At 35.3% G+C, this 72,089-nt stretch overlaps 4 protein-coding genes across 10 annotated transcripts in view; 2 read left to right on the forward strand and 2 right to left on the reverse strand.

Moving 5' to 3' along the window:
- Nucleotides 1–6,462: 6,462 nt before the first annotated feature.
- On the reverse strand, nt 6,463–12,784 carry LOC113052900 (uncharacterized). Of its 5 annotated transcripts, none has more exons than XM_026217372.1 (17): nt 12,234–12,784; nt 11,957–12,071; nt 11,700–11,835; nt 11,292–11,363; nt 10,756–11,136; nt 10,557–10,658; nt 10,254–10,486; nt 9,987–10,165; nt 9,448–9,538; nt 9,017–9,364; nt 8,768–8,885; nt 8,516–8,607; nt 8,323–8,440; nt 7,934–8,038; nt 7,644–7,844; nt 7,331–7,504; nt 6,463–6,944 (listed from the first exon to the last, which is right to left on the reverse strand). In XM_026217372.1, the coding sequence occupies exons 2-17, from the start codon at nt 12,026–12,028 to the stop codon at nt 6,727–6,729; spliced, it is 2,640 nt and encodes an 879-aa protein (XP_026073157.1). In that variant the 5' UTR covers nt 12,029–12,071; nt 12,234–12,784; the 3' UTR covers nt 6,463–6,726. The 5 variants fall into 5 exon arrangements, with proteins under 5 accessions (XP_026073157.1, XP_026073158.1, XP_026073159.1 ...); XM_026217373.1 differs by having other exon boundaries at nt 11,957–12,039; nt 12,234–12,319; XM_026217374.1 differs by having other exon boundaries at nt 11,957–12,049; nt 12,234–12,300.
- A 48-nt stretch (nt 12,785–12,832) lies between these two features.
- On the forward strand, nt 12,833–45,977 carry LOC113052902 (E3 ubiquitin-protein ligase Midline-1-like). Of its 3 annotated transcripts, none has more exons than XM_026217378.1 (10): nt 12,833–13,195; nt 23,595–24,322; nt 33,275–33,370; nt 34,318–34,425; nt 35,451–35,599; nt 35,776–35,903; nt 38,384–38,527; nt 40,141–40,302; nt 40,422–40,629; nt 45,193–45,977. In XM_026217378.1, the coding sequence occupies exons 2-10, from the start codon at nt 23,648–23,650 to the stop codon at nt 45,539–45,541; spliced, it is 2,019 nt and encodes a 672-aa protein (XP_026073163.1). In that variant the 5' UTR covers nt 12,833–13,195; nt 23,595–23,647; the 3' UTR covers nt 45,542–45,977. The 3 variants fall into 3 exon arrangements, with proteins under 3 accessions (XP_026073163.1, XP_026073164.1, XP_026073162.1); XM_026217377.1 differs by lacking the exon at nt 12,833–13,195 and adding an exon at nt 19,808–20,022; XM_026217379.1 differs by lacking the exons at nt 12,833–13,195; nt 38,384–38,527; nt 40,141–40,302; nt 40,422–40,629; nt 45,193–45,977 and adding exons at nt 19,804–20,022; nt 36,950–37,404.
- Nucleotides 45,978–58,690: 12,713 nt separating this feature from the next.
- Nucleotides 58,691–64,307, forward strand: ednrbb (endothelin receptor type Bb). The gene is made up of 8 exons (XM_026217384.1): nt 58,691–58,780; nt 58,857–59,227; nt 59,305–59,417; nt 60,665–60,869; nt 61,580–61,720; nt 62,871–63,004; nt 63,115–63,223; nt 63,958–64,307. The coding sequence occupies exons 1-8, from the start codon at nt 58,696–58,698 to the stop codon at nt 64,144–64,146; spliced, it is 1,347 nt and encodes a 448-aa protein (XP_026073169.1). The 5' UTR covers nt 58,691–58,695; the 3' UTR covers nt 64,147–64,307.
- Nucleotides 64,308–64,446: 139 nt separating this feature from the next.
- The window catches only part of LOC113052905 (nuclear factor 7, brain-like), a 14,007-nt gene continuing 6,364 nt past the window's right edge, over nt 64,447–72,089 (reverse strand). Inside the window, exon 6 of the mRNA XM_026217382.1 lies at nt 64,447–65,300. Coding sequence (XP_026073167.1) covers nt 64,813–65,300 — 488 coding nt within the window. The 3' untranslated portion in view covers nt 64,447–64,812. The remainder of the gene's footprint in view (nt 65,301–72,089) is intronic.

Consider the following 72,089-nt stretch of genomic DNA (forward strand, 5'->3'; position numbering starts at 1 on the left):
ATTAACTATGCTGTTAGGTATAGTGCCATATTTAATTTGACCCCCCACCCCCAAACAATAAAATGAAAATTGCCTGAGACACCGTGCCCTGATGTTCGTGTCTAACCAGCCAAAGACCAGAAAAATTTGCCAATTTTTATATCATTTCATTGTATTATTATTATTATGAATTTATGTCTCTTTCCATACAGATATGCCAGGACCTGGTTCAACTACTAAGAAATGTGCTTCTTGTTCTATGCCACTCAATGTGGCTTGCAAGACGTGCAAGTACTGCAAAGCAGTGCAGCCCCACAATCTGCGTTTGAAAAAAAAAATAGAAAGATTTGATTTGAAATCAGAGACATGGGCCCAGGCCCAGAAAAAGAATAACACTTCATCCCACCTGATGGATGACGCTTCTTTGTTGGTATGTTACAGACTATTATTATTTTTATTTTTTTGGCTTGCATACATAAGTAATCAAACACCTCTATCTTTTAGTTTTAGGTTTACACTTATTGACACATCTTCTTAATAAAAAATCTCTGTGTAAAGCTTCTAATTGCTGATCCCAAAATTCTAAAGACTGTTGTTGCAGCGAAATAGTTCTTATGAATATGTATACATGCAGCATATGTCATTATGTTAGTATACTAAGAACTTCCTTTATATATAATATAATAATATTACTACATTATAATAATGTAGATTTTGCTTTACTCTTGTTGGAAGCTGGAAAGGTTTCAGGCCCTTGGCTCCAGGGGTGTGTTATTTATATCCCGCCCTGGAACTAAATCATGGACCTGTGAGGTTCTTCTGCCCAGATGTAAAGTCACTGAATCAGCATCTGCCTGCCTAAAGAGGATGGAGGCGTTGTTTGAATTTGTTGTGCAAGGTATTGTTGTATGTTAATGTAAAACAAGACATCATTAGATAAATAGTACGTTTTTTTTATAGCAGTCATGCCATATTGAAATCAATTAAACCCTTTAATTATATGGTGTTATTTAATTTATTTTTTGTTTGACTTCTGTTAATACTAGGTTGGAGTCAGTCAGAGAAAGTAGCAGCCTCAGCAGCAGAGATCCCACAGCCTCCTGTAGACAACTCACTGGCCACATCAAGTAAGTGTTGCATAGTTACATAATGTACTGATATTCCACCCTAGATGCTGTTTATAATTCCAAATTTTGTATTACTGGTTGCTTTTAGGTTATTATGGAGCCCCTGCTCTTCCCATTCCTTCCCCTTCAGCTCCTAATCTTGCCAGTCCTACCCCTCCAGCGCCTACCCTTTCCATTCCTACCACTCCAGCTCCTACTCTTTCCATTCCTACCACTCCAGCTTCTACTCTTCCCATTCCTACCCCTCCAGCTCCTACTCTTCCCATTTCTACCACTCCAGCTTCTACTCTTCCCATTCCTACCACTTCAGCTTCTACTCTTCCCATTCCTACCCCTCCAGCTCCTACTCTTCCCATTCCTACCCCTCCAGCTTCTACTCTTCCCATTCCTACCACTTCAGCTTCTACTCTTCCCATTCCTACCACTCCAGCTCCTACTCTTTCCATTCCTACCACTCCAGCTTCTACTCTTCCCATTCCTACCACTTCAGCTTCTACTCTTCCCATTCCTACCCCTCCAGCTCCTACTCTTCCCATTCCTACCCCTCCAGCTTCTACTCTTCCCATTCCTACCACTTCAGCTTCTACTCTTCCCATTCCTACCCCTCCAGCTTCTACTCTTCCCATTCCTACCACTTCAGCTTCTACTCTTCCCATTCCTACCCCTCCAGCTCCTACTCTTCCCATTCCTACCCCTCCAGCTTCTACTCTTCCCATTCCTACCACTTCAGCTTCTACTCTTCCCATTCCTACCCCTCCAGCTCCTACTCTTTCCATTCCTACCACTCCAGCTCCTACTCTTCCCATTCCTACCCCTCCAGCTTCTACTCTTCCCATTCCTACCACTTCAGCTTCTACTCTTCCCATTCCTACCCCTCCAGCTCCTACTCTTTCCATTCCTACCACTCCAGCTCATACTCTTCCCATTCCTACCACTCCAGCTTCTACTCTTCCCATTCCTACCCCCCCAGCTCATAATATTGCCATCCCTGCTCCTGGAGGAAACAAGAGGAAGGAAAATAATGGTGGGTGTATATGTTTTTACAAACATGTATCTAATTTATTTTTGAGACAAACAATCTAGTGGTTGTTTTACATTGGAAAATTAATGGACATTTCACCAAAAACAAATTGTGTATTTCAGATTGCTCTCACAGCAGCCAGGAAGTATTCAAGGGAGATATTTTGAAGGAACGAGTTAAAGAGGTTGGTCAGCCATTACCTGATATGGATAAAAACTAGGCAGTAGAACATTAAAGAATGGATGTTAATGCAAGGTTAGAACTGAACTTATTAACACACAAGACTTATCTACATTGCACATAATGATATGACATATTATTTTCCACTATTATTTCACATATGTTTTACATTTGTGGTTCAAGATTTTATTTGTCACATACACAGTTATATAGAGAATATATAATCAGCAGTGAAATGTAAAACAGGTCGCTCCATGCAGAGTGCCATTATTATCATAATACAAACACAAGAAGAAATCTGAATATATATGTATATATATAAACTAATTGTGTACAGAAGTATTAGACTAATGCTTCTTTAGGTGAACAGAAATGTACAGAGATACTTACATAAATATTTGGGTGAACAGAAATTTACAAGACGTGCAATGAAGAACAGGTTATTGTATATACTATATGTAGACAACTCAAAATACAGTCCAAAATAAAGAGGCTTTTATTTATGAAAGTGTATTGTTAGTTATTTCACGTATAAGCCTACTTAACTAATGTACTTTAAATGTAGACCTACAGATTACGTTTCTTACAGTTATTAGGTTTTTTAACACTTTTGCTTCATCATTAGGGGGTTTTGTGTGTAGATTGAGGGGGGAAATTATATTAAACTATTTTAACACAAGGCTGCAGCAGAACAAAAAATGTGAAAATAGTGAAAGGGGTCTGAATTCCTTAGTTGTGTAGCTGGCAGTATTGACAACAATCAAACTAACTTAATATTCTGTTTTCATTAGGGAAGGAAGGAATACCTTCTGAAATGGCACCCTTGCAGTTTATGGTATGCATGGAAATCTTTACTCTTTACCTCCTTTTTGTTTTCAGTGCTGTTTGTTTGTCTTTAAGCAGGATTACACAAAAACTACCAGCATGAGTTTCATGAAAGATGTATCATGGGTCAAGTAAGTACCCATGACATTTTAGAGCGGATCCAAGTCACGGGGCAAAGTTTCACATTCGCTAGTGTTGTGCCATACAGCATTTTCGCATAATCATTCCTTTCTTTTTATGGCCCTAATTTGTTGGTAGTTTCAGTAGTTAAATACACAAAAATGGCAAAAATGTAATTTAAGTATTTGAATTAATATACAAATAAGAATGCATTTGAACTACTTGGAAGCTACAGCAAATTCAGTCAAATTAATAATTTAACTGTTTGTAGTTCACGACTCCCCAACACTGGTAAACATTATTGCCAGTTTATTATTTTTTCTCAAAGGCCCCAAGTTATTAATTCATTAGCCAACATATATAAAAAAAATGTGGGCTACACAAAGTTATATTGGATAAATATTTCGGGATGATTATAAGATTTTATTTCAGTTTATCTCTTTCTGTAGTGTTTATAAAATTGCACTCTACTTAGTAAAAAAGCTTGACAAAGTATGTAATATTTATCCATGTTTTTTACATAACATTCAGCCATTTTTGTCACCATGTAAGTGATAATGAATCAAATGTGTCAAATGACAACACCCTTCTTTTTTTTAAGTAGTTTTGTAAGTTCTTGAACTCTTAAAACAAATACTTGTTACACATAACATGCATATGTTCTCTGTTTTCATTTCAGTGGAAAAAAATGGAGAAGCACCTGGGTGGAGGAGGATTCCTTCCTTATGTAGTGTGTGTGTGTGTGTCTGTGTGAGTGTTTAATAAACCGTTGTTATAATGCCTTCATTGGACTGACTCTTTTATGCACTTTCACATACAACACATTCTGTCAACGTGTTAAGCTAAGGAAAATAAACATTGTGTGACCTCAATAAAAGGGTCAAATCTCTTGTTGGTCTTAAGGGTCATGTCAGTAATTTCTTCACATATCAGCCTATGAAACATACGTTATACAGGACATAAATACACAATTATTTGTCAAATTTGAGACCTCTAACTGCTTGTGCGTTGCCAGGAGGCGGAACCAAAGCGTGGGAAAATTACATTCCTACGGGTGCTACAGAGTCTGAGATTGTGCAAGGTGTAACTTCACATCTCTCCCTTTACATCATAGTGGGACATTATATAACAAATTTCATCATTCTATGAGGTCTTCTTGTTAGAAATGTCAACCCTAGGTCTAAGCTTAATATCGAGCCTATGAACGGCATGGGTCAAACAGGCCTCATATCAGCAATGGAAACATATGTGATATAGAGAATAAAGACACACTTATTTGTTTAATTTAAAAGTTCCTTGTTATCTTAAATGGCATATTTTAAAGATGGCAAAGGTAGTCCATATCATCTGGTGTGACCAATATAAAGGCCTGTTTGAACCATATGCATTTTATGGGTATTAAACTTATAGGTTTACCATTTCTAACTGAACAATGAAATGTTGCATTAAACCGTTACATATGATACAAAACAAGGGAGCAAGTCGAAATCACACCTCATTCATTCATAGACCGTTTTACACCCCAAATCTATTTTTTCAGATTTGTGGCTCTGCCTTCTGTGAACTCAGAACCAGCTAGGGGTCTCACATTTCACAAATCAAATTTGTCACCAACCCCTGTATCAATAAATGTCCCATGCCAACATTTCCTAATGTCAATTTAACCAAAATCTAACAGTCTGAATAGTAAATGTGAAGGAACAATGCAAAGTCAATGCAAAACTGGGTGGGTCTGTGGCAGATAATTAATTGCACACAGATTTTATTTTATTTTTGAAGCACATATGACTTATGTTGCATTAATAAGAGGCACAAAATAATACAGAATCCTTTCACCGAACACGTCTGCAGTTGGATGAGCTTAAACAAAAACAGCATTATATATTAGACTGATGTACAAACCCGATTCCAACAAAGTTGGGGCACTGTAGAAATTGGGAGTAAAAAAGGGATGGAATAATTTACAGATCTCAAACTTATATTTCATTCAAAATAGAATATAGAGAACATATAATTTTGGATTTCATGAGGGCTACACATTCCAAATAAGTTGGGACAAGTCCATGTTTCCCACTGTGTTGCATCGTCTCTTCTTTTTCTAACAGTCTGCAAATGTCTGGGGACTGAGGAGACAAGTTGCTCAGGTTTAGGAATAGGAATGTTTTGCCATTCTAGACTAATACAGGCTTCTAGTTGCTCAACTGTCTTAGGTCTTCTTTGTCGCATCTTCCTATTTATGATGCTCCAAATGTTTTCTATGGGTGTAAGATCTGGACTGCAGGCTGGTCATTTCAGTACCTGGATCCTTCTTCTACACAGCCATGATGTTGTAATTGATGCAGTATGTGGTCTGACATTGTCATGTTGGAAAATTCAAGGTCTTCCCTAAAAGAGATGTTGTTCTAGAACTTGGATATACCTTTCAGCATTGATGGTGTCTTTCCAGATGTGTGAGCTGCCCATGCCACACGCACTCATGAAACCCCATACCATCAGAGATGCAGGCTTCTGAACTGAGCACAGATAACAACTTGGGTTGTCCTTGTCCTCTTTAGTCCGGATGACATGGCATCCCAGTCTTACAAAAATAACTTTATATTTTGATTCATCTAACCACAGAAGTTTTCCACTTTGCCACAGTCCATTTTAAATTAGCCTTGGCCCAGAGAAAACACCTGTGCTTAAATATGGCTTCTTTTTTGACCTATAGAGTTTTAGCCAGCACCAGTGAATGGCACGGTGGATTGTGTTCACCGACAATGTTTTCTGAGAGACACTGCCACTCTGAGAGGCTCTTTTTATACCCAATCATGTTGCCAATTGACTTAATAAATTGGTCCTCCAGCTAACTTTTCTGGCCTCTTATTGCTACCGGTACCAACTTTTTTGGAAATCCAATGAAATCCAAAATGAGCCAATATTTGGCATGACATTTTAAAATGTCTCATTTTCAACATTTGATATGTTATCTATATTCTATTATGAATAAAATATAAGTTTATGAGATTTGTAAATTATTCCATTCCTTTTTTACTCACAACTTACTTTTTATGGAATAGGGTTTGTAGTTGCTATAATATCCATAAAGTAGTCTTGGAGGTAGTCATTCAACAACTAACTGTCAGACTATGAGAGACTGTGTGAGAATGTGGTGCAGCAGGAACAATAAAGCCTAGCATACAAAGCAGATAAAGAATAACAGCAGAAAGATCACTATACGTCAGCTTTTATTTATAGAGTTAGTACCAAGTACATTAATTTGATCAGTTACAGGGCTGGTGGGTGGGGACTCTTCATCTGACACAGAAATAATTTTGCTAGTTTATTCATCACAATAAAGGCAATGGTATTTATGTAAATTAAATAAGGGAGACTATCTATTGAAAAAGGGTATGTCCAAAACCACACCCTCCAAACAAAACAAAAAAAAAACCGGCAAGCAAATGCAAAAACACATGTCAATTCACAAATTAGTTAGACATCTTCCAAATCACTGTACTCTGAGCTCTCGTATTCAAGTCCTTTATTCTCATCCGGTATCTCTGGTATCTCCTCAGACCAGTCTTCAGGGAATAGAGGTCCTAAAGCCAAGCTGTATCTTGAGGAAACGACTTTAATCTTCTCCTCCACATCAGCAAGCCTTTCCTGTAGAAGACACTGTAGCCCACAATGCCCCTCGTCAGTTAAACTGCCTAGGAGGAAATATAAAATGAAAAAGGCACACATTAATTCTTACCTGTTTAGACCCTTAACTTGACCCAGTTAAGATAGCCAACATACATTTCCATATCTGAACAGCATTGTAACATTCAATTCAGTTAACTTTATTTATCCCCGTAGGACAATTCAATTTTAGCCTACCAGTCATATCAACAAGACAACACTTAATCAAGCATTCAGAAACACTGTCAATGACATCATATTGCATTTGGGCACCAAAACAAAAAATACACAGGCCACAATACATAATACTAAGCAGCAACCAAAGTTCAAGTAGATAAATAAATAGATAAATAATAAGAATAAGTAATAAATAAATAATAAAAACGGCACTTCAGTGTTAACCCCATGTTCTTACCACGGTTTCCTCCAGACATTTCTGCAATCAGCTTCCTAATGCCATCAGCCAGCCCTCTGAGGTAGGTGCAGTGCTGTCTCATCTCCCTAAGAATTAGGATCTTCTCTTCTTGCAGCCGCATCTTTGACATGTATGCATCGAAAATCTTCTTCTTAGTGAGGATGTTTGTGGATTCTAAAGTCATACAAATGAGCCAGTCAACAGGATTGACCTGTAAGCTGCAATATAGTTGTATAGCATACATGCCCATTAAGCTGCGTCAACATCTGTTTGCTCAATGTAATCCCTCTCCCTCACAGAAGTTGTTCCATACCAGTGCTGTGAACCTCCCATGGCCATATAAGACTGTCCTCCCCACTGCCATGGCCCACCATAGAGAGTCGGCTCTCCACCATCTGCTCATTTATGCCCTCCTCCTCTGGCACCTGCTCATTGTATCGTTTGATTGCTTCAAAGAGTTTCCTTTTCTCTTCCCCCAGTTTCCGTCGCCGCATTTGTCGAATCTTGTTGCTGTCTATAATTTCCAAACACATGACAGAAACATAAAATCTAGACAAGAGATTCACAAGTCTTGTAAATAAAATAGATAATTCAACAACATACCTGTCTGATTATAAAGGCTTGCTTTTTTTTGATAGACACCCATACATATGTGCTCTATCGACCGCTGAAGGATATGTTGGTCATCCTGTCTGACATCTATAGAATCTTGGGAGGAGACAAAAGCATGAATAAATAACCACTTTGGAAAGGTCAATTTACATTTCTGATAAAATCTACCTGACAGTGCATCAATGGCACTATATCCATTAGCACTATGCTGTATGTGCAGTTTGCAACAGTGGCTAAAACACCTTAAATATGATATTCATTTAGGAACGTAATGTGTTACAAAATAAAGTAATGTAATTACAGTAACACGTCCTCAACACTGTCGAGCACACTATGCTGTAACTGTAAACAGCCTATTATTTATAACGTCAATACTGTACCATCAGTGGCCCACTGTCTGACGTCATGTACCCACTGCTGGACCATGTTCTCAGGACACCCAAGCTCACGGCTCAAGTTCTCCAGCCTCTGGGACTCAGCCTCAGCCTTTCGGACGGTCTTCAATAAAAATGCAAACAAACAATTGCCTTTGCCATCTTGGACCAGATTAATTCTGTGTAATATGGTCAATACCTTGACATATCTGTTGGACAATGCAAGATGAAGGCCATCATGCTTGCGTCTATTCCACCCAATTGCATGTACAGTCAGCATGTCATTGCGAGCTTTTAGAAAACATATTCAAATGTTACTGGACGGCCTATTCAAATTTAATTAAAATAAAGGTTTCGCTTCTGTATTTTTGTATAAAGAATGAAAGACTAATGAAAGAATAGCTGAAAGAACAAAACATTTGTATTAATGTAATAAAGGAGAATCACATACCAGATTTGGTCATGTACTTCGTTGTGAGAGCACAACGAGAGAGGAAACTGTTCACCATTTCCACCTCTTCCCCTGCAGTTGCGCCAGCACCCTCCTGATTCCTACCACTCCAGACAATCTAACAAATGTGTGAAAAAGTTATTGGTTAGGGATGCACCAATCTCAGTTTTGCAAAGACATAAATTGTGCATTCCCATTATCAATAATTAAATTAAATAAAAATAGTAAATAGTATAATAAAGACAATACCTCACACTTAGTTGAATGGGCCTTGGCGTGCATGACTGACAGAAATGGTCTCATTTGAAGAAGAGGGCTCAGTTCAGGCATAGAGACTGACATCTTCTGAAGATAGGGCCAGTACTTGCATGAGATGTCAGTGCAGTAGAAATGTATGTTTGTGGCTGCCTGAAGCTCCTTCTGCAGGAATAGGGGATACGCAAAGATCTCCCCCCTGTACATGTTGAGACCCTTTAATATCACCCCATGCCTGCAAACAGCTACCTCAAGACCCTCTTCATCAAGTTTGCTAGCTCTTCTGGCAGTCTCCCTGGCAGCAGACCACTGAGTAGCACCACAAGTGCCTTTTCCTGGAGTCTGCATGAAAAAAAATTATAGATATATTAGATGGCAAAAATACTGCATTTACACAGCAGGGCTACAAATTCTGAATTACTAACACTTTTCGCTTTACTCCTGATTTCTTCAACGAAAGAGGATACGTCCACATCTTTGGCAATGAAGATGCCCTCAAAGTATGGTTCCTCTGACCTCAATGAAAGCAGAAAAAAGGCATATTCAGTGGCAGAAACCATTTGTTCAGTAGGTTTTAAAAGTTGTAAAACAACTTAAGCAAGGCGCACAGCTGCAAAATACAAAATTATCACCACATGGTTCTTCGTACTGGATTTTAAAGTGTGGCAAATTTATATTTATATCTGGTATCAAATGTGTCATGTTGTTGTAGTGTGGTGATGTATGACAATTCTATAAAATGGTGCAGAGTAATGGCCAATGACAGCAAAAGAGGAAACCAGGGAGGAAGCAGAAACAAGTACAGCAGATCATGGAACTTTGAATAATTATCTCATTAGAAATAGAAGCGTCTGTGTTGTGATAACATGAGCTACTATGATGTAGTGCCCCTGTCACAGAGTGATGTTGTGCAGTGTATACTGTACAGCAAAGCCATGTAGTGTGGCATCTTGCCTTGCATTACCCTTTAGAGTGTTGAAACCTGTACAGTTTTCTGTTGCCGTCTGCAGAAACCGCAAGCATGTTGGGTGTACATGCTGGGCAGGTGAAGTGCTCCACATTTGCCATTTTCTCACATAAAAACTGGCAGAAAGTGTATTCCACAAAGCTCCTTTGAAATGCATCTCCATGTATTTTACCGCTCTGTAAATGTGCAAAAAGTTAAGAGAAAAGTAAAATGAAATAGCCAATGGTCTCTAATTAAGGAAATCTTCATCCACACAGAACATACCCTTCCAAACTGCTCTGTCCTCTGCTCTAACAACCGCAAAAAGCCTTGTCTTGACAAACCCGGAGCAACGGTTTTCATCTCCTCAAATGTGCTGAATACATCCACTGAAAACAATGTTTCAGAATTTACAGATGCTGGCCAATACCCACTTCTTATGAGGTCGCTTCTGTCAGGTGTCCATTGTGATAGACACACTCTGCATGCCAAATTGGGCAAGTACAAGTCATAACGACCTAAAAAGAATCAAACGTATGAATATCTTGTGACCCTTAACTGCAAAACCAAAAAATAAAGCCTACCTACCATTTATGCAAACCAAAATAGTTACTCTTCCAGCAGATTCTGTGATGTTTGTTGGGTCACAGGTGCACAGTCGGTCAGGTCTCACTGTAGGCAACAGCCGAACTAAAAAGAAATTGCAGAAATTTTGAAAAGAGCTTAAAGGATTGTCTGATTGAGAAATGTAAATACTACAACACACACACAATAATCAGAGCAGTACCTTGATTTTTTAATGTACATCTGCCATTTTCTTTCACACAGCACACCGTTGGCGGAATGGGCCGGTAAAATCCATCAATGCACGACTCCCTGTTATGGAGTACCAGTTTTTTGTGGCAAATTATATCACACTCCATACACAGCCACTCTTCAGGCATGCAGTCTCTGCAACGAATAATGGCAGGAGATGAGCACTGACTGCATTTATTTTCCTTGACCACCCTGGAGAACAACAAGCAGTCCAGGTGGTAGGGCCTTGCTTTCTGCCACTCATCTTGGGCTGCAGACTGTCGCAAGCTCCATGATGATGATGTTGAAGGAGGACCATCTGAAGCTTCAACAGTTGTTGCCAGAATCTCCTGCAGTTTCTGCATCTCACTGTCTGAAAGAGGGACATGAAAAAAAGCTCCTTATGGATTCTACAAAGACCCCATTGTGGTTCTGGAAAGATTAAACTACTTGGCTACAATATAGTGAAGTAACAATAATTTTACACGGTTCATTTGATTAAAAAATGTCAATATGGAGTCATCCTACCAAGTAAGTGTTGAGACATGTTTTGTTCTGTCACCATGGATACCTCCTCAGCTGGGTCACAAGGATTCAGGACTGAAAGATATTGGGGTAAAGTCTCCCTTAAATACTTTTGCAGTTTGGTGCATGTAAGTAAATCAGACATAACACTCTACCAGAAAGAAAAAGAACTACCGTACTGTAATGTTACTGCATCACTCCTTGATGCAATGGTCAGACTAAATTTGTTTGGAAACATTACTTGCAAGGGGGCATAGGCATCCTGGAATGTGTGGGGAATGTAACAATCAAAAGCAGTGAAGTTATAGGCTATATTTACAGGTGATTTAACCAGAGAAGACATAGACCAACCTAGCCTGGCTCCAGACACACCTATTCAGAATATACAGTAGGATACAGATGACGACCAACCTGTAGCTGAAGAACGCATACGCGTTTTTCCGCTTCTGCTCTTTCTTTTCAGCAGTGGACGACCTTCACAGTCTCTCTCAATCCACTGAAATTTACTCTCCCGGTTAGGGGGTGCACTTTTCTCATCTTGTTTTTCCTTGCACCAGAGAAAATCAACATTACATGTAAACACATCAGCAGTGGGTTTTCTCCCATTTTTACTCACTGTATGAATCCCATTCATTTGCAAATTGAGCTGTATAACTAAAGATACTCACTTTCATTTGAGCCAAAAGCAGGTCTGCATGGAACATAGCATCCTCTGCTGCACCAATGTCCTGCTCAGCCATCTTAATTGCAACTAAAGACAACTAAATTGCTGACGTTAAAAGTCTATTGGAAAATTAAGACATTTACTGAGTGACCAAAGAACACCATAAAAATATTAAATAAGTTATTTAATATATTAATATCGCAAATGACGATAGACCTTATATAATTACATTTTAGTATATATTGTTGTCAACGCCTCTTATATTAATACGCCTCTCTTACCTGCTTAATGAAGTCCGAAGAGGAGGAAGTCCTCTTGTTCTGCCTTTATTTGGCGATACGCAATCTCGCATCGATTTTGCGCATTACCGCCACCTACTTGTTAGGAGAATGTCTAACGTTAGTTGCAAGCGGATCATTAACGTGCATTAACGGATATTTTCCCCGAATTTCCACAGCTGAAAAAAAACATGCAAATTTCACATTTGAGAGTATTACTCCAGTGACGTTATTTCAGTGTTTTGTTTTCTTTAAATTAAACTTTAGCAAATTACGGTGACGTCACGTCACGTGATGCGTTCGGGTATTTTTTTTTTCTGTCGTGTAGTTCTCACGTTTGGCAAGGGTATCCACTATTAATGTATTCTACCATACACAGCAAAAAATATATTTTGCTGGTTATGGTTAACATGGTTTAACGTCGATATAACACATTGTTTAGCTTTCACCTAAACGAGGAGCTGGGGGAAGCAAGAAAAATAGACGTTTTACTCATTACTTCAATAAAAATGTGACATTGAGACGTTTTTTCGGCATGGAACAAGGCAAATGAATGCTTTTCACCTTAAAAATATTGTTTATACATATTAAATAATTAAATAGAAAATTTCTCAGTGGTCTTCAATACAACAGAATGCCATTTTTCTCGATTTAATGAAAACTAAAATAGATCGTTATGGCAGAGCTTACAGCAATGGCGAGTAAAATAAGTGAACATCCGGGTATTTCTCCACGGGAACGTGTTAACGCAAACGTGTAAGATTCACGTCTGAGGTTGTTAAACTGTGACATCTACACGTTTTCCAAAGTGGACCAACGTGATTATTTCACGTCTTGTCGTGATACCGGGTTGGATGGAAAGAGTGAAGCACAGAACAGCGTTTCTCTGTCTGTCTGAAACTGGACTCCGGCTGCGCTCCTTCAGGTCGTCTGTTAAGTCACTCTTATCTTCCATCATGATGCAGGTAAGAAGAGCCATCCTGCTTTCCTTCAGGTGCTTTTGGAGGAAGGGGTTCATATATAGCTCTGTGAAAGTAACACTGCAGGAGCTTTGATTCTGTTAATCAGTCTCTTTTCTTCCATGATTGTTGCCAGAAGGTGGAAAGAAAACGTGCAGTTTGAAAAGTTTACATTATAGCCTATTTTTAAATAACTACCAATAGATGTCACTGTTACCATGAATGCTCTAAAGTTTTTATTTATTTATTAAATGCACAAAATAAAAAGCAGTAGTCAAACGTTTGAACTGAAGATTCTGCTTGTTTTGTAAATGCATGGCCCCTAAAGCTAAACAGCGATTTAATAGATAAAAAAAAATGCAATTTTCCAAACTTTATTTGAACTCTAAGTCAATTAATTAAATGCAAAAAAAAAAAAAAAAAAAAAATTAAACAAAATAAATAAATCATTTTTTTTTTTTATTCCAATCAAAATGTATTTTAAAGGAAGATTGCATGAGAGGACTTTTCAAGTGAAGCTTTTCACAGAACTGCAGTGGTAACATTTTATAAATCTATGGCACCTCAATGTTGAGCATTGATTTAATTAGCAATGCAATATACAAATTCACGCTGTAAACATTTGTATTTCACAAATATATCCCAAAAATTATTTTGGACCATGTGTCTTTGAGATATCAAATGCAAATGTATTTTAATGCAAGATTAACCAAAGCAGACACAAAAAACAGTATGGTATTGAATATGATAAAACAATAGACATCCCAAATTTAGCACTTTTTTTTCTTTTTTTATAAATGCATGGCACCTTGATGCTGAACATTGATTTAATCAACAATACAGAATACAAATGCATGCAATTTAATGCAATGTCATTGAATTAAAAGCAAAGTATTAAATAAAAATGGATTTGAAAAGAAGATAGCACAAGATGACTTGCAATTATAACTTTTCACAAATCAGAAATATGCATGCAATTCACAAATATATCCCAAAATGTATTTGGCCCAAATGTCATTGAAACAGTGTGTTATGTTGGAATTGATCCTCAATATGTATGCACTGGTCATCCAACACTAGTGAACATGCATAGTGTGGGAACTTCTAGAAATCACCAACACACTAGCTGATTAAAAGAGTTGATGAAGATAAAGGTGAAGTTAGTGAAGATTTCTTCTTTAGTGAAGAATATATTTTGGAGCACAAAGCTTATGGGTGCAATCTCGTCACAAAGTTCTGCTGCTGGTTGAAGAACAACAGCTTTGTTGTAAGCGAGTGAACTATTGAAATACCTTCATGGTGAGATCAAGAGCTGAACCTTCTGCTATTATTTAACAGCAGAAGGTCTGGTTTTCTCAGGAATCTGTCAGTAATCACTGCAGGGACGAGAGACTGAATGGGAATATGATTTGAAGAGGACACAGCGTCTGGCATCATGTGTGCTTCCATTGATCGCCAGATCCAGTTTGGGTTAAATTAATTCATTATAAGAGTCTTATTTTTAAGGTAGTTTGATGATGGAAACCAGCCGGCGCAAGACTGATCAATGAGGTCAAGGCCAATCACGTGACAGAGATGACTAGTTACTTAAAATGTAATACTTAACATCTAAATATCACAAATAATAATAATAAGGAATTCTAAATCAGTACCTTAGTACGTAGAAGCTTTTAGTAAAAAACATTACTCAAGAAGCAAATCGGTGTAAAAAAGACTTGTTTTCGATTACTTAATATACATTTTTATATTATTAGCCAATAGTTTTTAATGTGTTAAGTGTATGTGTATATATATATATATATATATATATATATATATATATATATATATATATATATATATATATATATATATATATATATATATATATATAAATTTTGTATTTTTTATATAATTAACAATTGTTTTTATATTTTATTTAGCAATTTTTTAAATTAAACTTTAATATCATGATCAAGTGGGGATTTTTTTTTGAGTTAAGCATGCATTTCTTTTATTATGTATTATTAAATATGTTTGTATATACTAGTATATAAAATACTAACAAAAAATTATATTATTAGCTTTTTATTGTTTTGCATAATTTTTTTATTTTATTTTTATTTTTATAGAAAAGTTTTTAATGTGTTAAGCATATATTTAATTTTATTACTTTTATTTAGTTTTTTATCATTAACACATTTTTTAGCATCATTATTTGTATATTTAACAAATATTTTATTGTGTTAAGCATACATTTTATTTTTATACCATTATATCATTTAGTTTATATATAATTGTCATTTTCATCATTCTATATCATAAGCGTTTTACGTTTAATGTGTTGCTACTTTTTTAAATGTATTATTTAGAATTTTATGTTATTCTTTTTTTTAAGCATTAATTTTATTTATATCATTATTATTATAATTTTTTTAAGCATACATATTCATTTTGTTTAATTGAGATGTATTTTATTATATGTACCCAGACTTGCAAGATTGCTTCAAGCCACACATGCAGATAAAGACGAGAGTAATATTATTCACGTGTCTATATCAGCACACGATGCCTCCAGTGTAAAGCAATGTTTTAACATGGAGTGCCCTGGAAGTGTTTTCAGAGGAGCTCATCACAGTGAGCAGAGCTGGCATCCTCGTGCAGGGTTTGTGCTTGTTTAGGTCAGTGTGTGTGTGTGTGTGTGTGTGTGATAGTCGTGTGGTCCTGAGGCCACGTCTGACATGAGCTGCTCTGAAGCCTTGGACAGCTGCTAGGAAAAACTGACCCGCTTGGTCAAAATTAATTTTCCATGAGAGCAGAGAGATGCTGCAAGCCTGAGAAACCACTGAGAGGAGTGAGATCGCAGACGAGCAGGAGATGCATGCTATATATGATCCATATTTAATAACTGTCCCCGAAGGGAGCGGAAACAATCACAGCATAACATTTGCTGATCAGATATTTAACCCAAAAATCAAATGAAAATGTATTTTGAGTAAAGAAAATTCATATTTTGTGGACCGTTAAGATGCATTTGTGGATTGCAATTTATTATTTTTATGACATTAAGGCCTGATTCTCTATTAATTTATGTTGATTTAAATTAGAAGATACATATTATATTACAGTAATTTTGTATGGGGCTTTGAATAGTCATGACATTAATGAGAATTTAAAGAGAAACACCGCTGAGAATCAAAAAAATAAAAAATAAAACTCAAACGTGTAAAATCTGTATTACAGTTATACAAATTTGAGCTGCATTGAAAATATCAGAAAATATTATAAAATATTATTGTTACAGGAAGAAACCAATGCTAAGGTCATCAAAGGTCACGTGTCCAAACTAATTCTATGTTATTTTGATACAGATTCATGTGTCACTTGGTCTTCAGGCTGATATAAAACAATATTTGTCCAGTGTTTGCTCTCTCTTCAGTCTGTCTCCTTAATGATCTTAATTGTATTGCGTTCAGTTCACGGTCAGATTCAGGGGTGGTTCTAGGGTGAGTGAAGATCCGGGGCTTAGCCCAGAAAAATCCATGTATGTGATTTTTATTTTAATAAATCAGAAAGATTTAACTTGTTTAAAACATACAAAAACAATAAAAACAAAAACAAATTTAAAACATTTTATTTAAAGTATTGAGGAAAATACATTTGCTTTTTGCAAACAAAAATTAAGAATTGCAAAACAAACGAAACAGCGCGAAAGCAATGATTTTGCAATAGGCCTACATATTTTCCATGGTCATATCTATTAATTTATTTGCAACGCTGCTTTTATTTTTTCGTGTCAGTCTAGTTTGAGCTTGCGATACCATTTTTCCTTTGCGCTTCACTTTTCTGCACGTCACTCTGTGTGGCACTGTTTTGACGTGGGGGCGGAGTCAAGGGACGGGGGCGTGTACAACATGCCTCCATGGAAGTGACGTCATCGGCCCGAGACGCAGCTCACTGATCCAGGTCCTGTCATTATGAGCAGGGACTTTAGAGTGGATCGTTTATTTTTATTCAGTAGCATTAAAACATTCATGTTTTCGTTTTATTACTTTATTAACAAATGTATGTGTATTAGCAGCGTCTGCTCAAGTTAAAGAAGTTGTTAACATGAACATCTGCTGTTTATTTCTCTGGATGTGCACACTTTTATAGCAATATGTGTGTTGGGATCGCAAATCATTTGAGTCAGTTCGGGAGGTCGGCGCGGGTTCGCGAATCATTTGAGTCAATTTGGGGATCGCGAATCATTTGAATCAGTTCGGGAGGTCGGAGCGGGATCGCGAATCATTTGAGTCAATTTGGGGATCGCGAATCATTTGAATAAGTTCGGGAGTTCGTACCGGGATCGCAAATCATTTGAGTGAATTTGGGGATCGCGAATCATTTGAATACGTTCGGGAGTTCGGAGCGGGATCGCGAATCATTTGAGTCAATTTGGGGATCGCGAATCATTTGAATAAGTTCGGGAGTTCGTAGCGGGATCGCGAATCATTTGAGTCAATTTGGGGATCGCGAATCATTTGAATACGTTCGGGAGTTCGGAGCGGGATCGCGAATCATTTGAGTCAGTTCGGGAGTTCGTAGCAGGATCGCGAATCATTTGAATAAGTTCGGGAGTTCGTAGCGAGATCGCGAATCATTTGAGTCAATTTGGGGATCGCGAATCATTTGAATACGTTCGGGAGTTCGTAGTGGGATCGCGAATCATTTGAGTCAATTTGAGGATGGCGAATCATTTGAATCAGTTCGGGTTCCCAAATCATAGCTGTATATGAATAGGCATTTTTAACTAATTTACTAGCTAGTTATAATTTAGTTTTCCACGCTTGATTAGGTGTTAAATGTGAACTTGTATTTTTTATTTTAATGATGTGCCTTTTAACAGTATCAAGTATATTCAAAAACTAAACAAACCGTGCCTAAAAAGTGCACACATGTAAAGTTACTTCATGAAGTCATACTAGTGCACGTGTGCATTTCGAGTGCGTTCTTTCACTGCATTATTAGGTGTATCCAAATGCATTTATGAATTCATGTGAATGGTCACAAAATTCAAGATATGAACCCTTTGTGCCAAAAGGGTTCTTTCTTGTCATTATAGAACCTTTTTAGCATAAAAGGTTCTTTGGAGTTGAGTAAAGAACCCTATGGTTCTATATAGAACCCCAATGAACCCTTTCTTCTAACAGTTTGTTGTCAGATTAATTAATGTCAAAGTCATTATATCCGTGTAGTATCTGTGAGCGGTCAGTCCGTCCACACCGAACGTTTCTCTCACAATCTCTCGCACGTGTATCGATTACTGATCCTGAAGTCATCGCAGAAATATTTGAGTGTTGTTCCCTAGTGAGGGCACTCAGAAGAAGGGCTCAGTGAGTCACTGATGGGGGAGACAGACAGTGACTCGACTCTTTCTTTGGGTGGAGTCGCTTTTCCTGGAATTATCAGGCAGCTTTTCCTGTTGAGCTAACTTTACTTACAGCCTCTCTCCCTCTCTGTGTGTAAGTGTGTGTGTGTGTGTGTGTGTGTGTGTGTGTGTGTGTGTGTTAATCATGTCCGATTCACCAAACGAATCGTTCGTTCGGTTCCTTTCTCGGGCCAGTTCGCAAAAATGATTCGATTCCGTTGGATTCGTCAAGTAGGTGTTTCGGACTCGTGATGATCCATAACGTACAGACATCTCCAGTTTATCAATAATTGACCATTTAATATTAAATCAGATATTAATCTTAAATTTAACTGTGAGTAAAATCAATTGTGTGAAATGATTTGATGTTTTACTTGATGATTATTAAATATGGATCGTAAGTAGTCTAAGTACAAATAATTAAGGTTTAATTATATAATATTTAATATATTAATATTGAGTTGTATAATTATTTTCTTATTTATAAAAAAGCTGTTGAACTTTCAAAATGACACAAAAATTGTGTGTGTGTGTGTGTGTGTGTGTATATAATTAAATTCATTTTATATACAAAGATATAGCTATATATATATATATATATATATGTTTATATATATATATATGTATATATAAGTTGCAGGGATATTAAACTAATCCTAAAAGCATAAAAAAAAACATATAAACAGCTTATTTTATATTTTAAAAATATTATTCTTCAGTAATTTAATTTAAGTTTTTCTCAGCTCATGTTCATTTAGTTTAATTACTAAAACAACTAACCTAAAACAAAATAAACATTTTTTGACAAAAACAACAAACTGGCGAACTTTAAGGAAAATAAAAAAAAAGCTGTTTACATTTGTTTAGACTAAAGCTTGTCAAATGGGGCGCTGTTAATATAATAAATACTCTATTTGAGCATCCATAGATTAAAAAAATCATCAAAGAGGCTCAAATATTAATGTTTGGTTTCTATATGATTAACATTCTTTGTATCATTGAGGGTTTTTTTTTAGTTTATTTTTATTTTAACACATGAAAAAAAAGTGATATTTTTATATAATGAGAGCATAATTTGGGTCAAAGGAGTGATAAACCAGCGTGTGTAATTATTGTGGTTAAGAGTCTTCATGTGTAGAGAAGGAAGGTTATGTTTACAGAGGGTTACGCGATGACGCAAAAGAATCACCGAATCGCTGCTCCATTGAAAGGATCCGTTCGAAAGAACCGATTCGCGGAAATGGGTCGGACTTCCCATCTGTAGTGTTAATGTGTGTGTGTGTTTGTGAGGGCAGTGAGTTCGGATTATCGTGTTATGGGTGACTGCACCATCTGTTATTCCTGCCCTGGAAGAGCTTTATTTTTCCGCGTAAAACAAGCTTTGTGAATCTGTAGAGAAGTTCTGGAGATGGCTGTGAAGCGAGAAGCGACGCGAAATCCGTCGGTGAGTCAAACAGGAGCGCGCGCTGTAATATTAATGTCTGCATGTACCTGTCTCAGTTTAACCCAAGAGTTTAGAGTTAAACGCGATGATTTGTTCTCAGAGGATTTGGAAAACCGAGTTGAAAGTGAATTCCAGTGAAATAAAGTCAGTCAGTGTTTAGTCATTTTCTGCTCTGTTGCTCTGGAGGGATTTTAACAGTTAAACATTAATTGATTCATCCTGATGCTTGGGATTTCAGATCCAGTTTCCATTGATCCTCACATCATTCATCACAACTTATGATTTATTATCTTTTATGGATGCATTTAGAGCAGAACTGAATCCAGACAAAAAGGCTCAAATATAAGTGTTTTCTTGCCTCTAACATTTTCATTGACTTTATTATTATTTTAACATTTGAAAAGTGTCATATTTTGGTGTAATGGGAGCATAATTTGGGTTAAAGGAGGTCGGATAACTATAAACCCAAATAAGTTCATTTCTAAACTTATATCAATATAATCAATAGTTCCATTTGTATTATTTAGTGAGTTTTCTTGAGTTTATTATTATTTTAAAAGGTCAAAAATGTGATATTTCTTTTGTCAAACGAGGGCAGATAATATTGATTACCATTCATCCTTTTGTATTATTGAGTATATTGTATCATTGAGGTTTTTTTAGTTTATTATTATTTGAAAACATGAAAAGCTGTGATATTTTTTATGCAATGAGAACATAATTTGGGTCAAAGGAGTGTGTAATCGTTGTGGTCAAGAGTCTTCATGTAGAGAAGGAAGGTCATTTTGACAGATATTGTGTGAGCGTTAAACAGTTGGTCTTTTGTTTCCTGAAGGCTTTGGGAAAGCGTCGCTCAGTCGATGTGCCAGCAGTAATTACTGCATCTTCTTCACACAGCATTGTGGAGTAATGAACCTGAGCTTCTTTTCACACATAATGAGCGGATGATGAGATGATGATGAACTGGAGCTGTCAGAAACAAAGCCTCGGTGTACAGCAGCAGATCTGGACGAAGCTTTCTGCTCGACTGAGCCGCAATGTTTTATGGCATTATAATATTAAACAATGAAACATACAATGCAGACAGGCTTGATGCAGAATCTGGGTGGTGCTTTTAGGACATATGCAAAAAAATTTTATGTGACCATGCCACTTTCCCTATATATATATATATATATATATATATATATATATATATATATATACCATTTAAAAATGCACAAAATTAGCCTAAAAAATAAAAGAAATATATATATATAATTTTTTTTTTTTGCCAATTTTGTGCATTTTTAAATGGTTTTCAGCAGTATAATAACTGAGCATATGTGAACTGGATTCCAAAAATGTTGTACTTGTAATTACAAATTCACACAATGGCAGTAAATCATAGAGCTGCATGATTTGGTGAAAAAAAAAAAACTGCGATTTTAAGATGCAATTTTTTAAACTAAGTCTATACAATGCTGTTCAAAAGTTTGGGATCAGTAAGAGGTTTTTTTTTTTTTTTTTTAAGCCTCTTCTGCTCATCAAAGCTGTATTTAATTGACCAAAAATACAGAAAAAAACATAATATTGTGAAATATTATTCCAATTTAAAATAATGGTTTTCTATATTAATATACTTTAAAATATAATTTATTTCTGTGATGCAAAGTTGAATTAAATTGTGTTAAATTGATAAAAAGTGACAGCAAAGTCTTCTATTTATGTCAAAAGTAATGTAAAAGTTCCAAAATCCCCATTGGGAAATAAAACTAGATCACATGAGTAAATAGTTGTCACACATCCATCTTGAGTTGATTGAATGGTTGTGAAAACTCAAAAATCTTATATATATATATATATATATATATATATATATATATATAATCTGCCATTATATGTATTAAGATTTTTAGAGATGATCAACCTAAAATTTAGGGGAATTTTAAATCAGGCATACTATTTAACAGTTTACTCATGGAGCCACATTGAGATCCCAATATCTCAGGAACTGAACTATACTGGGCCTTAAAAATGCTATTAACAAAAGAAATGTTTGTTAAGAACCTAAATCTGAAAGGATACTAAGATATATTTAATACTTCAGGAGTTACAGCCATGCAAACCATGCAAAAAATGGCTTTTTTAATTACATTGGCATATAATGCACCAGGATTGGTGAAGTCAACAGATTAATAGACCTACCAATCTCTGTATACAAATAACATAATGATGAAGTCACGTACAAAGTCTGTAATTTGGCTCAGAGGAAAACTGTAATTTTGTCCCCCCTCAACAAAATTGTGGTTTACTAGGTAAATATACATCCATTGCATGTAATATTTTGGTTTCCTTCATTGTCAAGCATCATCTTTTGGTGCATTTGAGATGGACCCCGTCCAGTAGCTGAATGTGGAGCAGCTCAGATCAGTTGATGAGAAATGTTTGACTGACTTTGTGTCAAATCAGAGCACAGACAATGTCAAGATCTTCTCTGAAACTCCAGAGGGCTTTTACTCGGGAGAAACATCGGAGCGGCAGGAGAAAATTTCAGGAGAATCGACTGAGATAAAGAAGTCTCAAATATGAGTTTTCTTTCCTGCAGCTTGTGGTTATGAAATATAAATGAGTCATGAAAGCTTTGAGTGGTTTCTGAGGCAATATACACCCCCGTTCAAAAGTTTGAGGTCGGTGGTGTTTATAAAAGAAGTCTCTTCTGCTCACAGAGGCTGCATTTATGATCAAAAATACTGTAGAAATTGTGAAATATTTTTACTATTTAACATAGCTGTTTGCTATGTGAGTATGTGTTAAAGTGTAATTTATTCCTGTGATCAAAGATGTATTTTCCGCATCATTCCTCCAGTCTTCAGTGTCACATGATCTTCAGAAATCATGAAAATATGATATTTTACTACTCAAGAAACATTTCTGGTTATTTTCAATATTGAAAACTACAATGATTACCATTCTGAAGTTTAGGGTTGTAATATGTTTCTGAAAGAAGTTTCTTTTGCTCACCAAGGTTGTATTTATTTGATCAAAAATACAGTAAAATCAAAAAATATTATTAAATAATTTTACGATTTAAAAGAGCTGTTTTCTAAGTGAATATCTGTCAAACTGTAATTTATTTCTGTGATGCTCCGCTGTATTTTCAGCATCATTCCTCCAGTCTTCAGTGTCACGTGATCTTCAGAAATCATTCTATGCTGATTTACTGCTCATGAAACATTTCTGATTATTATCAATACTGAAAACGGTTCATATTTTTGCAGAAGCCATATTTTTTAAGGATTCTTTAATGAATAGAAAGCTCAAAAGAACAACATTTATTAGAAATAGAAGCTTTTGAAATGTCATTAGAAATGTCTTAACTCTCATTTTTGATCAATTTAATGCGTCCTCAATGAATAAAAGCGGATTCATGTGAATTAGTTGTTGCATCCACCACATAACAACAGCGAGAGTGAAGGTTCTGGAAAAGCGACTCTGTGCCTTGTTTTAATGGTGATCGTTGGGGTAAAACACAGACTTGTGGGAGTGTGTGTTTATCATGTGACAGCAAGGGCTCTGTTGTTGGTTTGCAGATGGCTAAACGGCTTCCCTGGGTTTGGCTGACGTCCCCATCGCTTCACTGAAGATGGACACACTGGAGTCGGAGTTGACTTGTCCAATCTGTCTGGAGCTTTTCGAGGATCCTCTACTGCTGCCTTGCGCCCACAGCCTGTGCTTCAACTGCGCTCACCGTATTCTGGTGTCCCACTGTCCCTCGTTCGACGAGTCCAGCAAACCGTTCTCTGCGTTCCAGTGTCCCAGCTGTCGCTATGTCATCACCCTCGACCAGCAGGGACTAGACGGCCTCAAGCGCAACGTCACTTTGCAGAACATCATCGACCGCTTCCAGAAGGCGTCTCTGAGCGGCCCGAATTCTCCGACCGAGACGCGTCGCTGCAATCCTCCGCCGGTGGATGACGACAGGGTCATGAGTTCGCCGAGCGAAGCCGTCCAGTGCCAGTTCTGTGAGCAGGACCCGCCGCAGGAGGCGGTCAAGACCTGCGTCACCTGCGAGGTTTCGTATTGTCAGGAATGCCTGCGTGCGACTCACCCGAACAAGAAGCCGTTTACGGGACACCGGCTCACGGAGCCTGTACCGGACTCTCGGCTCCGAGGACTGGCCTGTCCCGAGCACGGAGAGGAGAAGGTCAACATGTACTGCGTGACGGACGATCAGCTGATTTGCTCGCTGTGCAAACTGGTCGGGCATCACCGTGAACACCAGGTGGCAGCACTGGGAGAGCGATTCGATAAGCTGAAGGTGAGAGACAAACGAACGAGAAGGTTTTTATTTTTTTATTGCAACTATGATTTGAAACACAATAATTACATCATCATAAGAACTATTTTCTTTCACAATTTTGGGAATTTTAGTATTAAAGATTGCAGTTGTGAATTAAATAAAATGTATATATATATATATATATATATATATATATATATATTTTTTTTTTTTTTTTTGCTGTGCCTGTTTGTATGGCTGCACAATTTATTATTATTATTATTCTAACTACATAAAAGGAATTAAAACAAAATGAATAATGCGTGTGATATTTCACTGTACAATAAAAAACAAGTATTAATAATAATTAATAATAATAATAATAATGATGATGATTTACATTATGGTTTGATGACGTACAATTTTGAGATCTGGTTGGAGAATTTTGGGGAAACAATTTTATTTTATTTTTTAATACTTTAAATTGCGATTTTAAAATACAATTAAAATAAATAAATAAAAAGTCAAGTTTACTGTGCTTGTTTGTAGGGCTGCACAATTTCTTATTATTAACAACAACAATAATTATTATTTTTACAAAATAAATATTACTTAATAAAAACAAAATAGGAAATAGTACTATTGTAATATTTCATGGTACAGGAAAAAATGCATTACAGTAAGAAAAGAGAATTTTATAATTAGTGTATATATATATATATGTGTGTGTGTGTGTGTGTGTGTGTATAATGACTATAATTAAAGATTCATTAAACTGTTAAAATTATATTTATTTATTGGATCATCACAGTTTTTGACAATAAATCTCTATTAAATTTAGCAAAATTAAAACCAAAGAATAAAATGTTAATAAAATCTCATATCTCATATTGTTAAAGTTTTATGAATTTCTTTGATTAGATATGCTTTTTTGAATTGACAATAAATACAAGGCATTTCTTATGCAGGTGAGACTGCTGATGTTTTCTGGGTATACAGTGGATTGTTAGCACTCTGAAAACTGATTGGACGAGCGTTTTCTGTCTCGAGCTGTTCAGACAGAGATTTGTAGGCCGACCTGGCAGGATAATTCAGGATAAACTCCCTAAGGAATTGAATGTGGGTTTTTATAATAGAGCTTTTCTATTTATGAGTAAAATACGGTCTGTGGTTAACATTCCTTCGAGAGACTTTCATGTTTTATTCTACAACAGAAATTACAGTCAGACCCTAAAGGTGAAGTTTAAACCCTTGTGTGCTTTTAAAATGCACATCGCTTTGTAAGAACTGCAATGGTTTTCTGATACGAACATAAACTTAGCTCACATCTTTCTGATTCACAACCAATATTATAAAAACACTTCTGCCATATTGGCTCAGAAATACTTATTCTCTTCCAGGTTTTAAGATCTCAATATTAACTGCTCTGTTAATGCCAGGTTTATATGTTGCTTGCCAATTTTTATGCTAACAAACAATATTTCAGGACATTTTTCTGGTATTTGTGTTTTATCGTTTATGCTGGTATTTTACAAAAATAATAAGTTTCTCATTTTCTCATTTTGACTTTGTATTTATAATATAATCAGGCTTATTGGTTATCACTGTATGTATGTGTGTATATATATATATTATATATATAATTATTATTATTATTATTTCAATGTAAATATTTATAAATGACGGTAGTATTTTAATTAAAATATAAAAAATATAAAATAATGAGAACCATCTTAAAGTATTAAAATTTTTTCTAAAATATAAAATAAGGTTAATTATCCGTTCATTTTTGTAAATTGTGCATAAATTGAATTTAAGTAGAAAATGTCCTAAATAGTAATGATAATAATGTCATAATTAAAGGACATCCTATTTCAAGGTGATTCTCATTATTTTTACTCTATTATATTTGAAATTGTTTAAAAGGCACAAGTATGTTAATTAAAGACAAGATAAAATTTACACACATTAAAAGTGTGTAAATAAGCAATATGTCTGATTATATACAAAAACTAATGCAAATAAAATTTTGTTAGCCCTATAAACAGGCTTAATTAAAAAAACAAATAATTAAACTTATTTCAGCTATTTGTCAAAGTGATGTTTAATAAAAAATGAGAATTAAAAAAAAAAAAAAATATATATATATATGTAAATCGTGGATAAATGTAATTAAGGCAGAACATTTCTTTAATTGTCACGAGTATAATGTCAGAACAATGCAAAAATAATAATAATAATAATAATAATAATTTTAAAATATTTTTGCCATAAAATGTAATGCTTTTCTGTTTCTTGTGTTTTTGGGGTGAATGCAACCTCTGGCCTCCCATGTCCCCCTTCTCCTTTATTTTCAACAGAACACTATTTATACAGTGAAAAACACTGCTGATTGTGAGCTGATCTCTCTCAATCCCAGCATCCTCTGCTGTGTTTGCTGGAGGGAATGAATGATTCATGTGCGCCGACACTGTGCTGTGTGTTGTGTTACAGCATCATGTGACCTATTTTACAGCTCGACGCTGATCTGGAGATTCAGTCAGTCTGCCGTTAACATGATTCTCTGCCTGATCATGTGATGCACATCCAAACACAGACACATGGCATTATGTTATATCTTATCTTCTGTTTCATTACAAACACAATCAGTATATTAATTTGCATGGCAAATGATCATAAATATATGAGAATGTCTCAGTATTTGATAGCTAATATATTTTTCACTAAAAGTAAAACCTTTAAATAAAATAAACATCAATTGAAATATAATCAAACCGAAATAATATATATGGTCACACTTGATTTTAAGGTCCAATTCTCACTGTTAACAAACTATTAATTATGTCGTTTGCCTCCATAAACTCCTAATTTGTTACTTATTAATAGTTAGTTTGATGGTTGTTAAATTTATATTATATACATATTTAATTTATTATTTCTGTTTAATTATATTTAATTTCAATGAATGCTTATTTAATTTCAAGTATTAGAATTTAAATCACGGTAGTATTTATGTTTTATTTTATTTTATTATTACATAATGAGAATTGGGAAAAAAAGGTAATTAACTGACTTAGAATGTATTTTTATTAAATTGAATGTACATATAAACTTATTTTATTTCAGTTTGCCAAGCCAGCATTTCTCATTTCATCTTATTAAGTATAAGTTTGACTATTAAAAATTACCTTTATTTTCTATGAACTTTATTAACCTAATTAATAAAAACAAATATATTAACATAATTAAAAAGTCAAAAACACAACAAAATTGCTAAAACTTTTTGAATTAAAGTGAAAATACAAAAATAAAACCGAAATCTTAACAGAATATTAACAAAACCTTACGGTTGCTGTGTTGTTTTGCTTAGAAATGGACCCAACTACAAAAACCAGTATAGCTTGTTTATTGTAATAAATAATAGACAAGAGGTTATATTTACTGCTAGAACCTTGTAGGGAGTCTAAAGTGGTTATAAATCATTCAGATAAAACATTTTCTTTTGACACGCAAACACATCTGACTCCAGATAAATGCCCTTTAGAAAATTAAGAGCGCAAACACTGAATCACTGTGGTTTCTATAAAACTCTGTTTTTCTTTTCTTTGAATGCTTTGCTGAATTAAATTAGGTAAAATCTAAGCTATGAAAACACAATATCTATGAAAATATCTAATGACATACAACCCTGGCTGTATGATGTTCACTGTTCATCGCAAAGTAGCGCAAAAAAAAAAAGTTTCAACTGCTAAAACAACATATTACCACAATAAAATTACCAATTGTTCTGACTCTCGCACACTTTTCAAAACCTTCTCATTTCTTTGCTGCCCGCCCCCCCAGCTCTTACAGCTGATGACTTTGCAGCATTCTTCATAAACAGATCAACAACCATCCGCAGCCAGTTCCTCACACCTCAAACTGACAATCACATCATAACATATACAAACTCTCTTCTCCTCCACTCTTCTCTCGGAGGCAGACGTTTCCAAACTGGTCCTTTCCAAGCATCCTATTACCTGTCCACTTGATCCTATCCCCACTCACCTCCTTCAGGCCATTTCTTCTTCAGTTAAACCTGCACTCTCTCACATCATCAACACCTCTCTTCACACTGGTACATTTCCCGTGTAACCCCACTGCTTAAGAAACTCACTCTAAACACAACACTTTCAGAGAGCTACAGACCGGTATCCCTCCTTCCATTCACTGCAAAGGCACTTGAGATAGTTGTGTTCAGCCAACTCTCTATGTTTCTTGCACAGAGCAATCTCCTGGACATCGAGCAATCTGGTTTCAAAAGCTGCCACTCAACTGAGACTGCCCTGCTCTAGGGTTACTCTGCGACTGGCTCAATACTCAATACTCCTCTTCTTGGATCTGTCTGCTGCTCTTGACACAGTTAATCACCAGATCCTCCTGTCCACCCTCATGAAGATGGGCATCTCAGGAACTGCACTCCAGTGGTTCAAATCTTACTTCTCAGATAGGTTCTTCAGAGTGTCTTGGAGAAGGGAGGTCACCAACTCACAACTTCTTGCTACTGGGGTTCCTCAAGGCTCAGTACTTGGACCACTTATCTTCTTTGTCTACATGTCATCTTTAGGATCTGTCATTCAAAAGCATGGTTTTTTCTATCACTGCTATGGTGATGACGCTCAACTCTACTTCTCATTCCAACCAGATTATCCAATGATTGCTTTTTGGATTGGATTCATCCCTGACTGGATGAAAGACCACCACCTACAACTCAGCCGTGCAAAGACAGAACTGCTTGTGGTCTCAGCCGACCAAGAACTTCATTGCAACTTTTCTATACAGCTAGGTTTGTCAACCATAACTCCTTCCAGGACAGCCATGAACCTTGGTGTTGTGATTGACGATCAGCTAAGCTTTATAGACCAAATTGCTAACAATGGCCCTATCTTGCAGATTTGCTTTATACATAATCATAGAGGGATTGTTTTGAAAAACCCTAAACCAAGTTGGTGCAATAAAAGTATTTCAGGCAACATAATGATACAGATGAAGGCTCCAGCAACACAAACCAAACACGTTTTTCCTTGCAAACATACTGTGACATTCTCGACGGCAGACAATAAGTGGAAAGTAATTTGAAACGGATGAAAAAAGGAAGTCGGGCAGTTTCCTCTTGTTGGAAAGCGTGTTTGTTTCTACACCTTTTTTCTGGACGCACCGTTGTTCCTTCCTGAGAAAAATCCGATTGCTGGAAATGACTGGAGCGAGTGTAAGCTCACAGTTCACAGACGCTTCAGTAATAATTTCCAGCGATCATATTTCACTGGGCTTTGTCAGATGGCTGCACTCGCTATGTGCTTCGAAAGCAGTTTTTCTTTCAAAATGAGCATGTACTGCAGAAATACCAGCTGAGAGTCGTCATTTTTTATCTTATTTAGCATATTTCTACTTATTTCCATATGAACAAGGCCTGTGGAAACTGCTGAACTTCTAATGGAGTCATTCAAAAATTAACATTTGCTGAAAATGTCCTCACTCTCAAGACACCCAAGATTAGGAGTTATGACAATATAACAGTTTCAAAAGAGATCTTAATGTTTATCTGTGTGCATATTAGAAGTAAGATCTGATCTAAGACAGATTATGCAAGTAAGCACCTTTCATTTTACTGTAAATCTGTTAATTATTTTAGATGTCAATGTTTCGCACGTTGCTTGCTAACAATAGGAGCTCAACATGTTCTCCAGCTTTCTATGGCTCTTCACACCTGATCATGTATTGCATAAATGATTTAGTGGTTCGGATAAAAGCTTCTATTTTTGTTCCGGCCGAGGTACTTTGAAACACAACCGAAAACTCTGTGGCCTAAAAAAATTTAAAAGGTGCTGTAAGTGATGTTCACTGGTCCATTCAGAGTCATGTGGGATTTCTCCAACTTCATATTATAATGGCCTTTCTTTTCCCAATGCTCTGAAGATGACGTAATGTAGAGAAAAAAATGGGAATCCTAGTGTTAGCTTTACAATTGTGCATTCGTCCACAGCACCTCCTGGGGGTAAATGATGCTAGAATTTCTTACTAGTGTTTTATTATCAACAGTGAGGATCATTTACTGGGTTTTGCACATCTACCGATGTTGCTAAACAGGTTTAATCATCGTGTATTGTAGAATACCTGACTTGCTACTGTTTAAAGTTGACCCAAAAATGAAAATAAGCTGAAAGTGTGCTCATGAGTTTGTGTCTTCATCAGATTTGGAGAAATGTAGCATTGCATCACTTGCTCACCATTGGAGTGAATGGGTGCCGTCAGAATGAGAGTCTAAACAGCTGAGGAAAACATCCCAATAATCCACAGCACTCCAGTCCATCAGTGAACATCTGGAGAAGAGAAAAGATGAAACACATCCAGCATTAAGATGATTTTAATTTTAAAACTGCTTCTTTTGGCTTAAATATGAATACATAATTCATAATATAAATTTCTTTATGGAGACTGTGAATGGTATTTTGACTTCAGGAAATGACTTTTGTGCTGTAAATGATGTTATTGTTACATAAAACTGTTTTTGAAATAAAATAAAATAATTTTTATATATATATATATATATGTATATATATATATATATATATATATATATATATATGTATATATATATATATATATGTATATATATATATATATATGTATATATATATGTATATATATATATATGTATATATATATATATATATATGTATATATATATATATATATATGTATATATATATATATATATATGTATATATATATATATATATATATATATATATATATATGTGTGTATATGTATATATAAAATATAAAAATATAACAATTAAATACGTAAAAAAAAAAAAAAAATAGAAATACATATATCCAATAAAACTAATAAAAATAACAATCACATAAAAAGAAATTGTGGCAGAAACTAAGAAATGAAAATAGTCAAAATAGTATTAATCCATAATAATTCTTCCTCCAGTGAAAAAGTGTTCTGGTCAGAATCAGGAGAGAAATCTGCACAGATCAAGTGTTTACAAAACAGGATTATTGTGATGTTTTTATCAGCTGTTTGGACTCTCATTCTGACGGCACCCATTCACTGCAGAGCACTGATGCAATGCTGCATTTCAAAAAATCTGATAAAGAAACAAACTCATCCTAATCTCGGATGGCTTGAAGATGTCTGAATTTTCAGCAAATTTTCATTTTTGAGTGAACTGTTTCTTTAATGTTGATGCAAACGCTCCAGACCTGCTCGTTCTCCAGATTCGGTTAAATCAGAATCAACTTGTCTTTTTGCCGAGTGCATAATCCTGCATCGTGTGATTCACCGCTCATAAATAATTCTGCATGCACACTTCCAGATAAACTCACCTACATGCACCAAAATGCAGGACTAAAAGGCCTAATTAGGTCAAATTGAACTTGAAATGACTGCATGAATTCAATATTCATCACTGTTGTAAACTTGTGCCGAATCGGCTGTGTTTTTGTCCAGTTGCCCAAAGTGAAGTGTTCCACTCGTGTTAAAATCCCAAAGATAAACAGAGACGTATGATCTGAGAAAATGTATCAGGGATGAAATGTCACACAATAATTCAGATCTCCGGCAGAGAATATGATCTCCATCTCTCTCTGATCGTCTATTTTTAGCGTTGTGCGCATTACACATGCTCTCTTTGGTCTCTTGTCATGGTTTGAACTCACCGACCTCTTTTCCTTACAAATGAAACACTCAAACGTCATGTTTTACAGGCATTTGCTGCTTCATTTACTATTCAGACCAATCAATCAGGTGATCATCCTAATATATATATATATATATGTTCTGGACTGTTTGTAGGTCGCTAAACAATTAAGCAAATTAGTGTCATGTTGTGAGCAGAACTTCAAAAACATGATTTATATACTAATCTAGGTTTTATTAATAGTTTAATTAGATATTTTAGTTTTAGAGATTTTAGTTTTAATTTCAGTTTAAGTTTTAGTGATTTTGTTGTTTTTGTCATACATTATTATTATTTAAAATGTCTATATAGTTGTTATTATGTTTATTTTATTAATTCAACTAAATGAAAATGAGACGCAGTTTAATTTGTTTATATATATATATATATATATATATATATATATATATATATATATATATATATATATATATATTATCTCAGTTAATGTAATCTTATTTCAGGTAAAATGAATATATTTTTTAGTTTTTTAATTACATTTTTTATATTTTTTTAGTTTTCATTGCTAAGTTAATGTTTAATTAAATTGTTTTCTTTTAGATTTTATTTTTATATTTGTCATTTTTAGTAATTTTGGTGGTGTTTCTGTATTTTTTGTTTATTTTGTCTATATTGTCTTTAGTTTTAGTTATTTTATATTATATTTCAGTTCATTTGTATCATATTTCAAGCAATGAAAATATTTTTAAAGCTTTAAGATTTTTTTTTTTATTTTTTTTTTTACATGTTGGGTTTCATTTTAATTTTAGCTAAAGCTTTGTAATTTTTACAAATATATATATATATATATATATATATATATATATATATATATATATATATATATATATATATATATATATATATATATATATATATATTTCTAAGCTTTATTTGTTTTTGTACTTCAGCTAAACAAAAATGAGAAATGTTGCTTTTGCAGCTATAGCTGAAATAAAACATTTTTATTTTATTTCAGTTAATCTGTGTCTTATTTTAAGTATGAAAATCCTTTCATAAAAAAAAAATCTGTAAAAAAAAAAAAAAAAACGCAACATTTTGTATTCAACTCTACAAATGCAAAAGCACTGTTAGTGTGTTGATGTGAAGCAGAAATGAGGTTGCAGCTCATCAGATGAACTTGATCTGCTTTTCTAAAGCCAAATCTGTGACAGACTCACTGATGGATTCAGTTCGGCTCCAGCTTCCCCCTCAGTGAGTTAAACTGTGCTGAAACCATATCTCTGTTGTTTTTCTGCAGCAAATGTTGGATTCGAACCTCAGCAATCTGATGAAGAGGAACAGTGAGCTGGAGAACCTGATGGCGAAGCTGATTCAGACGTGTCAACATGTGGAGGTCCTTCTGCAGCATTAGTTCAGATTATATCCACTTAATAAATGAGTTTAATGTTAATGTTTTACACTAGCGCTCAAACGTTTGGGATCAGTGAGGCTTGTAATGTTTTTAAAAGACGCTTCTTCTGCTCATCAGGGCTGCATTTATTTGATCAAAAATACAGAAAAAAATCAGTAATCTTGCAAAATGTTATTACAATATGAAATAATAGTTTCTATTTCAATATCCTTTAAAATATAATTTATTTCTGTGATGCAATGCTGAATTTCCACACATGATGTCACATGATCCCTCAGAAATCATTCTAATATTATGATTTATTATTAGAATATATATATATATATATATATATATATATATATATATATATATATATATATATATATAATTTTTTTTTAACTGTGATAGTTGCTAAAATAAAATACTTTTCTTTACATTTTGTTTTATTTCTGTTAATGTTTATCTTATTTCAAGTAATGAAAATGTTTTTATTGTTTTAGATTTTATTTTTATATTTTCTATATTTTTTTTAGTTTAAGTTTTAGCAATTACATTTTTTTGTGATTTTTTTATTTTTTTATTATGTCTATATAGTTTTTAAAGTTTGAAAACACATTAGACACATTTTAAAATACATTAAACCTATTTTCACACTATTTTGACATTATTAGTCAGTTTATAATAAGTTAATCATTAAAGTATGTTTACGTTTGTTTAAAGCCAGACAGCTGTTACTCTGCTTATATTATACAGCAATTATTATTAATAATAAATTATATTTTGAATCAAATATTTGTCCTTATATATATCACTCTTGTTTTTGCTCTGTGATTTAAGCCGTGCAGCTTCATGCAGCCAGCCTCCAATGTCTTTATTTAATGTGGTTTTTGTACACATTTGTGATATTTTTCCATTGTTTGTTAAATGATTTGATCATTTGGTCTCAGCACAATGCAGCTCTTCAGGAGAACAAACTGACAGAAGAGTGTGACACGCTGATAAACATCGTCCAGCAGAGAAGACAAATCATCAGCACCAAGATCAAAGAAGGAAAGGTACTCGAGCATTACACTGACAACAATCAGCAAAACAACACTTCTTATCTCCTCTCAGTTTGATGCTCAAATAAATGTGTCTTGATTTAACAATCTTTTAGACATTTGCGCTGGAAAATAAGACAAAAACACTGTTTTTTACAGTAAAAATTCCATATTTTCTAACGCTTGGGAGCAGAGCTATTCGAATATGTGTTTTTATAGTTTTATTTTAGTTAAAATAATTTATATTTTTTTGTAATTTTATTATTATCTGTTTGTTTTTGTTGTTTTTTAAATCATGTCTATGCATTTTGTAAGTTTTAGTTTTAGTTATTTTTCGACTAAATGAAAATGTAGCTGAAATAAAATTTCAAATTTGTAAATATTTTAAAATATTTTATTTCAGTTAATGTTTTTCTATTTTAATTCATGATTTTTAAAGTAGTTTTAGAGTTTATTTTAGATTGTCAGTTTTTATGTTAATTTTAGTAATTTTATTGTTTTCGTATTATTATTTTAATTATTATTTATTTTACTTTTTAGTTTTCATTATTTTAGTACCTGAACTATATGGAAAAAAAAATGTTGCAATGGCAACTAGCTAAATTTTAAAAAAAAAGTGAAAAAAAGTTTGTGTGTGTTTAAAGCCAGACAGCTTTTATTTATTAATTTATATATATATATATATATATATATATATATATATATATATATATATATATATATATATATATATATATATATATATAAAAGTTAAAATTATTGTATATTAGTAGGGAATTGTATTTTTAGTGTTGCTATTAAAACTCAGTGTTTCTCCCTAAACACCAGAGAGCACACTGATGAAGAGTATTGTGTTTTCTTCAATAAGGTCTTTACATGTTCTTTATGTGCTCTATGTTGCCCCTCATCAAACCCTTTTATATCTGATGATAACATGGATAACCGCTGGCGTTTTTACACTAGAAAAGGACAAACTCTTAATGTTGGATTGGCAAAGCTGGCCTGTTTGTGTCCTCATGCGTGTGTTTGTCTGTTTGTAGGTGGTCCGCTTGAGAAAGCTGGCTCAGCAGATCGCTAGCTGTAAGCAGTTCGTGGAGAGATCGTCCTCGCTCATTGCTCAAGCCGATCAGGTTCTGAAAGAGACGGACCACGCTCGATTCCTGCAGACCGCCAAGAGCGTCTCGGAGCGGTGAGGACACTTGTTAAGCTTAAAAGAAAAATGCATACTTTTGACCCATACAATGTATTTTTGGCTGTTGCTTCAAATGTCCCCCGAGACTTCAGACTGCTTTAGTGCTGCAGGACACTTATAGTGTAGAGGAAGCTGAGAAGTAAATGAGTTTGTGCATGATTGAAATCTCACAGAGTGTCGATGGCGACGGCGTCCTCACAGATCCTGATCCCAGAGATCAACCTCAACGACGCGTTCGACGGGTTCGCACTGGACTTCTCCAGAGAGAAGAAGATGCTGGAGGCTCTGGATTACCTGACCGGTCAGTTCTCCAGCTCAGACGAGTTTGGATTGAAAATCGACATGCATTAAAGCTTCTGAAAGAAGTACTTTCTGCTCTCTAATGCTGCGTTAATTTGATTAAAAATACAGTAAAAATTTGTTAATATTATTGTAATATTTTCTAAGTGAATATATGTTAAAGTGTAATTTATTTCTGTGATGCTCCGCTGTATTTTCAGCATCATTCCTCCAGTCTTCAGTGTCACATGATCTTCAGAAATCATTCTTGTATGATTTTGATATGATATGATTTTCTTGATTTGCTTCTCAAAGAAACATTTCTGATTATTAACAATGTTGAAAACAGTCATGCTGAAAATACAGCTGTGCATCTCTGAAATAAATTACAGTTTAAGAGATATTCACTCAGAAAATATTACAATAATTATAAAAAAATGTTACTGTATTTTTGATTAAATGAAAATATTACAATAATATTTCAAAAAATTTTACTGTATTTTTGATTAAATGAAAATATTTCAATAATATTTAAAAATATAACTGTATTTTGATTAAATGAAAATATTACAATAATAAATCAAAATTTTACTGTTTTTTTTTATTAAATTAAAATATTAAAATAATATTTAATTTTTTACTGTATTTTGGATTAAATAAGTATATTACAATAATATTTTTGTTTTACTGTATTTATGATGAAATGAAAATATTACAATATTTTAAAAAATTACTGAATTTTTGATTACATGAAAATATTACAATAATATTTCAACATTTTTACTGTATTTTTGATGAAATGAAAATATTGCAATAATATAAAAAACATTACTGAATTTTTGATGAAATGCAAATATTACAATAATATTTCATACTTCTTACTGTATTTTTTTATCAAATAAAAGCAGCCTTGATGAGCAGAAGAGACTTCTTTCAAAGCATTGCTGTTTACAGAGCTAGAATCCTTTATGTATTGTTTTGCATAAAATGTTTTGTGCCTTAAAGGGCAAACATATGGCAATAAATGTGGATGGCGTCACTATTATTAGCATGAAGTGTTTTGTGCAGCTACAGTGAGCCGTTGGCAGACTGTGTGTTTGATGACTCCCTCGAGCCGGCCGTCTGCCGTGACTCAGAATGAAGGACCGCACAGAGATGAAACACCAGAGAAACATATTTACTGCAGTCCCTTCTGCTCCTGTGAGGAGCTCTGAAATCTACACTCCACTCTGGCCTCGGTCGTGGGTTTGAGCGACACCGTTACTGCATTTTGTCTGATTTTTGGCACAGATGAACTTCATAAGGAGTCAAGTTTTGGCACGGACGTCTGGCTGTATCTTTAAATGCTTTGTCATTTTAGAAAGAAACCATAATGCCTTATTCTGAGAATATCTGAGAGGTTTGATAACAGCGCCACTCGGTGGAAAAAACAAATAAATACACTGATTTATATTGAAAAAAATCATGCATTCATTGGCAACAGATGAAGATCAGTCAGTCTTATGTGTTTGATTAAAATCAATAACTTTTTGTGATGTCCATCAGAGTTTGGCCCCTAATATATATATATATATATATATATATATATATAATAAAAAAAATTACATTTTTTTACCCCCTTTTTTCGGTTCAAAGAATTTACGTATATGTACCGTAATAATTTATATAAATTTTTCCCCCTTTTTTGCTATCTTGGATAAATAATAAAAGTTATGTATCAAAATAAATGCTAAATAATAATAATTATATATATATATATATATATATATATATTAGTTTTCATCTGTATTAATATTTTGATTCAGTTTTTAATTTTGTTTCGTTTAATTTTAGTTAAACCTAATAATTTTGTTGTTTCATTAGTCATTTCCGGTACTTTTTTTCTGTTTTAGTTATTTGAATACATCTAAAATGATTTAAATTTAAATGAAAAAAATATATATTTTTATATAGTTTATAGTACATATTATTTTATTTTAGTTTATGTAAATTTTACTTTAAAAAAAAAACAAAGTTTCAGTTTTAGATTGAGTCATCTGTAATAACCCTAATTATTATTTTCTTATAAATAAATATATATATATATATATATATATATATATATATATATATATATATATATATATATATATATATATATATATATATATATATATATGTTTTACAATTTATTTTGGAACAGGATAACGTATTTGTAAAAGGAAAGGCTTGTGTTTTACTTTTATTGCATTATTGCATTCATATAACAAAAGAAACAAGTGTTCTCAGTGTCTCCGCGTGGGCAAAAGAGGCAGAAGCATTAACATAAAGCATCATCTCCCACAGTATAGTTTCTATTTCGAGGTTAAACGCTGTGATCATCTCTTGCTCCTGAAGTGAGAAACAGCAGCTGATGCTAGTAAAGACATCGTGTGTTTATATGGGACCGTGCGTCTGCACAGCAGTAGATGTGTGTCCTGACCTGACACAATGACTGAAACAATCTCTTGTTCTCTCCCACAGCTCCGAACGCTCCTAACATCCGCGAGGAGCTCTGCACAGCGTCTCACGACACCATCACAGTCCACTGGAGCTCAGAGGACGAGTTCAGCGTGGTCTCGTACGAGCTGCAGTACACCATCTCCACCGGACAGACCAACGTCGTCAGTGAGTGAACGAGCAGACGATCAGAGAGGACCGACACAGAGCCAAAGCAGCAGAAAACACATTTCACTGCACTAACATCAGGAATCTTAACGCATTATTTGCAATTCATGTGCAACCTGCTTTTTTGTCATGTAGTAATTATTATTATTTTTATTTTTTATTTTTTTTGGTAAAAATGTTATACTGAGGTGTGATTATTATTAGCTAACCCAAATATGCAATTAACACATAATTAATATTAAGGGAGAATATTTGCTGTTCATTATAATGCCTGATTTCACCAGCAGATTTAAATTAAATCGTTTAAATAAATAAAAATAAAAAATAGAATTCTGCATCAAATACAATTCTGTATTTTTAGGAAGCAATAATTAGAAGTATGTTTAAACTTATGTCACATTAAAATTATTTAGGGGTGATTGTATTTTTACTGTCACTAATGCTAATTCATTAGACAGACAGAATTAATTAATATTTAGGTTTCATTTATTTCTACTTCAGTTTTAGTTTGATTACTTCAACTTAAAACACATTTCAGTTCATGATGTTTAAGCGAAGGTTTTTCGTTGAATATTTATATAATTATTATTAATTTTATTTCAGCTTTATTTCAATCAGTCAATTAAATTAATTTTCAATATTTGTTTCATTATGTTTAATGACGTTGACCTCATAGTAAAATTATTTAGGATTTCCTGGATGAATAAATTAATATTTAGCTTTTATATTTTTATTTCAGTTTTAGTTAATTAATTGTATTATTGTTAAACATATCTCATTTCAGGGTTTTCATCCATTTTTTTATTTTATTTTATTATGTTTTTTCTCTGTTTATGTTTATGTTTATTTTATTTTTATTATTATTATTATTTTTGTACACCATGATTTCACAAAACTTTCAGGCCCAAATTGATTTTACTTTTTGAGCTTCGTCTTAATACAATTATTATTATTATTATTATTATTATATTAACTCAAATTAATTCTGAAATCGTTTTTATTTTAATTTAATTTATTTTATTGTTTAATTTGTTTAATTTTTATTTTTTTTTTGTTTATGCTTGTTTATTTTATTTTATTTTATTTCATTATTTTATTTTATTTTACACCACGATTTCATAAGACTTTCAGGCCTGAAGTGATTTTACTTTTCAAGCTTCATCTTAATACAATTATTATTATTATTATTATTATTATTATTATTATTATTATTATTATTATTATTATATTAACTCAAATTAATTCTGAAATCGTTTTTAATGTAATTTATGTTATTGTTTAATTTTTATGTTTAATTTTTATTTAATTTTATTTAATTTTATTTTATTTTATTTTACACCACGATTTCATAAGACTTTCAGGCCTGAAATGATTTTACTTTTCAAGCTTCATCTTAATACAATTATTATTATTATCATTATATTAACTCGATTTAATCTTGAAATCGTTTTTATTTTCAGAAATGGCACATGCAGAATGATTCTTAAGCAGTATATATGCACCTCTGTTGTGCACACGTTCACAGTGAAGGAGCATATCAGTGTATTATCGGTCTCCAGTAGAAATGTAGAGCGTGTTTTGGGTTGTTGTATTAAACATGCGTGTCGTTTCAGGTCTGTGTAACTCGATGGAGAGCTGGATGATCGTGCCCAACATCAAGCAGAACCACTACACGGTCCACGGCCTGCAGAGCGGCACCAGGTACATCTTCATGGTGAAGGCCCTGAATCAGGCTGGGAGCCGCGGCAGTCCTCCGGCCAAACTCAAGACCAACAGTGAGCCTTCTGTTCACTCACACTGCAGCACACATTCATCTCACAATCATTTCTACATCTGAAGCCATGAGTCTCCGTGATGCACTGATGGGATGGATGTGATCGTTTGTGGATGGCAGGTCAGCCGTTCAAGCTGGACCCAAAGTCGGCCCACAGGAAGCTGAAGGTGTCCCACGACAGTCTGACGGTGGAGCGGGACGAAGCCTCGTCGATGAAGAGCCACGCTCAGGACCGCTTCGGCAGCTCAGGGAACTACGGCGTGCCGGGGAACGTGTTCATCGACAGCGGCAGACATTACTGGGAGGTTCTGATCGGAGGAAGCACATGGTGAACACACACAGAGCACAGCTTCCTCGTCTCGTTCAAACCTAGTGATACCACGGGGCTTTGTCTCATGACAAGATATTGGACAAGAGCCTAGAGTTATTGTAGTATTATTTAAATATTGTTATATGATTTATTACTATTTTAAATTAGCTTTTATGCTTAATTTTATATATATATATATATTTTTTTTTTTCTGAAATGTTATATGCCTTTGTCATTTTATTTTACTTATTTTTACATTTTTTAATTTAGGTTTATTTATTTTTTTACTTCAGTTTTAGTAATTTTAGTATATATATATATATATATATATATATATATATATATATATATATATATATATATATATATATATATATCTATATATATATACACACACATACACATAAAGGTTTATATTTTATTTAATAATATTTTATTTATATTTCAATTTTATTTTAGTAATTTTAGTTCTTCAATTTAAACCTATTTACTGTATATCAGTTAGTTGCCAAAACAGCATTTAGATTTTTTTAAGTTTAAGCTCTTTATCTAATATTTTATTTATTTTGATTTTATATTTATAAAACTTTTAGAACTTACATTCAAATTTATTTCTGTTAGCTGCTAAGACAGCATTTAAAATGTTTATGTTTTTTAAGTTGAAGCTTATAATTTTTATTTTATTTTATAACTTCAAGTTTAAGTTCTTCATCTAATATTTAATTTTACCTTTATTTCAAATAATTACCATTCATCATTAGTTATAATATATCATTAACAATATCGTCTACACTTTTAATGATAACAAAAAAAACCTTATTTGCACTTAAACTTGTATAAATCAGAACATTTTGCAGCAAATCATCATTTCTGAAGATCATGTGACACTGAAGACTGGAGGAATGATGCTGAGAATACAGCTGTGCATCACAGAAATACATTACTGTTTGACACATATTCACATCAATGCTTTAAGTGGGCTGGTACTCAGTACCGCCACTTCCAAATATAGCTCTTGAGCGTACCACCACCTCTCCGTGCGCCCAGAACGTGCTTTAAGCGTACCAGTACGTTCATTTGGACATCTGTTTTAATAGAGGTTTTAATCCTTTGCCTTCACTGCCGCTTTTCAGAGCGCTCTTCACAATGCACTCTTCCTAATTATATGAAGGTATTTTTGATTCAAATTAACTGAGCACCTGTGGCAGTGCGATTTGTAGTTGTAGAGAAAAGCCACACATGTGTATCAGTAAATTTGAAGTCACAGAGTGAAATGTTTTAAGAGTTGCAAACCTGTAGACTTTTTTTCTCTCCCACAAACACAACACAACAGTTACACCTTCTCAGATTCTTCATTGCAGGTGCACAAATCCTATTCTACAAATCACACATTTAGAAACTCGTACGCTCACATTTTTGAAACAATTGCTGCAGTGAATGTGGTGCAAAACGCATTTACACACCCGCATCAAGAAATGTGAAGTCGTGGAGAAATGTTGAACATCCGCAAATCAGTACGTGAATTCATCAAATGAGAGTTGCACACTTGTAGAATATTTTCTCAGAATGTCTTGTATATTTTTCTACCACAAACACAAAGTACATAACTACAGCTTCTTGAATCTGCTGCGATGAAGCTCAAACACTGTTTTTCGCTTTCAAGCGACAAGTTTCGCGCTCTCCCTTTTGCACCGAGATATTTGGTTCAAAAGTGTTTTGTGCATCTGTAGAGGTAGTGGGCGGGGCTGTTTAGAGATTACAGAATTTCAGCCAATCAGAAGAGCTTACTGAGCCGGTAGATATACGCCCCAAGCAGTTTTACGCCCCTGTTGTTCCTCATGCGTCCAGTAGGGGGAGGCAGTATATTAGTATATGAGCCCAGTCATTTATAAGAACAGCAGACCATATCTATATGTATGATAGCAGCAGACCTTCTTGAAGCGATACGGATGAGGTATGTTAAATAATCTGCTAAAGTACTTGTTGTTGATTGTATTGTGTAATGATGCAACATTTATTATTTATAAAAGATTGATCAATTAAATAAGAAAGAATAGCGATATCAATTCAAAAGATGGATCAGTTTATTTCGAGAGGCAAAAGTACTTGATTGAGTCAGATGTTCTGTCTGACTCAAACTTAACTAACCACAGTCTATCATCAATGGACAAGAAAAAAAAAATTGAAACATGACATCCTGCCATTATTTATAAATAACCATTGTTTTCTACCACTATGCAACTTTTGCTTTTTTATTTATTTTTATCAGTGGGTGGGATCACTTTGACCGCAGGATAAAGAAACAATTAAAGAAGAGTGGCAAACCATAGGAGAGTCATCTACAGGAGTCATGCTGTTAAGAAATAACCAAGTCATGGTGTTAATACATTTTTTTTGTGAACAACAATATTGTCTTTCTTTTAAATGACCCTTGGAACTTTAGAAAATTGTTAAATTTTGTTGGTCTTCATAAAATGCTATGTAGAACATGTTCTGTTGCTGTATAACGAGCAATTGTGAATTGTAAAGCAAATATTTCATTTAGGATCCATATGATTACACAGTACTGTATGTCTAATTGCCTGAATATGGTTAATATCTAAATATAACTTAATATAAATTCACAACATCATATATCAGTCAATCTCTGTATATAAAAACAGTTTATAAATATATATAAATAATACATTTTACAGTAGGTCATAGGTCTGCAGCCTCCCCCTACTGGACGCATGAGGAACAACAGGGGCGTAAAACTGCTTGGGGCGTATATCTACCGGCTCAGTAAGCTCTTCTGATTGGCTGAAATTCTCTAATCTCTAAACAGTCCCGCCCACTACCTCTACAGATGCACAAATCACTTTTGAACCAAATATCTCGGTGCAAAAGGGAGAGCGCGAAACTTGTCGCTTGAAAGCGAAAAACAGTGTTTGAGCTTCATCGCAGCAGATTCAAGCAGCTGTAGTTATGTACTTTGTGTTTGTGTTAGAAAAATATACAAGACATTCTGAGAAAATATTCTACAAGTGTGCAACTCTCATTTGATGAATTCACGTACTGATTTGCGGATGTTCAACATTTCTCCACGACTTCACATTTCTTGATGCGGGTGTGTAAATGCGTTTTGCACCACATTCACTGCAGCAATTGTTTCAAAAATGTGAGCGTACGAGTTTCTAAATGTGTGATTTGTAGAATAGGATTTGTGCACCTGCAATGAAGAATTTGAGAAGGTGTAACTGTTGTGTTGTGTTTGTGGGAGAGAAAAAAAAGTCTACAGGTTTGCAACTCTTAAAACATTTCACTCTGTGACTTCAAATTTACTGATACACATGTGTGGCTTTTCTCTACAACTACAAATCGCACTGCCACAGGTGCTCAGTTAATTTGAATCAAAAATACCTTCATATAATTCTTCCTAGTTCGGAGTATGGAGTGTGAATCATTTGAGTCAGTTCGGGAGTTCGGAGCAGCTTCGCGTATCATTTGAATCAGTTCGAGAAATCGGAGCGGGTTCGCGAATCATTTGAGTCAGTTTGGGAGTTTGGAACGGGTTCGCGAATCATTTGAGTCAGTTTGGGGAACGCAAATAATTTGAATCAGTTCGGGAGTTCGGAGCAGCTTCGCGGATCATTTGAATCAATTCGAGAGTTCGTATAGGGTTCGCGAATCATTTGAATCAGTTCAGGAGTTCGTAGTGGGTTTGCGAATCATTTGAGTCAGTTCGGGAGTTCAAAGCGTGTTCGCGAATCATTTGAGTCAGTTCGGGAGTTCAAAGCGGGTTCACGAATCATTTGAGTCAGTTTGGCGATCGCGAATCATTTGAATCAGTTCGGGAGTTCGGAGTGGGATCGCGAATCATTTGAGTCAGTTTGGGGAACGCGAATCATTTGAATCAGTTTGGGAGTTCATAGCGGGTTCGCGAATCATTTGAGTCAGTTCGGGAGTTCAAAGCGGGTTCGCGAATCATTTGAGTCAGTTTGGCGATCGTGAATCATTTGAATCAGTTCGGGAGTTCGGAGTGGGATCGCGAATCATTTGAGTCATTTTGGGGATCGCGAATTATTTGAATCAGTTTGGGAGTTCGGAGCATGATTCATTTTAGTCAGTTTGGGAGTTCGGAGCTGGTTCGCGAATCATTTGAGTCAGTTTGGAAGTTTGCATTCAGTAATGCAGTAGCTCTTTCTAAGGGTATTTTTTCAAAATCCTTTTGCACATTTTATTTATGTTCAGTAGTTCTTTCTAGCTCAAGCAAATCCTCAAACTAATAAAATGATTTATTATTAAGGTTGCCTTTTGACTGCTGTATATAAAAGCCCTTCAATATAGTTGTTTTTACCTCAGAGGATGAGGGGAATCATCAAAAAAAAAAAAAAGAGGCTATAATAGAGTACCGGCACCTCTTTTGGGCCGCTTAAAACACTGATTCACATAGAAAACAGTTATTTTAAATGATACTAATATTTTACAATTTTTACTGTATTTTTGAACAAACAAATGCAGCGCAAGTGAGCAGAAGAAACTCAAAACATTAAAATATCTCAATTATTCAAAACTTTTGTCCTCTCTTTTTCCTTCTAGGTTTGCTATCGGGATCGCCTACAAATCGGCTCCCAAGCACGGCTGGGTGGGGAAGGACTCGGCATCATGGGTCCTGAGCCGCTGTAACACCTCGTGGGCCGTGCGTCACAACAGTAAGGAGTTCCCCATCGAGCCGTCTCCTCACATGCGGCGTCTGGGCGTCCTGCTCGACTACGACCTCGGCTCGCTGTCGTTCTACGACGCCGCTGGAACGCAGCACCTGCACACCTTCGACATCGCCTTCTCTCAGCCCATCTGTCCCGTCTTCAGCGTCTGGAACAAGTGTCTGACCGTCCTCACCGGGCTCCCCATCCCAGACCACTTAGAGATCAGCGACCCGCGCGACTGAACGCTCCTCCGTTAAACCTGCCCACAGCGTGACAATGAACTGGAAACTCATCCGTGTCTTGTGTCTTCATCAGATTTGGAGAAACGTAGCATTGCATCACTTGCTCACCATTGGAGTGAATGGGTGCCGTCAGAATGAGAGTCTAAACAGCCGATAAAAACATCACAGCACTTCAGTCCATCAGTGAACATCTGGAGAACACCAGAACACTTTTTCACTAGAGGAAGCGTTATTATGGATATTATTTTGAATAAGCCCAAACCAATTTTAGTAACTTTCTTATGAGCTTTTGTCATTTTTGTTAGTTGTTGTTGGGTTTTTTTATATTTGTTTTTAGCTTAAAATAATTTTCGTTTCCATTACGGTTTCAGTAATTTAGTACTTCCACTTAAACTTATTTATTTCAGTATGTTACCAAGGCTGCATTTTTTTATTTAAATTTTTAATAAAAAATATCAAGTTTTATTTTTATTTCAAGTTTAGTTTAATAAATATTCATATTTTTTTTTTATATGACATATTTTAAATATGTCACCATATTTAGTTTATTACTTATTTCAGTCAGCATTTCATATTTAAAAAAAATTAAAAAAAAAAGTTAAATTTCTTCACATAATACATATTTTATTTCATTACAATTTTTTTTTTTTTTTTTTTTTTAGTTAATGAAAATGGTTTTAAGGAACAATAACAGTAATTTTTCCGAAGTTGAAATCATTCAAAGTCTCCATAAAAAAATTAAATAAATAATAATAATGCTGTTTTTTTTTTTCAGCGTTTGTCTTCTCCAGATGTTCACTGATGGAGTGGAGTGCTGTGGATTATTGTGATGTTTTTATCAGCTGTTTGGACGCTCATTCTGACCGCACCCATTAACTCCAATGTTGAGCAAGTGATGCAATGCTACATTTCTCCAAATCTGATGAAAACACAAACTCCTCCTGATCTCTGATGACCTTAGGATGAGAACACGAAGCACATTTTCATTTCCAGGTGAACTATTCCTGCAGATTTAAAGCAAACAACAGCGATGCATCCCTCCTGACCTCTTCTTAACAGCAGGTGTGAACCAGGCTCTAAACACCTGCAGAACTGGACCAAAATTGTATTAAAATCCATGATAATGTTCCTGGTTTCACTAACAGATCGTACACTGTACGCCGCTGCACCTTGAATCCTAATAGTTGAGGATTATTCATGACTCTTCTGTCTCATGCACCTCGAGTCACTTTATTTACTCATTCTTTAGGATTTTTAGTGTGACCTCAAGTCCGTATAAGATCCAAATTCATGCATGGAATCATTATTGAGTCGTTCATCCTCAATATATTACCAGAAAACACTCCTGTGCTCTTCACATCCAGGAACTTTTACTGCGTTCGGGAAATTTAATACTAGCTGACTACATACTTTCAGTTCCAGCATATTAAAATGATTTCTGAAGATCATGTGACTCTGAAGACTGGAGGAATGATGCTGAAAATACAGCGGAGCATCACAGAAATAAATTACACTTTAACAGATATTCCCATAGAAAGCTGGTGTGTTACATTGTAAAAATATTTCATAATTTTTACTGTATTTTAAATCAAATAAAAGCAGCCTTGGTGAGCAGAAGAGACTTAATTATCGGAATTATTCCAGTCTTTTGACCTGTGGTGTTTACTTATAGAACGGCTTTTTCTATGCTCTGTAATTGCATTTTGGCAGATGTTGTAGGTCATCCAGGTGTTTTACTGACTGAATATATGCATAGAGTGCATTACAGTAAACATTTACAGTAAAGAGTAGTGTGTGATGACGAACAGAGCCATATATTGTATGTGCACTTTTTCTATTTATCTGATCTTTTCCCTGTAACTTTTGCAAGAAAGCTGTGACGGTTAATTAAATTAATGACATTTTCAGGAGTCTTTGGTCTCCCTGCGCTGACGCTCATGACCTGACATGAACGGAGAAATGCCAAAGTTTGGATATATCCTGAAATTAATTTGTGGTCACGTAAATATTTAATATCTGATTCTCAGGACGTTTTCCTGGTCACACTGAGGTTTGTGTCGGCTTGACTGACCAAAAGCACAAAGGGGTGTTAGTTAAATGATTTCTGTCACAATGAATGGCTTTTGTTAGAAATGTCTTACAGCTGAAGCAGATTGAGTGGCACCTTCTGCACTTTATGCATGAGCTTGCTTTGATTCACGGTTTAGATTCAATTTTGCCATTTTCTGGAAAGTGCTTCTAAAATCTGATTCAATGTACAGTGTTACAATTATATTTTATATTACTCTTTTTTTTCTGAATTATAAAATTGTGAATAATGTCCTGCCCTGGAATAAAAAAGTTGCTTGACCCATTATCGGTGTGAATGCATGCCTCTGAATACTAAATATGTTGACTATTTATTTATTTATATATAGACTTGTGCCGGTAATCGGTAATGCGATATATTGTGGTGATTAATACGCACGATATTGTTATCGTGGGCACTTCTAAATAACGTGAATAAATAAACATTACAAATTATTCAGAATTTTGAATGCATTTTAAGAATAGTATTCCCATCAGCTGCTTAAAATGCACAATGCTGCTTGAAAGAGCGCATGCGCTCTGATGTAAACAAGCGGAACACGTGACACATGGAGGAACACGTGACAAACGCGCTGAATGAAAGCACATTCACTCTCTGACAGCAGATGGCGCTAAATCCAGCCCTTACCCTGTAAACACAGTAAATAAAGCAGCTGTTACTTTCTAAACCATAAATAATCTTAAATAACCACTCAGATTTGTGTTTTCCCTATGGTGTTTATTACAGAGCCAACTACTGAAATATTTAGACTTGATACGCTATTTATCTTCAAACATTTATATGTTTTTTCCTTCTTTTTTTTTTTTTTTTTTCACCTGACCAAAATGATTTAACTGAGATATGAAGCAGTGTTATGTGTTTCTCGGGTCTGGGAAATAGGAAAACCAACTCAACCACACTTGACATACTACATACTAATACTTATATATATTTATATATAATATACTAATAGATTACAGACATATTGCTCTTAATATTTCTGCAGTATGCATTATGTATAATACACACATGTGAAAGCGAATGACTTATAAGTTCAAAGAAGCTCAACTCTCATCTTCCTGCATTTAATAATAAATATTAAAATTAATAATAATAATAATAATATAATAATAAGCTTAAGCTAAATAAATAAATACATTTGATTTAAAATACTTAATATTTTCCAAATAATATTTTACACACATAATTTTTTTTATATATAGTATAAAATCGCTCTTTACACAACTGTATCACTTGCTTTTACATTCCAGGTTTAAACAAGGCTGATTGCATTCTTTCCTGTTCCAGTAACAACTTGTCAAAATGTATCAATCTAACATTTAGTAATATTTCTATTCAAATCACGATTCCTCGAATTATACAAAACAAAATCATGGCAAAACATTAAATTTGAATTAATCGATAAAACTTGTTTAATGTCAAATCAATCAAATTTCAGACTTTATTTTTTTCTGAAGAAAGGCAAACATAGTGCTAATTGTGATTTTAAATGGTGATAAATAAAGTATCAGCTGCATGCAAAGTGAACCACACTTTTGACCACTGAAAATGTTTCGGTTTACTCAAGGAGCCACATCAAGATCCCCATATCTCTGGAACTGAACCATATCGGAGCTTAAAAAGTTAAGATATCAAAAGAAAAGTTTGTTAAGAACCAGAAACTGAAAGAATATTGAGATGTCTTTAATACTTCTTGAGTTACAGACATGCAAACTTAAAAAAAAAAAAAATAAATTGACCACTGGAAATGTTTCAGTTTACTCATGGAGCCACATTAAGATCCCAGTATCTCTGAAGCTGAACCATATCATGGCTAAAAAGTGAAGATACAGAAAGAAAAGTTTGTTAAGGGTCAGTATCCAAAAGGATATTAAGATATCTTCAATACTTCTTGAGTTACAGGCATCAAAAGTTGGAAAAAGTAAAGAAAAAAAGTACTTTTTCCCATTTTTGAATGACTGCTTTTGACTTAAAATGCAACAAAGATTGCAAAAGTCAGCAGATTTTACTAATAGAGCTACCAATCTCTGTGTAAATATAACATCATGACGCCGCCGTCCTTCTAAAATCATTAACAAAGCCTTGAATATAGCTCCGAATCTCAGGTCAAATCTCTTCACTTCTCTTCAAAATAGTCACGGCCATATTAAGATCCAAATATTTCTGGAAGTTAATCACATTTGGGCTTAAAAATGAAGATATCATAAAAAAAGTTTGTTAAGAGCCAGTCTCTAAAAGGATGTTAAGATGTATTTAATACATTTTGAGTTACAGGCATGCAAACTTTAAAAAAAAAAGTACTTTTTGCCATTTTTGAACGATCACCATTGGCATATAAAGTAACAAAGATTGCAAAAGTCAGCAGATTTGAGTAATAGAGCTACCAGTCTCTGTGTAAACATAACATCATGATGCTGTCGTCCTTCTAAAATAATTTACAAAGCCTTTAATATGGCTCTGAATCTCAGGTGAAAATTTTATTTTTATTTTTATTTTTTTGACCCAAACTGCTGAAATGTGCTGTCAGACTTTTAAAAACCGAGTAGAGAAAGTTCTGTCTGAAAAACCCAGGATTAAAATAACCCAATGTATGTCTGTGATCTGCTGAAATGTTTGTGTGATATCAGTAAAGCGACACCAGAGGGCAGAACAACATTAGTATATTCTCATACATTTTCTGAATAAATGCACACAGGGATTCACTATTCATCCACAATATATATATTTACACATACATACACTACTGTTCAAAGGTTTAGGATCAGAAAACGTAATCTTGCAAAATGCTAATACTATATAAAACAGCATTTATTCAAAATATAAATATTTTCTAACAATATAAATCTTTGCTATAACTTAACAATAACAATAACTTAAAAATTTAACACAACCTTGCTGAATACAAGTTTTAATTTCTTTTTAAAAAAATACAAGAATTAAAATGTTCTGACCCCAAACTTGTGTGTATATTGTTAGAAAAGATTTATATTCTAAACAAATGCTCTTCTTTTTAACTTTTTATTCATCAAAAAATCCTGAAAAAAGTATCACAGGCTCCAAAAAAAAAATATTAAGCAGCAAAACCGTTTCCATCACTGATAATAAATCAGTATATTATCATGATTTCTGAAGATCATGTGACTCTGAAGACTGGAGGAATGATGCTGCAAATACAGCGGAGCATCACGGAAATAAATTACACTTTAACAGAGATTAAAATAGAAAAAAAAAATGAAATAAAAATGTAATACTGTGAAATATATTCGAGTATTTTTTATCAAATAAATGCACCTTTGATGAGCAGAAAAAACTCCTTTAAAAAGACATTAATATAGTTCTGATCCCAAACTTTTGAACAGTAGTGTGTGTGTGTGTGTGTGTGTGTGTGTGTGTCATATTATATAATAATACAGTTATCGTAATTATAATTTTTTATTTACTTTGTTTTTATTTTTAACTTTAAAGTTTTAGTCATTTTGCGTTTGTGACAAAATGTTTGTTTTTTTTATTTTTCAGTTTTAGTTATTTTAGTGTATCAAATTAAACATTTTATTAATTAAGAGCATTATAAAAGATTCAGTGTTATCAATATGTCAATTTATTATAAGAAGCACGAGATTTTAACAGCCAATGACATTTCCAGCTGGGGAGACTCACCTGATTTTCTACAGTTTAGTGTTAATCATCATCTAACTCAACCAGTCAAGAGCTAGATTAACCTTAGATGTTATATGAATATAGTCCCTGAAGCATAGCTTTTATTAGCTGACAATAATCATAAATAAATAAACATTATAGGCACAAATACAAATGTACTTTTAGAAATTGTTTTTGAAAAATATGGTGTTATTGTTTTGGAAAGCTTAAATTAAAACTTCTATGAAAACTTGTGGGATATTCCTTTAAAATAATGTTTTAGTATATCTTTTAAGTATATTTCACTGTGAAATTTCTTACATAATTTCTTTGAGTTAGACCAAACTTTTATTTTGGTGAGTTGTAACCAGAGTTTCTGTGTTTATTAATAAACTATTATTATTAGCTAATAGGCCTACTTGACGAATAGCATACTCTACTGTGCAATAGTAGGCTACTATTTCTGTTTGAATTTCAAGTTATACCGAGATGTTATTTTGATAGGTTGTCATAAAGACATTGCAGTTTGTGTCTGTGTATACGATACGAATGAATGACGATAGTTTTATCAAATGAAATGGTGAAATCCTCTCATAGCGCGCTGTGCACATTTGTAGCCTACATCACGTGTCAATGTAGTGTAGAGCTGAAAACACCACTTGTGCTTCAGTGTGTGTGTGTGTGTGTAGTAGTAGTAGAGCCAGAGACGTGTATAACAACACATTCAGGGCCGCTGCTGGCCGGAAGTTCGGAAGTTCGTAGGATCGCTTATCATTTGAGTAAGTTTGGGTATCGCGAATCATTTGAATCAGTTCGGGAGTTCGTAGCGGATTCGCAAATCATTTGAGTTAGTTATGGTGATCGCGAATCATTTGATCCAGTTCGGGAGTTCAAAGCGGGTTCGCGAATCATTTGAGTCAGTCTGGGGATCGCGAATCATTTGAATCAGTTTGGGGATCGCGAATCATTTGAATCAGTTCGGGAGTTCGTAGCGGGATCGCGAATCATTTGAGTCAGTTTGGGGATCGAGAATCATTTGAATCAGTTCGGGAGTTCGTAGCGGGAACGCGAATCATTTGAGTCAGTTCGGGGATCGCGAATCATTCGAGTCAGTTTGGGGATCGCGAATCATTTGAATCAGTTCGGGAGTTCGTAGCGGGAACGCGAATCATTTGAGTCAGTTTGGGGATCGCGAATCATTTGAATCAGTTTGGGAGTTCGTAGCGGGAACGCGAATCATTTGAGTCAGTTCGGGGATCGCGAATCATTCGAGTCAGTTTGGGGATCGCAAATCATTTGAATCAGTTCGGGAGTTCGTAGCAGGACCGCGAATCATTTGAGTCAGTTTGGGGATCGCGAATCATTTGAATCAGTTTGGGGATCGCGAATCATTTGAATAAGTTCGGGAGCTCGTAGCTGGATCGCGAATCATTTGAGTCAGTTATGGAGATTGCGAATCATTTGAGTCACTTCGGGAGTTCAATGCGTGTTCGCTAATCATTTGAGTCAGTTCGGGGGTTCAAAGCGGATTCGCGCTCGTAAATTTTCAAGTTGGCCATAACCTTTAATTCGTTACTGCCAACTAGGGTGGCAGCAGGGGTGGCAAGGCTTTCTTTTAGGGTGGCATATGACACCCCGGTAGATCTGCCCCTGCCTGAGTTATGAGCAGACGAACACCACGCTCAGTTTCTCCAGTCTTCCAGAGTTCAGACTGCTGTTTGTTTTGACCTGGATCAGCTTCTCCAGGTCTGTGATGTGTGCAGATGTTCATGCATCACCTGTGCTCTGTGTAACAGCTGTTGTTCCCGAGTCTTTGACACGTCTGAACCTGAGAGCAGCGCTGAGATCTCACACCACATCCTTACTGGAAATCAGCACGTTTTATCATGCATTAGAGAAAAACACACTGGAAATCATCTGCTGACCGACTGACCGCCGCAGATCCAGTTAAGCTCAAGTAACACAGGTCTTTTTACTGTATCTTTCCAATAATTCATAAAAAAGGATGTTGGATTATTTAAAATTTATAAATGGACAGTATGCACAAGTATCACAGTATGCTGTATTATTATTAGTGTTTATATTAATACTATTACATCACTGCAGTTAGTTAATTAATTAGAAAAGTAGGATTTAGGAACATTGCTTGTGTGTCTGAATGCCTTATAAACCAAACAGATTTCTTTTGTTAGTGATTTATGTTAGTCCACATTGACTTCTGACTAATTTAACTAGTTTCTATCCAGTAACAGATGAATTTGCACCAAAATCCTGGGAAGTTCTTGAATGCATGGCTTTTAGCTTCAACAACAAAACATCTTCGAAGTGTTTCTTCCTTTTAAAACTCCAGCTCTGCATAATTATATGCTTAGTTGCATTGCTCGTTGTTGTTTCTCACAGTCGTGACCCACGAGTGCATTGATGTACAGGACGGATGGGATAAATGCATTAGGATGAGAGCATGTTGATTGGTCCCTGGAGGTAAAGATGGCTGTCTGTGCTTGTCCTTCATTACAATGGAGATGGATTCACCAGCTCCCACTAAGCAGATTATAACACCGACGTTTCCAGATGGGAAGCTAATTATGTTAACGGATGAACTCGAAGTCGTCTACCTTAACACTTCACCCAATCCAACCACATATCCAATGCACAAAGAGTTAAAGCTATGCATTCCTGTGCATCGCATCATAATACATGACCTTTGATTATAGCTCTGTATTTTTAATAGTCAGCCTTTGGTTATAATTGCATGATTATGATATCCATCCTCTGAAGGTGACGGCGTGGGCTTTCTGCTCGGTCCGGTCTCGAAGGCCTCATTATTACAGTAAGGAGGATGAAAATGAGCCTCGTTCAGAGCTTCACGAGCTCTTTTGTTTCATGCGGCTGGATGGGAGTGAATTATAAAACGGAGAAGCTGTGAGAAAAGGTGAGAGATTTGGATGAAATCTCATCAGCACGTATTTTCTCTGAGAGAAAGAGAGAGAATCGTGAAGCGAGTTTGTGCAGATGGACTTAACCGTGGAGATGGGAACATGTGGTTTGTGGGTGAAAGTGAGAGTTTGTGTGCATTCTTCCTTGGAAATTTTTTTTTTATAAATGTAAGGAATAATCAGAGAACTTCAGTGTTTCGGCTCATGTTCACTAGCTACTCATTAAATGCATGATTGACCAATCAACCCTTGTGGTCTTTTATTTTATAATAAAACATGTGCATCCATGTGTATCCACAAGCAAAGATGGCAGCATTTTTATAAGGCAAAATAAAAAATTTAATGCAAGGTCAGTCTTTCATTAGTGTGCCAAAAGTCACTGGGTTTGGGCCAAGGAATAAAAACAAGACAAGAAATCTAACAGAAGCTCTAAATGAAGGTCACTGAGAGGAGCATTAAAGCTCCAGGATCTAGCAGCGGTGTGTGTGTGTGTGTGTGTGTGTGTGTGTTTGGGATGATGACTGATGCTGTAGTCAGTTCACCCGCCTGCTGTGCTTCATCTATTCCCGCTCGGTCTGAGCTGGGCTGGTTGCCATGGCGATGACCCTGTCATCACGTCCCTTCACCTGGGTAAACTAGTGAGTCAGGAGCAGCTCTGCTGGGGGGCGAGAGACAAAGACAACATATGGAGCCGCTCCTCCAACACCAACAGCAGAAATCACCCGGGCATCCACATACAGACACAACCTGTGCAGATAGAGAGAGAGAGAGAAAGAGAGAGAAAGAGAGAGAAAGAGAGAGGGAGAGAGAGAGATGGATGGAGAAACAGTAGGGTAGATAGATTGATGTAGAAATGGATAGAAATATAAATGGATGGATAGTTAGATTGATGTAGATATAGATAGATGAGATATAGATTAATGGATGGAGATATAGACTGGTAGATGTATAAATAGTAGGATAGATGCATGCTTTTATGCATTTAGCACTTGTATCCAAAGCAACTTACAATGCAGTGAGGCTGTACATTTTTTCAGTACGTGTGTTTCCTGGGAATTGAACCCACAAACTTTGGTGTTGTTAATTCAGTGCTCTACCACTGAGCCACAAGAACATAGATGATAGGTGGACAGATGAAAAGATAGACTGAGGAAGAGATGGATGGATGGCGATATATATTGATGGACATATGGTTAAACTGAGATTGATGGATAAATTGTTGATTAGATATTAGATTGATGTTGATATGATTGGAAGGAGATATAGATTAATGAAAGGATGGATAGATGGATGGATGGAGATAAAGACTGATGGATGGATAAATAGTTGGATAGAAGGTTAGGAAGATTGATGTAGATATGGATGGATGGAGATATAAATTAATGGAAGGATGGATGGATGGATGGATGGATGGATGGATGGATGGATGGATAAATCGTTGGACAGATAGACTGATGTAGAGATGGATGGACAAATTGATGGATAAATTGAGATGGATGGATGGATAGTTGGTTAGATGTTAGATTGATGTAGATATGGATGGATGGAGATATAGACTGATGTATGGATGGATGGATGGATAAATAGTTGGATAGATTGATATATGGATAGATGGATGGAGAGTTATTAGGAACACCATACTAACACTGTGTTTGACCCCCTTTCGCCTTCAGAACTGCCTTAATTCTTCGTGGCATTGATTCAACCAGGTGCTGAAGGCATTCTTTAGAGATGTTGGCCCATATTGATAGGATCGTATCCTGCAGTTGATGGAGATTTGTGGGATGCACATCCAGGGCACGAAGCTCCCGTTCCACCACATCCCAAAGATGCTCTACTAGGTTGAGATCTGTTGACTTGGGGGCTATTTTAGTATACTGAACTCATTGTCATGTTCAAGAAACCAATCTGAAATGATTCGAGCTTTGTAACACGGTGCATTATCCTGCTGGAAGTAGCCATCAGAGGATGGGTACATGGTGGTCATTAAGGGATGGACATGGTCAGAAACAATGCTCAGGTAGGCCGTGGCATTTAAACGATGCCCAATTAGCACTATGGGGCCTAAAGTGTTCCAAGAAAACATCCCCCACACCATTACACCACCACCAGCAGCCTGCACAGTGGTAACAATGGATGATGGATCCATGTTCTCATTCTGTTTATGCCAAATTCTGACTCTACCATCTGAATGTCTCAACAGAAATCGAGACTCATCAGACCAGGAATCATTTTTCCAGTCTTCAACTGTCCAATGTTGGTGAGCTCGTGCAAATTGTAGCCTCTTTTTCCTATTTGTAGTGGAGATGAGTGGTACCCGGTGGGGTCTTCTGCTGTTGTAGCCCATCCGTCTCAAGGTTGTGTGTGTTGTGGCTTCACAAATGCTTTGCTGCATACCTCGGTTGTAACGAGTGGTTATTTCAGTCAAAGTTGCTCTTCTATCAGCTTGAATCAGTCGGCCCATTCTCCTCTGACCACAGGACTGCCACATATTGGATGTTTTTCCCCTTTTCACACCATTCTTTGTAAACCCTAGAAATGGTTGTGCATGAAAATCCCAGTAACTGAGCAGATTGTGAAATACTCAGACCAGCCCATTTGGCACCAACAACCATGCCACGCTCAAAATTGCTTAAATCACCTTTCTTTCCCATTCTGACATTCAGTTTGGAGTTCAGGAGATTGTCTTGACCAGGACCACACACCTAAATGCATTGAAGCAGCTGCCTTGTGATTGGTTGATTAGATAATTGAACTAATGAGAAATTGAACAGGTGTTCCTAATAATCCTCAAGGTGAGTGTAGACTGATGGATGGATGGATGGATGAATAGTTGGATGGATTGAAATATGGATGGATGGACGGAGATATAGACTGGTGGATAGATGGATGGATGGATGGATGGATAAATAGTTGGATAGATTGATATATGGATGGAGATATAGACTGGTGGATGGATGGATGGATAAATAGTTGTATAGATTCATATATGGATGGATGGATGGATGGAGATATAGACTGGTGGATAGATGGATGGATGAATGGATAAATAGTTGGATAGATTGATATATGGATGGATGGACGGAGATATAGACTGGTGGATGGATGGATGGATAAATAGTTGGATAGATTGATATATGGATGGATGGATGGAGATATAGACTGGTGGATAGATTGATGGATGGATGGATAAATAGCTGGAAAGATTGATAAATGGATGGATGGACGGAGATATAGACTGGTGGATGGATGGATGGATAAATAGTTGGATAGATTGATATATGGATGGATGGATGGATGGATGGAGATATAGACTGGTGGATAGATGGATGGATGAATGGATAAATAGTTGGATAGATTGATATATGGATGGATGGACGGAGATATAGACTGGTGGATGGATGGATGGATAAATAGTTGGATAGATTGATATATGGATGGATGGATGGAGATATAGACTGGTGGATAGATTGATGGATGGATGGATAAATAGTTGGAAAGATTGATAAATGGATGGATGGACGGAGATATAGACTGGTGGATGGATGGATGGATAAATAGTTGGATAGATTGATATATGGATGGATGGATGGATGGAGATATAGACTGGTGGATAGATGGATGGATGAATGGATAAATAGTTGGAAAGATTGATATATGGATGGATGGACGGAGATATAGACTGGTGGATGGATAGATGGATAAATAGTTGGATAGATTGATATATGGATGGATGGATGGAGATATAGACTGGTGGATAGATGGATGATGGATGGATGGATAAATAGTTGGATAGATTGATATATGGATGGATGGATGGAGATATAGACTGGTGGATGGATGGATGGATGGATAAATAGTTGGATAGATTTATATATGGATGGATGGATGGAGATATAGACTGGTGGATAGATTGATGGATGGATGGATAAATAGTTGGATAGATTGTTATATGGATGGATGGACGGAGATATAGACTGGTGGATGGATGGATGGATGGATAAATAGTTGGATAGACTGATATATGGATGGATGGATGATGGAGATATATTGATTGATAGCTGGACAGATGGATAATAGATTGATATGGGTGGATGAATGATTAATTGAATAGATAGATAGATAGATAGATAGATAGATAGATAGATAGATAGATAGATAGATAGATAGATAGATAGATAGATAGATAGATAGATAGATAGATAGATAGATAGATAGACCGATGTACAGACAGACAGACGGATAGTGAACAGTCTCTGCATTCATCTCATTCATGTGTCTGGCAGTGAGTGGATTCTGGCGGAGCTCCAGTGAACATCTGGAAGGACATCAATACGTCAGGAGAAATGAGTAACAATGATGTGTGTGTGTGTGTGTGTGTGTGAATGTGCTGCACACACACACCATCACACACTCTAGTTTACAGTGGAAACTCAATGTCGTGACCCGCAGGCGTATGAATGACACACTGAATCTGAGATCCTGCCAAGAACATGATTTATGTGCTTCAGTACCTGCTCGTAAAAGAGCATATATATACACACCTAACTCACACCTACAACACACAAAGAGCTGCAGGTAAGACACTATGACTGGATCTGTCTAATACCTCATGCAAAACTTTTGAAATGACACTCTTTCTGGTTTTTCTCAGTCTTTAGCATGGAGCGGCCCGTCATTGTCCTGTTCCTGCTGTGTTTTAATCGTTCACTGGGGTTCATTAGTGCTCAGACAACAGACAAACCTCCTGATGATGCAAAGAATATCTCATGGAAACCAGTGAATGCCACAGCAAACAAGACCCCAATGTGTTCTGGACCAGCACGGATCAAAGACGCCTTCAAGTACATCAACAGCATTGTCTCGTGTTTCGTATTCCTGTTCGGGATGATTGGAAACCTGACTCTCCTCAAAATAATCAAAGAACACAAATGCTTGAGAAAAGGACCCTATATTCTCATCGGCAGTCTGGCTTTAGGAGACATTTTGCACGTCTTGATTGGCATACCCATCAATGTTTATAAGGTAACTTTGCTGAATTGTTTTGTGCATTGAAAACACTCGAAAGAGGATGATATAAATCATTTGTTGTTGTTTTGCAGCTCCTGGCGGTGGACTGGCCGTTCGGTGTCGTGCTCTGTAAACTGGTGCCGTTCATTCAGAAAACCTCCGTTGGGATAACGGTATTGAGTCTGTGCGCTCTGAGCATAGACAGGTAAGAGTGTTTACTTTAGATATGTTTACTTTATTAAGCCATGTTTTGAACTTTGACCAAATTTTTTAGTTTGTGGTGGGGGGGGGGGTTACTGTCACAAATGTAACGCTCCTTTTATTTAAAGGAATCAAAGCGAATTTAAAAGGATTGAAGAAAAACAAAGTCTAAATGGCTCTGTTAAACTTTCTCGTCTCTAACGTTCAAATATTGTCGATTTTCTATGAAAGCTAATTTCTGTAGATGCTAGTTTCCACCAGGGAATAAAAAATAACAGTAATTGTAACTTTTTATATCACGATTCTGATCTTTTTCTCTCTCGCAATTGCAAGTTTATTATCTTATTACATCTTATTCAAGTTTTAACTGTTATTCTCAGAATTGCACAAAAAAGTCTGCATTGTGAGATATTACATTTAATTACATTTGTGTATATATATATATATATATATATATATATATATATATATATATATAATATTTTTATTATGTGGCAGAAAAGTATGGAAGACAATTTATACAACTGCATAATTAAATGAATACATGTAATTGCAAGTTTTTCTCACGATTATACATATATATATATATATATATCTCATATCTCACACTTTTCTTTTCTTTTTTTCTCTGAAATCTAGGTTTACATCTCACAATTCGGTTTTTATGCCACAAAATAAAAAAACTAAACAGGTAATTATTTACACCTCACAGCTTAGACTTTTCTTCTCATAATTGCATGTTTATATTTTATTTTACGTTTATACATCGCAATCCTGATAATCTCAAAAAGACTCAGAATTGCTAGAAAAAAGTCTGAATCGTGAGTTACAATGTTGCAATTACTGTAATTAATTACTGTAATTAATTAAATAACTCATTTAATGAAATGAATGGCGGAGGCAAGATTCCATAATTTTCCAAAATTTGCGAAAAAACCTACTGGATAATACTTCTATTTCTGTCATAAAATATGAATTGTTTAGCTTCTTCGATCTTATCTCACACGTTCAACTTTAAAACTGAAGTGTCACGCTGGAATTCGTGCTAGTCTTCTGTGAATGAAACCTTGATTTGAGAAGTCATCGCAAACATTTTGCCATGAGTGCTGTTAAGCCGCTGAAGTAGACCAGTTTATTAATTTTTCAAAACATTTTGTAATCCTAACACCACGGAGAGCAGTGCATAATGGAGCGCAGCAGAGCTGGGGATCAAATATTGTAGCTAAAGGAGAAATGTTTGTTGTTCTGAAGGTACCGAGTCGTTGCATCCAGGAGTCGAATCGAAGGTCTTGGTTTTCCCAAATGGACTGCAATCAAACTGTCTTTAATATGGACCATTTCAACACTGCTGGCTGTTCCGGAGGCTGTGGCGTTTGACTTGATTACCATGGATTACCGAGGCGAGCATCTGCGGATATGCCTCCTTCATCCGGTACAATCCACTCCATTCATGCAGGTAAACTGAACAATACTGCTATACAAAAGACTAGAATATAAAATATAAAATATAAAGAGGGAACGTGCAAGAGGTGTGGGAGGAAAAATGCATTTTGCAGTCCCCCAAGATACTGTAATTTGATCCAGAATTACTAAACAAGGCAAATTAGCATAATCTTATAAAAGCAGCGATGCGATAGTAAAGTTCTGCAGATGATTTACTGATAATGTGCTAATTAAAGCACACAAAGACAGCCAGATCATTTCTATAATGTCCAACGCAATCAAAAAGCAGTACAAGTTAGCATAAGATCCCAAACTTTACCATGATAAACTTTTTGTTCACTCGTAAAACTTTGCACTTGCTTGCAAAACTTTTATTTACTTGTAAAACCTTTGCACTCTCTCGATAAAGTATTATGTTTCCCAAAGAAACTTTGTGTTCACTTGTAAAACTTTACATAAGCTCACAATATTTTGAGTTTGCTTGTAAAACCTTTGCATTTCTCTCAATAAAATATTATGTTTAATCAATGCATGCCATTAAAAGTAATTATTTCCTATGATGTCAGGACCTTTTATATAGACGGCAGCTGCTTTAAAGAAAGTCTGATTTCCTCATCAAACGGCTCGTGGTTTGAGCTCAAATCTGTTCGAGACTCTAATGATGACATACTTCCTTTGAAATAACCTCAAGATCATCAGGAACTCTCTTTTTTCTGGTTCTAGTTTTATAAAATGGCCAAAGACTGGTGGCTCTTTGGGTTTTACTTCATCGTGCCGCTGGCGTGCATCGCTGTCTTTTACTCGCTGATGACTCGGAGGATCTTAAGCGGAAGCGTTAAGAAGTTGGACAAACACATAAAGCAGGTAAATCTGGACCTGGGATTTGGAAAGCTGTTCCAGTTCATCTGAATATCTGAGTAAGCAGAATCACAATACACCGTCATACAAACACAACTGACTCAAAGTATTATAAGATATCAGATATTCACTGACCATAGAGACACTGCTGTCTGTCAGCCCCTGCAATACAGCAACATGAGTTATATACTGTAGAGTAGTATTAGTTATACAGTATACAGTAGTATTTGTTAATATTTTATAAAAAAAAAAAATAATGTTTTACTTATTTTATTTTAATTTTTTTAGGAGTCTTTTGTGCTTTTAATGTTTTTATTTGTTTATATATATATATATATATACCTTTTTATATATATAAACATGTGTACATATGTATTTATATGTACATTTATATATATGTACCTTTATTTTTTATTTTTTTGTGTTTTTACTTTATCATAGTTTTAGTTAATAATAAAAACACTGGTATAAATGTAATTATATATATATATATATATACTTATTTTATTTTACGTTTTTTTTTAGGAGTCTTTTGTGCTTTACAAATTTGTATTATTTTTTTTTATTTAATTTTTTTTATATTTCTATGTACCTTTATTTTATAGATGTTTTTTCCATTTATACTATTTTTATTTTATAATATTTTCATATATATATATATATATATATATTTATATCATAGTTTTAGTTAATAACAACACTGGTATAAATGCAAAAAAAAAAAAAAAAAATAATAATAATAATATATATATATATATATATATATATATATATATATATATATATATATATATATATATATATATATATATAATTTATTTATATTTTATAGAGTTTTAATTAACAACAACAGTGAATCACCCAAAAATTATAATATTTTATTTGTTTTGATTTTAAATAGTTTTAGTCAACAATAAAAACACTGGTATAATCGCAAAAACAAAAACAACAGCAAAGCACAACAAAAAATGTTATATATATATATATATATATATATATATATATATATATATATATATATATATATATATATATATATATATATATATTATTTATATTTTAAACCGTTTTAGTTAGCAATAAGCACACTGATAGCGCAGAAGGCAGATCTGATTTGTCTGATCAGTGTGGGATGAATCCTCTCTTCTGATGACAGAGACATGAAGTGGCCTGGACAGTTTTCTGTCTGGTTCTGGTGTTTGCAATCTGCTGGTTTCCTCTTCACCTCAGCAGGATCCTCAAGTTAACCATCTATGATGAACACGATCCCAACAGATGCAAATTACTGAGGTAAGACGTGTTAGTAATATTATAATGCATGCATATGCAAAAACACATGAGCTCTGCTCCAAAAACACTAGTGAACTAAGTGATATAAATCTATATTGTGTGATGTTTAGCACATTTCTTGTTCTTGACTACATCGGCCTCAACATGGCGTCTGTGAACTCATGCATCAACCCAGTGGCTCTGTATGTGGTCAGCAAAAGATTCAAAAACTACTTTAAGGTAACGTGTGTTTCTTACTCCCCTGTTCTCAAGTGTTTAGTATAGAAATATAGCTTATTAAATATATTACCAAATACTAAATATATTGTAGGAACATTTATCGTACAGCTGCTTTGCAATGATTTGTTTTATGGAAAGCGCTATACAAATAAACATGCATTAATATTTGTTTCTCAATATTTTTTTAAAGTTTTTATTCTGAATGATTTAGCCCTGCAGTACTTCTTCATAGCTGTTTGTCGTTTAGTGTGTAAAATGTTTTATTTCTGAAAATATTTGGGTGAAATACAACCATATGAAAATCTGGATTCTCAGGGTACAAAAAAATTGAAATATTTGAGAAAATCAACTTTAAAGTTGTCCAAATGAAGATCTAACCAATGCATATTACTAAGCAAAAATATATATTTTTTTAATATTTACAATTAAACAAGGTTCACATCTTTAGATTAGTGGAGGCAGATTTTCGCACACGCTTTGTTTACAGATGAATTATGAATAAGAATTACGTATTGCAGGCAATTGGATGTGACAGCAGGTGAACTGCAGATTATTTTCATTTTGCTCTCCCTGACGGAGAAAAGTTTATGTTTGACCTTGTGCCCAACATTTACATAAATCTTGAATGATGCCTCATGTTAATCCACTCAGGTGCCTCATTTGCATAATGTTTAGCAAGAAAAGATGTCTCTGTTCGTTTCTGGTTTACACCTGCTCTGTGCCTCCTCTGACAGGCCACTCTCAACGCTGGTTGTTGTCGTTCATCCAAACCCGTCCCCATTCAGGAAGAGAAGCAAGGTTTCATGAGGTCAAAGGTCACAGAGCCGCCGTCTGACAACAGCAACTCTGTCAAACAAGAGTCGGCATCTGGTGACACTGAGAGAACAAACTTTCTTCAGAAATTCACTTGTCTTAGAACGTGAAATCTCCTTCTGATGTTGTATATGTACGGTTTTGTTTCTGTAAATAGAATATGACTGAAAAGCATTTAACACTGTTGCATTTAATGTAAGTCTGCATACACAGATAACTCACTTTCCAAGGGGAATAAAAGTTAAAACCATACAAAAAATTGTTACTTGAAATAAAATACAGTATATTTAAATATTTTAACATTTTTATTTAGTAAAACTTGTGCGCTAAACAAAGAAAATGAACTAAAATTTAAATAAAAATAATAATTGACATTTCATTTATTGGTTTATTTTTAATAGTAATAAAGATATGTGAGAAACAAAAAATGACAAAAACACACAAAAAAATTGCCTAAAACCTTAACTTACATTGTATTGATAATGGAAAACAAATATGATTAAAAAGTGTATCAAATGAAGTCAAATTGATCATCCAATCATAAGATGATCCAGCGGCCGAACTTAAAAACACTGCAGACGTCAGTTACCCATCTCTGATTTACACCAGTGAACAAACTGATCACATTTATCATTTAACCTCTAGAACTGAAATAAACAATTATAAATTGACTCTCAAGTTTAGCAAATATTGAAATTGTGATATGGATCAAATATTGGAAACATGATGAGTGTAAAAGATGAAAGCAGGTGGATCCAGAACTACAGGAGTAACATTTACTGACTATTGAACGATAAGATCCTCAGAGAGGAATAAGTACAGAAGAAAGGAAAGAGTGTGTGAGTGAAGGTGGTTGTGAATGTGTGTTGATGTGTGTTAGTTACAGGATCAGAGAATGACACTGTTCCTCTGTCATAGTCCAGATCAACTCTCACACGCTCAAGATTCTGATTAACACGAAAACCAGCCCAATTAGACCATCCACGCTGCACACTCCAGACATCAGTGTTAAAGAAAACAAGTCCCTTCCTCTGGTTTGATTCTGTAGTTACTCCAAGTATCCAGGCTGAACTCTCTTTAACCTCCACATCCCAGCAGTGTGTTCCTGAGTTAAAACCTTCTGAACCCAGAACACAGCGATAACAGTCAAATCTCTCTGGATTATCAGGAAGAGGTTGATAGTTCCCGCTGTATCTCACACTGGTCAGATCATCAGACAGGACGAGACGTGGACTTGCAGTGTTTGGATCCAGAATCACAGGAGCTGATGAGACACAATCAACAGCTGCTTTTATTCTGATGTTCATATAATGATCAAGAGTGAACCACACACAGATTATTATGAATTATGACTCGTGTTATTGATCAAACACATCAGACATTCTCCTCTGATAACTCTCAGTGTTTGTTAGCTCTACAACAAGTACAGAACAAGTTAATACACAACGAAAAAAGATTAAACGACAGTGCAATCCACAACCTGGGCCTGACACATCATGTTTAGTCTGCAAGAAGACTGTTTAAGGAAGAAAGAGTTGGCAGAACAGAGAGATCGAGAGGGAAATATATAGTGTAATTAAATCACATACATATGATGCTGCAGATCCATGTACAGCTTTATTTGTTAAAATAAGAGTCTTTAAATCAATATGAGCATGAACCTGAAGCTGGATATGCTGAAGAGAAGGAGTATGTGTAAGAACAGTTCTGTATGTTTTACAGTCACTTAATAGACTTTGCAGGTAGAGCAAGATAAAGGACATTACAATAATCAACCCTAGAGATAATGAGTGCATGGACAAGCCTTTCTGCATCAGGTAATGAAAGAAAAGACCTAATCCTGCCAATATTCCTTAGATGCAAAAATGCAGATTTTGAAATGCTCTTGATATGTGTTTCAAGTGTCAACTGAGAATAAAATTAAATAAAAAAAAGAAGAAAAAATTAGACAAAGTTTGCGAATTTCAGGTAATGTAGATTCTACATTATTTTCAAGGTGTACACTAAAATTTCTATCATTACAGACAGCTGCAGGGGAACCAACTAAACCAACCTCTGATTTTGTATCATTCAATTTAAGAAAATTGTGGTACATCCATAATTTAATCTCCTGCAGACAGTCAGAAGTGTTGCTGATATACCTGTGATATTAGTTTTCATGCTAATATAAATCTGAGTATCCTCAGCACAGAAGTGGATCCCCAAACCATGCTTTCTAAGAATCTGTCCTCTGCTGTATCACTGTAACTAAATATCATGTGGACCAAAGTTGCTCTTCTCTTGTTTTTGGCTCATTTTGGTGTATTATCTCACATGGATATTCACACATAATGCTGAAATCTGTCAATATTCCCTCAGGCATCATTTCCAGTGTGTGTGAAAACCTTGTCTTCTCTCTTCTCTCACCTCCCTGACTGCGGGTGTCGCTGTTGGACAGTGTTTTCTCTACTTCCTGTTGGCCTTCTGTAGCTAATCGTAGCTCCGTGTAGCTGTTTTTATTTTTTTCTCTAGAATCTTTATCTTACTATCACTCTCTGTTTTTTTTTTTTTTTAAGTGATAAAATATAACTTAATTCACACCATATTTCTGATATTATCAAACAATCTTATCAGATTAATTTTGATCGTTCACTTTTATTTTATATCTGTGAGTGCAGTACACCGGCAAAACATTAGCACTCGTTAGCTTGTCATTAGAGTTTTCATTCGAACCTATCGCTGTTTTCTTTTCTCCTCACCTCTCTCTCTCTCGCTCCAGTTTTTCACAAGTTCATCAAACAACCGCAGTAAGAATATTTCATCAAGCACGGTGAGTAATGGCTTCTCCTGCTATCGTTATTTGCACCTCTTGCCACATGTACAGTTTATCTATCTCTGTCGCTGATGAGGGATTCACATGTGATAAATGCAGGGAAATAGTTAGGCTGACAGAGAAGATTTCAGAATTAGAGACACGCATCCAAACTTTAATTGAGGACAGTAAGAATTTTAGGGCTCTAGATACGGCTTTGGATGCGTCTAGCTCAGGGACTCCTGTACATTGTCCGGTTCCGGAAACAGAGCCCCTGTGTGACGACCACAAAAGTGTTGTATTTGTGTTTTATGTATACTCACAATCATTGTCTTTTATTTGAACACAAGTTATTGTATTTTTTTTTTTTTAAAACAAGTATCTCAAGGGTTTCTATTTTTATGTGATTTTGCTACTTCAAATTTACTTGTGTAGTGTTTACTCCAGGCCAGCAGGGGCAGGGTCGGGTGACAGGTTTACTGTAGCTGTGTGAGTTTTGAGTTTCTCATTACTGCAGAGAGCTCGAACTGATACACTGTCTCCTCGTTTCTCTCCTGTTTTACAGGTGGGTAAATGTACAAAAACAACTCAGAGTTAGAATCTAGCCCTGCTGAAATGTACGTGGGATATGAGTGATCCGTTTTAGCGAAATCATTTTCATTAGAGTCTGTTTCTGATTTTGTTTGAGATGAGAGGCAAAGTCCGACAGAGTAATGGCCGACTGATAACGTGCACATTACGTTAGAGAGCAAATTAGCTCAACACACACACTTTCCCATGCACAGATGTATATGAAGATATTTTTTTTTTTTTGAGATTGCAATGTTAACAGATTTGTTTAGCACTGTATTTTAGTTTCCCACCATTGGTTGGAAATGTTTGTTGCTCAATGAGTGTAGAAAAAAATGGTTACAGTTTAAAATGAAGTTTAAAGTTATATTTGAAGCACTTTATTAGTTCTGAGCATGATTTTGCAGTACTGTATTGACATGATACTGATAAAATACTGTGAATGGAAGTTTCTAAGTATCTTAAAAATAGCTAGTGAATATTACCATTGTCTTTACATTTAATTTTGATAAATAGTGTAAAATACAAGCACGAAAAGTAATTGAACATGCATTTGTGTACTGAGAGGTTTATTTTATTATGGATTTTGTATTGATATGGAGACTGAAAATTCATTGTAATGTAAGGGAAAAGGTCAAAACACCGCTCTTCTGTTCCAATCAAAACATTAAACAGGTTCTCCCCACTCAGTGATGCACCCACTGAGAAATCTGATGAAAGTGCTCTAGTTATTGGTGATTCTATTGTACGGAACGTGAATATAGAGACACCAGCCACCATAGTCAAATGTTCACCGGGAGCCAGAGCGCCTGAAATCTTGGCAAATTTAAAAGTGCTAGCAAATGCTAAACGTAAATACAGTAATATTGTTATACATGCTGGCGCTAATGATGTTCGACTTCGCCAGTCGGAGATTTCTAAAAATAACATTAAAGAGGTGTCCGAACTTCCTCCGTTCCGCCTCCCTCCGGGATTTATTAATTTGGAGTGTCTGGAATCCCATGGGAAAACCCATCATCCAAAACAAACCATGGCTTACAGTCAGATTCAGCCGTTTATTTATGATCCAGAATCAGATCCAGAGGCTGAAACTGAACGAGAGCAGCAGCAGCAAGGACTCGCTCCGAGCGGGGCTCGAACCCGGGTCTCTGGCATGGGAGGGGTAATGCATCATAAAGATGGTTGGTTGCTGTCCACCATTAACGCGAACAAGATGAAGTGGTGCCGTCCCGTCACTACTGATCCAGGATCAGCGATCTTAGCAGTTGTTAGCACTAACAAGGAGGCAGAGATATTTGAAGCAGTTTTACTCACTGCATGCGGTTCCAACACACGATTGTGACCCTTTTTCCTTGGGATTGCATCATCCTTAAGAAATAAACGATACGCAAATCCGTCGTCAAACTGGGCCTTGTGAACAAGCATCTTCGAAATGCAGGGAACAAACAAAAACACTTGCACAACTCCGTTGATGCTCTGTAAAAATAAACTCCATCCACTGGTCCCTTAATGCTGTTTCTCTTTTGGTAATCTGTGCAGGGTTGTCTTGCCCTGGCAACCAAAAACACACTGCTTTTGTGACTTTTCGCGACGCTCTCGCTCTGATCAGTGAAGTCTGTTGTGCTCTCAGTGCTCTGCTATACGGGAGCGCGCGCTCTTCCGGCAGAAGTGCCTCAGGACCCATATAAGGAAATTCCGCTCCATCTAACGTCACACAGAGCCATACTCGAAAAAAACTTTCCCAAACTTGTGACAAACTGGAAGGAGTATTTTGGGAACAAAAATACTCCTTCAAATGTACAACTTAATTTTTGAAACTTTGTCCATGTTTAGCATGGGAATCCAACTCTTTAACAGTGTAAAAAACTCAGTATGCATGAAATAGCATTTCACCCCCCCCCCCCCACCCCCCCCTTTAAGTGTTAGATGTTGATTGTGTTTCTAGTTCTTTCATTTCGGCTTGTTCCCTGTTATTTGTTTCTGGTTTGTTTTTGCCTTTTTGTTCTCTTTTATTAAAAAGTTATATTTCCCTGCATTTGGACCCAGACCCTGTTCTTTCCTCTGCACATCCTACGTCCTACCGCGCCATGGCAAGTGGTGCCCACAGAATAACATAGGTTTCATAGACAATTGGATGAGTTTTTGGGGCAGACCTGACCTTTTGAAAAGAGATGGGCTTCATCCCTCCTGGGGTGGCGCCACTCTTCGATCTAGAAATATGGCAAATAGTCTTAGTTTAGTTTTTTATACTTGACTATATTGGGCCCAGGTCAGGAAGCAGACAGACTGGCTAATCCGACCGTCTGCTAGCTGCCTCCCGTCCAGGGGCGTCACACCCCCACACTTTTCCCGGTGAGAGGGTTCGACACCCGCACGTTTTCTGCAGTTTTTCCACAGTTTTGCACAAACGCCTTACAGTCGCTCCTCTGTTTCTCTGGCCTCTCTGTGTCTGCGCTCGCCGCGGCTGCCTCTGCCCCCCTCCCTCTCAACATGACACCGGCTTTGAGTGTGACCGGCTGATGCTTGGCTGTTCTGCCTTAAGTCCCGCCTCTCTTGGGGTGTTATCGGTCAGCTCGTGCTGAGGAGGTGGGAACTTATGGTTATGGTTATTTACATCTCCCTTTTCCAGGTACTTTGAATGAGTGTTTATGCTTTCGAGGTTTTTAAATAAGCTTGATATGTGTTTGCGAAGATGTTCTGTTATCGTTTTGTTGACATATAGAGTGTTTTCGGTATTATATTTCGTTTTTTAGACTAATGCTAATTGCTATTATTGGGATCAGTGTTGGGTATAGTTACTTTGGAAAGTAGTTAGTTAGGTTACAACGTTACCATCAATTAAAAGTAATCAGTTATGATACAGCGTTACCTATTCATAAAAGTAACGCGTTAGAGTACTCATGCGTTACCAAAAATTAAAAGCCGTTTGCAGCGGCTCACACATGACAGACACAGCCCCCGGCCCCTTTAAATGCACCTAGAAGTCGTGACTCCCGACAATGAATAACGTCAGTCATCCGACTAAATTAACACTGCAGGATAACAATAACAGGAAAGACAGTCAGCAATAGGCTATTCCACATTGCGCTTTATTTATTTATTATCACAGAACATATTATTAATCAAAATTCGCACCTAACGTTACCCAGCCCGGGTAGCCTAGGCTACTGTATATTATGAGCACCACAAGATAACTCCTGATTTTTCTTTAACTTTAAATAATGCAGTTATCAAAGTACAAGTATGCTTACTTGTAAACACAACCTTAAACAGGCTTGCAGATTTAAATCCATTTAGAAATGATGAACAACCAGCCAGCCAATTATCTAACAGAAATTAACAGCTGCCTGTCAAACAAAAATGATAACAAACCGAATTAAATCCTTCACTGCCACACAGGCAAATGACAAATCGCTTAATAGCCGAACTAATTATTATTAAAGTGTCACTCACAGTCACAAGCCTAAATTCGCTTTAACACAGTCCTCTTACATTTACTCTTCAAAGTAGTGATTAAAACGTAGCGTTAAATTTGAGGTACAATTTTTGGCGGTCGACAGAAGCTTTTCACCAAAGCAGAGTGTGCATTTTACCGTTATGTTCTTTTCTTTTTCGTTGACAAATTGAAAATAATGTGCGTACTTCCATAAACGCTGTCCTCTCTGCTATCTTGCCGGGAGTTCAAAAAAAAAAAAAAAAAAAAACCCACACACACAGCGGAGCTTCGGCTCCGCTGATACTGTACGTCCGCAGGTGGCACAGTAGACCTAGGCCTACTGTCTGACAAAAAGCAGGCTGCAGTCGGGATTTTCCTTTCCTTAAAATAACGGATTACTTTTTTAAAAAAAATAACGAAGTTACTGATTACTTACGCACGAAACTAACGCGTTAAGTTACAAATTTCAGGAAAAAAGTAACGCGTTACCCACAACACTGATTGGGATATTGTTCAGCAACTATTGTTTGCATACCTGTTGAAGAACTATGAAAGAAAAGTGTATATTATTTTAATGTTTAAAAACAGTAAATTGTTACATTATTTATACCACCAGAGAAAAGGCTTTTTGTGGGTGTTTTTTTTTCTTTCCCTTTTCTGATTTTTTTTTTTTTTTTTTAATGTAGGATTATTTTTTTCCCCAGCCAAACGCTGCAACCCGGAAATCCGGCACAGTGCCAGAGAACTTTAAGCCCTGCATTTTTTACCCCTCTATCAATGTATTAATCATTTGTATTGTTTATAAACAAACCACATCCATCCCCCACACTTTTGAAAAGCTTGCTACGCCCCTGCTCCCGTCGCAGAGGTCAGTTAATTCTCAGCACATAGAGACTCTTTCACCTAGATGTCACACTATAGAGACTGTGTCTGTTTCCCGAACTAGAAAATACAAAAAACGTCCAAACCAAGTTAAGATTAACAATTTAATTGAGGTTCAACAAATAAAAAACAGATGCAATATGGATAAAACAAATGATGAAGCTTGGCTTATTGAATATCAGATCCCTTTCTACGAAAACACTTGTAAATAATATGATCACTGATCAAAGTCTAGATGTGCTCTGTTTGACAGAAACCTGGCTAAAACCTGATGATTACATTACTTTAAATGAGTCTACCCCTCAAGATTACTGTTATAAACATGAGCCGCGTCTAAAAGGCAAAGGGGGAGGTGTTGCTTCAATTTATAACAA

Source organism: Carassius auratus, chromosome 34, assembly GCF_003368295.1.
Source record: "Carassius auratus strain Wakin chromosome 34, ASM336829v1, whole genome shotgun sequence".
Classification (NCBI taxonomy): Eukaryota; Metazoa; Chordata; class Actinopteri; order Cypriniformes; family Cyprinidae; genus Carassius; species Carassius auratus.

What these genes read in the sequence shown, in the direction of transcription:
- LOC113052900 (XM_026217369.1), bottom strand. Translation starts at nt 11,922, where the DNA reads ATGAATGGGATTCATACAGTGAGTAAAAATGGGAGAAAACCCACTGCT. An exon ending in GAAGTACATGACCAAATCTG is followed by an intron (nt 8,608 to 8,767) that starts GTATGTGATTCT and finishes GTTTTCTAAAAG; the next exon opens with CTCGCAATGACATGCTGACT. An exon ending in CAGACAGTGGGCCACTGATG is followed by an intron (nt 8,039 to 8,322) that starts GTACAGTATTGA and finishes TCTCCTCCCAAG; the next exon opens with ATTCTATAGATGTCAGACAG.
- LOC113052902 (XM_026217378.1), top strand. Translation starts at nt 23,648, where the DNA reads ATGGACACACTGGAGTCGGAGTTGACTTGTCCAATCTGTCTGGAGCTT. An exon ending in AGACGTGTCAACATGTGGAG is followed by an intron (nt 33,371 to 34,317) that starts GTCCTTCTGCAG and finishes ATTTGGTCTCAG; the next exon opens with CACAATGCAGCTCTTCAGGA. An exon ending in GCCAAGAGCGTCTCGGAGCG is followed by an intron (nt 35,600 to 35,775) that starts GTGAGGACACTT and finishes GAAATCTCACAG; the next exon opens with AGTGTCGATGGCGACGGCGT.
- ednrbb (XM_026217384.1), top strand. Translation starts at nt 58,696, where the DNA reads ATGATTTATGTGCTTCAGTACCTGCTCGTAAAAGAGCATATATATACA. An exon ending in TACCCATCAATGTTTATAAG is followed by an intron (nt 59,228 to 59,304) that starts GTAACTTTGCTG and finishes GTTGTTTTGCAG; the next exon opens with CTCCTGGCGGTGGACTGGCC. An exon ending in TGCGCTCTGAGCATAGACAG is followed by an intron (nt 59,418 to 60,664) that starts GTAAGAGTGTTT and finishes GTTGTTCTGAAG; the next exon opens with GTACCGAGTCGTTGCATCCA.